The following is a 61,476-nucleotide window of genomic DNA, read 5'->3' as shown; positions in this document are numbered from 1 at the left end:
TCGGGAAGAATCCACTTACTTTGCCACATGGGAAGAATTCATTACATTACCCGTGCACGTGGTGGGCGGCTAGCTCTCACAATGTGCTCTCCCTACATGGGAGGAATCCACTCATAATTCCCATCAGCAGCGGGATACCTGGGTCCCACCCACGAGAAACTCACCCATCCCGCGGCCCTTGCTTCAGTGTGTTGGTTCTGGTTGTAGAGCGGGCATCTGGCCTTCTGGGCAGGGAGAGACACGTGGGCTGCTGCTGCTGCGGCTGCTCCTGCTACTGCGTGTCCTGGTGTTCTGACCCCAAAGGTCAGAGGCGACAGGTATTTATTGCCTGTGCCCCTAGGCCATTCCAGCTTCCGGCCTCAGTCTATCCAATCTCTGCCCTCCCCGCCTCCTCCATACCTAATTTGATTGGCACGGGGGCGAGGGACACCTTCTGTATTCCCAGCTTGGTCTGTCAATCTGGCAGATTTGGTCGTGGGGGCGGTATCCCACCCTCACTTCCGAGTTCCGCCTGCTGGGTCAGGTGGTCACGAGATAGCTTTTGACCTTGAGATGGCCGGTACCCAAGGGTCACCTCGGGACAATCTGCCAGACAATTATGCTCTCCACCTTCAAAGACTTACTGAAGGTATTTCTCCTCCAAGAGGCCTTCCCAGACTAAGCACCACCTTTTCTCATCTCCCACTCCATTCTGCGTTGTTCTGACTTGCTCCCTTTGCTCTTCCCCCCACCCTGCACCACAGCACTTATGTATATATATGAAATTTTATTTATTTATATTGATGTCTGTTTATCTGTATTGATAAACAAGACTATGAGCTCATTTTGGTCAGGAATTGTCACTCTTTATTGTTGTATTGTACTTTCACTAGTGCTTAGTACGGTGCTCTGCACAGAGTAAACACAATAAATACTACTGAATGAATGAATGACTATTAAAATAATTAGGGATGGGGGAAGTAGTAGAGTCGAGTCAACAGAACAAGGCCGTATTCTCAGCTGTACCATTCTCCTCCTACATCACCTTGGGTATGGCACTTACCCTCTCTGGACCTCAGTTTCTTCAACTGAAAGATGGGGATTTAATATCTACTTTTCATACATCTTAGATTGTGAGCTGTGTGGTTCAGGGATTATGTCTGATTAAATTATGATTTCTCTACTGCAATACAAGACACATTCTAAGCAATTAACAACTACCATTTTTAAAAGCACTGAAGAGCCTGATTTTTCCCAAGATTGAAAAATGCATCTTTTTGGACTTGCATGAAACACAAATAGAATACATTAATCAATTTCACATAATTGTAAAGCATTACCTATTCTAATATACTACACTACTGCATGATACAGCTGTGCACATCTGACTTTTGAGGTCTGAATCATGGGATAATCAGATACAGATAAGTTTTTGCTTTATGTCATATTATAAAATTCAGCCAAAACATCTCAATCCAGAAAATCTCCATTCTCCTGATCTGAGTAGAGTATTTTAGATTCGAGCTCCCTCAGCCCTCGTCGAAACCCAAAGTTTCAACTCTAAAGTGGAGGAAGACGATGAGGGTGGTATCACATACACAGTGACTCTGCTTTTTTCTTGTCTGTTCAGTGGATTCATTCAAGATAAAGAGCCCAAGGATCCTGAGATGTTCCACACACTTTCTTGTTCTCCCTCTTGGACTGTGAGCCCCATGTAGGGCAGAGACGGTCCTATCTGCTTACCTACACAAGTGCTTAGTATATAGCTTGGCACACAATAAGCACTTAACAAATACCACCATTATTATTATTATTATTATTATTATTATTATTATTATTATTATTATTATTCCACTTATTTGAGATACTAAGTCAACATCATCTACCCCCACCTCCAAGCCTTATTTCCAAATTTCTAAGCAACTTTGATCCCTTTCTCATGTTCCTTCTCTTTCTCCATCCCTACACTTATTTTCAGAGACTTCAGTGTTCACATGGGTATGCACGATGACCTTCCCGCTGACCAGTTCCTCTCACTCATTAGCTCCATCAACCTCTTGCTTCACCGTACCTTACTCAATCACCAACTTGCAAGCATTCTCAATATTGTCACCTCTCGATACCAGACAACTTCTAGCCTCACCAACTCTAAATTCCTACTGTATGCTCACAACCTTCTCGTCTGTCTTCTCTCCCACACAACACCTCACAGAAAAACTATACTCCTCCCCACACCAAGAATTCCAATACTTCTTCCACCTGCCAGTTTTCCAAAGTCACCTTGCCCCATTTCTTGTTCATTCTCAACTTACCTTCTCTTGATGTACATAGCCACGCACTCCCCTGTACCTCAATCAATACCACCAACGAGCAGCACTGGATCACCTCCACAGGAACCTTCCTCTGCTCTTATGCTAAAGCTGTGGAGCACTGCTGGAGGAACTCCAGAAATCAAGCCAACTTCATCAATAACAAATTCATCTCACCTGCTATAATTTTGCCCTGCCCTCCGCCAAGCAACAGTACTTCTCCACTCTTATTTATGCCTATGTCCACTGCAAGCTTCCCCTATTTTAGACTTTTAACTCCTTTCTTCAAATCCCTTGTTCCCCTTGCCTCCCCATCCCTTGCCCCAATGACCTTGCCAACTACTTCACTGATAAAATTGAAGCCATTGAGGTGATCTCCCTAAAATTTACCTTGCACCTCTCCAGCCCCACCCTCCTCCAGCCCCTTCTACAACTCCTCCATTCTTCCCAGCAGTACTATAAGAGATCTCCTGTTTCTTCTTAAAAATCTACTAACTCCACCTGTGCCTCTGATCCCATCCCATCAAACCCTATTGAAACATTTACCTCCTTTCTTCCCTTTCTGACCACAGTCTTCAACTACTCACTCTCCGATGTGCAATCTGGATTCCACCCCTCCACCACTCCATGGAAACTGTCCTCTCTAAGGTCACAAATGACATGTCACTTGCTGCTTCTGAGGATAATGTAATTTTATTGTACATATCTGTAATTTATTTAGTTGTATTGTACCCTCCTAAGCACTTAGTACAGTACTCTGCACACAGTAAGCACTCAATAAATATGGTTAAATGAATGAATGAATCCAGGAAAAGATGTTAGTTTCAATATTATGATAATTATCTCGGATCTTGGTATCTGCCTACAGTAGCAACTGCAAAATGAGGATTAAAACTGGGACTCCCTTGTGGGACAGGGACTGTATCCAACCTGATTGCCTTGTATCTACCCCAGCTCTTAGAACAGAGGACAGTACATTGATCTCTGGGGGCTTCAGTATTCATATGGATGTCCCTGATGATCCTTCCGCTGTCCACCTCCTCTCACTCTTTTACTACAGTGACCACCTACTCCACCCCATCTCACACACTCACCAACTTGGGCACAGACTTGATTTTATAATCTCAAGTAACTGTACAATCTCTACCCTCACCAATTCTGTGAAATTCTTCTATCTGACCACAGCCACCTCATCTTCTCTCTTTCTAATAATAATAATAATAATAATAATAATAAAACACTTGTGGTATTTGCTAAGTACTTACTATATGCCAGGCACTGTACAAAGCACTGGGGTGAATACAAGCAAATAAGGTTGGATACTGTCCCTGTCCCAGGTGGGGCTCACAGTCTCAATCCCCATGTTACAGATGAGGTAACTGAGGCACAGAGAAGTGAAGTGAAGTTTGGCCCAAGGCCAAACAGCAGACAAGTGGCAGAGCAGGGATTAGAACCCATGACCTTCTGACTCCCAGGCCCTGGCTCTATCCACTACGCCATGCTACTTCTACCCACACCCTCCCCTTCCACAAATCTGTCTTTTTCTCCCACAGAGACATCCATTCTTTTGCCCCTTCCAGGATTCTACAGCCATCCTACCCAGTTTAGTCTCCATACCTAAACCACCTTCTCCTGATGCACAAAGCAACACACTCAACATCACCTTCTCCACAGAACTGAACTCTCATGCTCCCCTGTCCCTCTTCCAGTCTCATACCACTAACCAGCAACCCGAGATCACCTCCACAGTACACATCCTCCACTCCTGTGCCTGAGATGCGGAGTGCTGTTGGAGGAAATCCAGAAATCACTGTGACCTTGTCTACCTTAAATTCATTCTCATCTGCTTCAACTCGGTCCTCTCCCTACCCCCAAGCAATACTTCTCCTTCCTAATTCATTCCCATAGCCCGTGCCTGCTGACAGTTGTTCCAGACATATAACTCCCTCCTCAAAACCTCCTGTCCTTCAGCCCTCACCATCTCTTTCTCATAATGGCCTAGCCATATATTTCATCAACAAAATTGAAACCCTCAGCCATGATCTCCCTAAACTCTCCGCTGCTCAGCTCCAATCCCCCCGTTCTCCACCCTCTTATACTCTCCGTATATTCCCTGCAGTAACTCAGGATGAAATCTCTTGCCTCCTCTCTAAATCTGCCTCTTTCACCTGTGCTTCTGGCCTCAAACCTTCATACCTCTTTAAAACACTCATCTCCTCCCTTCTGCTCTCCTCGATTGCCGTCTTCAACTGTTCACTATTCAACGGCTCTTTCCCCATTGCTTTCAAACCTGCTTATGTCTTCCTTATCCTAAAAAAGCCTTCCTTGACCCCACAGCTTCCTCCAGTTCATCATCATCATCAATTGTATCTATTGAGCGCTTACTGTGTACAGAGCACTGTACTAAGTGCTTGGGAAGTACAAGTTGGCAACATATAGAGACAGTCCCTACCCAACAGTGGGCTCACAGTTTAAAAGGGGGAGACAGAGAACAAAATCAAACATACTAACAAAATAAAATAAATAGAATAGATATGTACAAGGAAAATAAATAAATAAATAAATAGAGTAATAAATATGTACAAACATATATACATATATACAGGTGCTGTGGGGAAGGGAAGGAGGTAAGATGGGGGGATGGAGAGGGGGACGAGGGGGAGAGGAAGGAAGGGGCTCAGTCTGGGAAGGCCTCCTGTAGGAGGTGAGTTCTCAGTAGGGCCTTGAAGGGAGGAAGAGAGCTAGCTTGGAGGATGCGCAGAGGGAGGGCATTCCAGGCCCGGGGGATGACGTGGGCCGGGGGTCGATGGCGGGACAGGCGAGAACGTGGTACGGTGAGGAGATTAGCAGCAGAGGAGCGGAGGGTGCGGGGTGGGCTGTAGAAGGAGAGAAGGGAGGTGAGGTAGGAGGGGGCGAGGTGATGGACAGCCTTGAAGCCCAGTGTGAGGAGTTTCTGCCTGATGTGCAGATTGATTGGTAGCCACTGGAGATTTTTGAGGAGGGGAGTAATATGCCCAGAGCATTTCTGGACAAAGATAACCCGGGCAGCAGCATGAAGTATGGATTGAAGTGGGGAGAGACACGAGGATGTGAGATCAGAGAGAAGGCTGATGCAGTAGTCTAGACGGGATAGGATGAGAGCTTGAATGAGCAGGGTAGCGGTATGGATGGAGAGGTAAGGGCTGATCTTGGCAATGTTGCGGAGCTGAAACCAGCAGGTTTTGGTGACGGCTTGGATGTGAGGGGTGAATGAGAGAGCGGAGTCGAGGATGACATCAAGGTTGCGGGCTTGTGAGACAGGAAGGATGGTAGTGCCGTCAACAGAGATGGGAAAGTCAGGGAGAGGGCAAGGTTTGGGAGGGAAGACAAGGAGTTCAGTATTCGACATGTTGCGTTTTAGGTGGCGGGCAGACATCCAGATGGAGATGCTCCAGTTATCACCTTATCTTCCTCCTTCCATTTCTTTCCTGAGAGAGTTGTTCATACCTGCTGTCTCCACTTTCTTATCCTCCAATTCTCTCCTAGATCCCCTCCATTCTGGCTTCAGCCCCTTTCACTCCACAGAAACAGCCCTTTCTAAGGTAACCAATGACCTTCTTCTCGCCAAATCTGATGACTTCTATTCCATCCTAATCCTCCTAGACCACTCAGCCACCTTTGATACTGTAGACCACCCCTTCCTCCTTGAAACTTTATCCATCCTGGGATTCACCAACACTGTCCTCTTTTGGTTCTCCTTCTCTCTCTCTCTCTGACTGCTCCTTCTCAGTTTCTTTTGCTGGTTCCTCCTCTGCCTCCCACCCTCTGACAGTAGAGATCCCCCAAGGCCCAATTCTAAATCCCCTTCTTTTCTCCCTCTGCACCCACTCCTTTGGAGAACTCATTCACTCCCACGACTTCAATAATCATCTCTATCCAGATGATTTCCAAATCTAGATCTCTCCTTCCCTGCAATCTCTCATTTCCTCCTGTCTTCAAGATATAACTACGTGGATGGGGTGCCAATGCCTCAAATTAAACATATCCAAAACTGAATTCCTTATTTTCCCACCCAAACCCTTTTCTCCCCGTGTCTTTCTAATCACTGTAAGCAAGATCACTATCCTCCCTATCTCACAAGCCCAGAACCTGGGCATGGTCCTCGACCTATCTGTCTCATTCCACCCACATATTCAATCTGACACCAAATCCTGTCTGTTCTGACTTCACAACACTGATAAAATCTGCTCATTCCTCTCCATCCAAACTGCTACCATGATGATCCAAACACTTGTCCTTTCCTGCCTTGACTACTGCATCTGCCTTCTCACTGACCTTCCAACCTCCTCTGTCTCTACCAACTCCAGTGCATACTTCACTCTGCTGTGTGGGTCATTTATTAACAAAAACATTCAGTCCATGTCACCCCACTCCTTAAGAACTTTCATTGGCTGCCAATCCACCTCCCCGTCAAACAGAAGCCCCTTAGCATAGACTTTAAATCACTCAATCAGCTTACTCCACTCTACCTTACCTCACTAATCTCCTACTACAGCCTTTTTGTAAATGTTCATAATCAAGTAACAATCAAACAAAATTCTGGTTCAGACCATCTTTCTCTAGATAATAATTATGGTATTTAAGCACTTATTATGTGACAGGCACTGTACTCTAGGTCTAATAATATCAAGATCTAATTATATCCCATCTAATAATATCCCCCTTCCTCCCTCTCCCCTAGGATCTGCTGTACTTTCTGGTTTTGAGTCCTGGAGCTCACATACTTCTGGTCCTTTCTCCCCATCAAGGGCAGGAGTCATGCTCCATGGTAGTCCTATCTCTGAGCCCCAAATCTTCAGGGTATACAACGACCACCCAAGATCATCTTCGTTCCCTTCCCGTGCCCCGATTTCTTCCAGGGTCACAGCTCGATGTCTTCTCTGTGTCCTTCTGTCCCAGGAACATGGCTCCAACCTCTCACCCCAAAATGGTCAAATATATCATTCACCAACAACCTGACCCTCCTTCTTCCTTCCCAATTCTTCCCTCTGATTGGCTACAAGTTAAGACCGTACAAGGAATTAATTAAACTTCCTTAAGGAGGGGCATTTAGGAAGGAATCTCCTGAGTTCCTTTTCCCCATCCTCAACGTGAGACTAGCTGGAGTGACTGTCATCCCTCCCCACCCTTTTTCTCAAGTGGAGGACAGTTTGTCTCTAGAGACGTGCTGTCTGCAGTGTCCACCTCAAGGAGGGTAAGTGGAGGTGCTATTCCTAGACAAACGAACCTAAAGCAGTTGTCCCCAGTTAGGACCTGTTTCCAAAATTTCCCAAAACAGAACATAATGCAAAAAATGAATACATTCATTTATTCATTTTATTGAACACTTACTGTGAGCAAAGCACTGTACTAAGTGCTTGGAAAGTACAATATAGCAGTAAAGAGAGACAATCCCTGCCCACAATGGGCTCATAGTTCCCATGACACTCGATCACCCCCGAATCTCTGCGGTGCAATGTCCACTACCCCTTAACTTATTTTAGTCACTTTGCTCTCTGTTTCTCAGTGACCTCATCTGTAAATGGGGATTGAGACTGTGAGCCCCCTTGTGGGACTGGGACTGTGTCCAACTCAATTTGCTTGTACCCCACCCTAGCGCTTACTACAGTGCCTGGCACATAGTAAGCACTTAACAAATATCATTATCCACCCGGAGTCACTATCCAAGTGACGTGGTTCCCTCCATGTTATGGATCCATCAAATCTGCCATCCCTGGGTCAGGCTTTTTCCTGTACAATTTGGTCCATCTCTGGCCTGGCACGATGTCTGCTGTGGTCATTGGTGCCCCAACCTCTAGTTCATGAAGAATCCCTGTATTCCTAAACTCTTGAAAATGTTCACATCAGTGATCCACCCTTACATTGCCAAGATCTGCCCTTTCCTCTCCATCCACACTGCTACCCTTCTCGTTCAAGCTCTCATCCTATCCCGTCTGGACTACTGCATCAGCCTTCTCCCTGTTCTCCCATCCTCGTGTCTCTCCCCACTTCAATCCATACTTCATTCTGCTGCCCGGATTGTCTTTGTCCAGAAACGCTCTGGGCATGTTACTCCCCTCCTCAAAAATCTCCAGTGGCTTCCAATCAATCTGCGCATCAGGCAGAAACTCCTCACCCTGGGCTTCAAGGCTGTCCATCACCTCGCCCCCTCCTACCTCACCTCCCTTCTCTCCTTCTACAGCCCACCCCGCACCCTCCGCTCCTCTGCTGCTAGTCTCCTCACCGTACCTCGTTCTCACCTGTCCCGCCATCGACCCCTGGCCCATGTCATCCCCCGAGCCTGGAATGCCCTCCTTCTGCCCATCTGCCAAGCTAGCTCTCTTCCTCCCTTCAAGGCCCTACTGAGAGCTCACCTCCTCCAGGAGGCCTTCCCAGACTTAGCCCCTTCCTTCCTCTCCCCCTCGTCCCCCCTCCATCCCCCCCATCTTACCTCCTTCCCTTCCCCACTGCACCTGTATATATGTATATATGTTTGTACATACGTGTTACTCTATTTATTTATTTATTTATTTTACTTGTACATATCTATTCTATTCATTTTATTTTGTTAGTATGTTTGGCTTTGTTCTCTGTCTCCCCCCTTTTAGACTGTGAGCCCACTGTTGGGTAGGGACTGTCTCTATATGTTGCCAACTTGTACTTCCCAAGCGCTTAGTACAGTGCTCTGCACACAGTAAGCTCTCAATAAATACGATTGATGATGATGATGATCATCATCATGCCTAGAACACTTCTCAACCCAGTAGGATGATTGTGATGAGCGAACCTCTTCTTTAGGCACCCATTCACCCCAAAGTTCATGTGGCCCCATTTTGGAAGCAGCATGGCCTAGTGAAACAAGCTCAGGCCTGGGAGCCAGAAGTCCTAGATTCTAATCCCAGCTCACTCACTTGTCTTTTGTATGACCTCGGAAAAGTCACTTAATTTATTTGTGCCTCAGTTTCCTCAACTGCAAAATAGGGATTCAAAATTTGTTTTCCCTCCTACTTAAACTGTGAGCCCCATGTGGGACAGGGATTGTGTCTTACCTGATTAACTTGTATCTACCCAGTGCCTAGAACTGTGTTTAACAAATGCCATTATTATTATTATTTTTATTATTTCCCTTACACTCATAAGCATACATTCCTTCTCAACAGGCTCTTATCTGACCAAGCGAAGGACAAGGTGTTGATCTGAAGTTGGGAAACCTTCAGGAATGGAACTTCAAGTGAGGGAGTGGTTCCAAAAGTCTCCATTCATCTGCACTCTGTGTATGTCATACTTATTTATGAATGTTTTGGATGCATAAGTGTCAAATAACAGTTTTATCTCTTCTTAATTTTTCTCAGACAATGACTGACACTGCTTCTGATAATCTTCAGATGTTGCCAACTCTGCCTGCCTGGGGTGCACCTTTCTTCAAATATTAAAGAAGTGTAATCAGTAGGATTCAGTTGCCAAACCTACATTTTTGGTTCATAAGCTAGTCTTCAAATATCAGGGAATGTCCATGGTCAAAACTCTTTTTTTGAGTGTGTAGCCATATTCTACGGTCAGCATATACAGATCTGTTGACAGGATACATCAGTGAGTTTCTTTTCAGTCTTTGGTCTCTTTTTAGCCATAGCATAGTCATCTTCTTCCACAGTCACTCATATTCACCTCTAGCTTACTCAATCATCCTCTTTGAAATTTATGACAACTGGACATTAGAGAATGGCTCAAAAATGACATCCTTGGCTCTGATCTGGCCAGCCATGCTATTCTGAAGCAGCCTCAGAATCTTGGTGAACTTTTCAGGCAAGTCAAATTTATTAGGTTTCCGGAGTCCAGATCTTGGTAAGGTCTATGAAAGTTGTCTAGAGGTCCTTCTTCTGTTCACTGCTCTTCTCCTTTATGTAACATGTAGCAAAGATCATGTCCACTGTGGCACTGTGTAATCTGAAGTCACTTGGTGTCTCCAGGAACATCCGGTCGACAATATTATTTGTAGCTGATACAGGAGGCCTCTGGCTAGTATCATGCTTGCAATGGAGGACAGAGACACTTTGATAATTGTTACAATGTGAACTTTCTCCATTCTTCTTGAAAATAGGGATGAAGATAACGGTGTTATTGAGTTCCTGTGGTATTTCTTGAATTGTCCATATGAGGAAAGGTTTAAGCAAGTGCTGTCCCCTTCATGTTCGAAGATCTCAACAGATAAGCCACTGGGTTCAAGTGCTTTCCCATTTTTCATGGCTCTGACTGCTGCGGTGACTTCTCTGAAAATGGGTACGGGTCCCACACCTTCGTATATCGTGAGGCTTTATATGTTTGGCAGAGCCTTGTCTGTTCATCACTTAAGGATTCCCTCCTTCTAGATGATGAGACTGGAATCATCTTCACTCTTCAGGGATAGTATGATGACACGTACAGGTTCATATAACATCTCAAGGAAAGTGTAGAAGTTTTTGATTTTGTAGCAGTCTGCATAGCCCTGGAGCTCTTCTACTTTGGCATCCCACCACCTATGATGTTTGTTTCTTAATTTGTCATCCATTTTGGCTACACATCCATGAGTTTACCCAAATCTCTCTTGAAATAATTGATATTATCCCTCAGTCCCAACTTCCTGTGCCCCGAAAGTTTTGTCTCTGAGAAGAATTGACTCCAGAATAGGACTGTGGTGGGTGATAATGATGTTATGATATCTACCTAGTGTCTTCTAAAACTCAAGTATTTTTGACATATTCATCAGTACTACACATAGAAAAGGAATGGAAGAATTGATTCTGTTTTCCAGTTGACTAAATTAATAAAGAAATCTGTCTTTATTATTCAGATAACAGACTCCTATTTTTAGTCCCTCCATAGTAGACTTTTGCCTCATATTACCAAAGTATTTACTCTATCCATACAGCACAAAGAGTAATCGAAAACTCTGTTTCATGCACCTGGTATTTCAAATCAATTAGAGTCTAACAGTAAAAAAAAAACAGGAAAATTTAGGGAGAAGTGGCAGGAAGCTAAAGAAATCTGCCAATAACAATGAGGCCTAGTAGAAAAAGTATGGTAATGTGAATCAGGAAAATGGCCTCAGTTTCTTTAATTGTAAAATGAGAAGCTCTTCCTACTGTAAGACCAGTTAGGGGGTTAGAAGATGCTTTTGCTCTTAATATTTTGTATTTAACCCAGCATAGGGATTTGGCACAGTAATGGCCTAATGGATAGAACATGGCTTGGGAGTCAGAAGGACCTGGGTTCTAATCCTAGCCCTGTCACTTATCTGTTGTGTGACCTTGGGCAAGTCACTTAAATTATCTGTGCCTCAGTTATCTCATCTGTAAAATGGGGATTAAGGCTGTGAGCCCCATATGGGACAGGGACTGTGTCTAACCCGATTTGCTTGTATCCACCCCAGCATTCAGTATGCTGCCTGGAACATAGTAAACACTTAACAAATACCATAATTATTATGAGGAGTAGGTGAACACAGACTGAACGTTTTTGGAAAAGCAACATGGTGTAGTGAATAGAGCATGGGCACAACCTTGGCTTTTGACCTTGGGCAAAACATTTCACTTCTCTGTGACTCATTTACCTCATCTGTAAAATGGGGATTGAGACTGTGAGCCCAATTTTGGGACAAGGGACTGTGTCCACCCTGATTTGCTTGTATCTACCCCAGCACTTAGAACAATGTAAGTACACAAAATGCACATAGTAAGCATATAACAAACGCCAAAATTGTTATTAAGCAATATTATTATCATTATCATGACTGTGATTATTATGATTATTATTATTGTAAGGCAAATAGTTATATAGTGGATATCCTTCCCAAACTGCCCATGCAGCTCACTTTGAAATCAAGCTAGTTACAAATAGATGGAGAGTTACAGTCTGTAGTTACAGTAAGACACCATGACGATGGCCATGCTGCCCAATAAAGCCAAGAGACAGATAATAAGGCTTGGTAAATACAGTTTGAGACTGGGAATCAGAAGGACCTAGGTTCTAATCTGGCTCCACCACACATCTGCTGTGTGATCTTGGGCAGGTCACGTAACTTCTCTGGGCCTCAGTTACTTCATCTGTAAAATAGGGATTAAGAGTATGAGCCCCATGTAAAACAGAGACTGTGTCCAACCCAATTTGCTTGTATCTACTCCAGTGATTAGAACAGCGCTTGGCATAAAGTAAGTGCTTAACAAGTAACAGAATTATTATGATTAAAACCGTCTCTGGTTCTGGTGGTCCAAAGAAATCAAGTAGGAAAGAGTCACCCTCAGTATTTTGGTTGATTTCTCTTATCCCTACTCTGCTCAGGACATTTAAGGCAGAAAATCCATCCAAAATTGAGTACCCAACTCAATGTTTTTTCAGGCAACTTACAAAACTTCAGAAAGCCTCCACTGTCCAGATCAGCATATTTTAGGTGTGTCACTGAATCTTCAACTCTGTGGGGTGTCCTGAGTGATGGAAGGAGAACTTTTCAAGCCAGGATTATTTGGGGGTAGAGGCAGAGTGTGGATTTTGAGATGAAACTCAGAAAAATCCATTCTCTCAGGATTGACTGGCCGATGATTGGAGATTTCTAAGAGGGCACTTCAATTCTCTTTCTTGGTATTTGATTAACTGGGGATTAAGCAAACTCAGACAATCCTAAACTCTCTCAGTTACATTTTTATCCCATCTTGATTTTTTCCGAGCCTCAGGAAAGATTGCCCCTAAACTGTCACAGTCCCATCAGTCTCTAGCCTATTCTTGAATACCTTCCAAAAAAGAAGATTCTGGAACTTCGGTTAGGGAAGAGCAGAGAATGTAGGGAGCTAGATTGGGTCTGGAGAGCCGATGGTGTACAGGTAACTGAATCACAGTCTCCAAGTCTCCAAAGGGAATGGATCATTCATTCATTCAATCAATCAAATTTATTCAGCACCTACTGTGTCTCTAACACTGTCCTAAGTGTTTGGGAAAATATAATCAACGATAAACAGACACATTCCCTTCCCACAACGAGCTTACAGTCAAGGTAGGGGGAAGGCAGACATTAATATAAATAAATAAAATTACAGATATGTATATAAGTGCTGTAGGTCTGGGAGTGGGAAGACCGAAGAGAGCAAGTCAGAGTAATGTAGAAGGGAGTGCGGGAAGAGGAAAGTAGGGCTTAATCAGGGAAGGTCCCTTGGAGGAGGTGTGCCTTCAATAAGGCTTTAAAGAGGGGAAGAGTACTTGTCTGTCAGATTTGAGGAGGGAGGGGGTTCCAGGCCAGCGGTAGGATATGGGCTAGGGGTCAGCAACAAGAGAGTCAAGATCGAGGTGCAGTGAGAAGGTTAAGATTAGAGGAGCGACGTGTGCAGGCTGGGTTCTAGAAGGAGAGTAGCTAGGTGAGGCATGAGGGGACTAGTTGATTGAGTGCTTTAAAGCCAGTGGTCAGGAGTTTTTGTTTAATGCAGAGGTGGAAGGGCAACTGCTAGAGTTGTCTGAGGAGTGGGGAAACATGTCCTGAATGTTTTTGTAGAAAAATGATCCAGGAAGCAGGGTGAAGTATGGACGGAAGTTGAGAGAAACAGGAGTAGTCCAGGTGGGACAGGATGAGGGTTTGTATTAACATGGTAGTAGTTTGGATGGAGAGGACTGGGCAGACTTTAGCTATGTTGTGAAGGTGGGACTGACATGATTTAGTGGTCATACCTGTACCTGGGCTTTGTTGTGCAGTGGAAAGAGCACAGGTTTGGGAGTCAGAGGTCATGGGTTCTAATCCTGGCTCTACCACTTGCCAGCTGTGTGACTTTGGGAAAGTCACTTAACTTCTCTGTGCCTTAGTTATCTCATCTGTAAAATGGAGATTAAGACTGAGTCCCATATGGAACAACCTGATTACTTTGTATCTACCTCAGCGCTTAGAACAGTGCTTGGCACATAGTAAGAACTTAACAAATAACATTATTATTATTATTGTTAAATCGGAGCTATTCACCCTGTATACCAGAGGTGTCAAATGTATGGGTTGATGGGGGCAATCCCCCCATGCTCCTAAAATATTTAGCCCAACTGCCAGCCTCACCTATCCCAAGTCTCTGACAAGACCAAGACCAAGAATTTCAATCAGGTAGCTCTCTGGCATGTTAACTCTATGAAGCCTGTGCCCCCTCCCTTATATTGAATAAAATACCTTCCCTCTTTTTGCCTGCCTTCACAGTGAAACGTTGGTACTTATGTAGTGAAATCAGTAGACTTATTGACTGAAGGAATCCATTCCATCCATCCCATTCTATCCACCCCGTCTGCCACATCCCCACTGGGTTTTTATCCTCAGAGGAGGATGAGTGGAATGGGGGCTAGAAGCCCTCTATTAATTAAGGTACTTGTGCACCTGTGCATACATGCATGCACACACATTTATCTGTTACATTCTGCCAAGGGTTTAGTGCAGTTCTTGGAACTCAGTAGGTTATCTACTGCCTGGGAGAAAAACAACCCTGACAAAGCCATCCTTTGTTCTTCTCCCACTCCCTTCTGTGTCAGCTTGACCTGCTCCCTTCATTCATTCCCCCCTTCCAGTCCCACAGCACTTATGAAATATCTTAATTTATACTAATGTCTCCTCCTGCCTTCAAGACATCTCCATCTGGATGTCTGCTCGCCATCTAAAACTCAATATGCCCAATACTGAACTCCTTATCTTCCCTCAGAAACCCTTCCTTCTCTCTGACTTTTCCATCACTGTTGATGGCACTACCATCCTTCCTGTCTCACAAGCCCAAAACCTTGGTGTCATCCTCGTCTCCGCTCTCTCGTTCAACCTTCACATCCAATCCGTCACCAAAACCTGTCGGTCTCACCTCCAAGATCTCATCGCCAAGATCCACCTTTTCCTCTCCATCCAAACTGCTACCCTGCTCATTCAATCTCTCATCGTATCCCGACTGCATCAGCCTCCTCTCCGATCTCCGGAGCCTTGGCTTCAAGGCTCTCCATCACCTCTCCCCCTCCTACCTCACCTCCCTTCTCTCCTTCCACAGCCCAGCCCGCACCCTCCACTCCTCTGCCGCTAATCTCCTCACTGTGCCTCGTTCTCGCCTGTCCCGCCGTCGACCCCTGGCCCACGTCATCCCCCTGGACTGGAATGTCCTCCCTCCGCACATCCGCCAAGCTAGCTCTCTTCCTCCCTTCAAAGCCCTACTGAGAGCTCACCTCCTCCAGGAGGCCTTCCCAGACTGAGCCCCCTCCTTCCTCTTCCCCTCCCCATTCCCCCTGCCCTCCCTCCTTCCCCTCCCCACAGCACATGTAAATATGTTTGTACAGATTCATTACTCTATTTTACTTGTACATATTAATGATTTTATTTATTTTCTTTTGTTAATATGTTTTGTTTTGTTGTCTGTCTCCTCCTTCTAGACTGTGAGCCAGCTGATGGGTAGGGACCGTCTCTTTATGTTGCCAACATGTACTTCCCAAGCGCTTAGTACAGTGCTCTGCACACAGTAAGCGCTCAACAAATGCGATTGAATGAATGAATGAATGGAGAGTGAAACAGAGACCTCTAGCCACTGGGCAGAGGCACCAAATCAAAAACAGTACCCTAGGAAAGCTCAGCCCCTCAAGGCCAAGGTTGAGCCTTTAGTTCTAAAGAAAAGTCTCTTCACGCCCCTACACCACCCCAACCCAATCACATGATGCCCTTGCTGTGGTGTCCCTGCCCCCACTCTCTTGTGTGAAGAGCCCAGATCTGAGTTGCTTCAGAATCACCTTGGCTGGGGCGTGAGGGTAAGGAGGCAGGGTTATCTGGCTTTACAATGCAAGACCACAGATGGAAATAGAATGGAGGAGGAAGGAAAGGAAGGGAGAGGGAGTGGCATGCTAGAGGAGACGTATGCAGGGGAAATGGTTGCTAGGGAGAACAGGGTACTTTCATTTGCTGTCTTGGTCTATTCTATCCCCATCTCCAGTGTGATCATGAGAGATGAAGCATTAATCATTATGTTCCTCTGTCCCCCTTTAGCTGTGGAAATGGAATAGTTGCATTGGCAGTGGTGGCTTGTGGAGAGATTTGAGAGGGAAAAGGAACTGACTTTTCCTGGACCGTTATTACAGTAGTTCTACTACCCCTGAAGTCATAGCCATAGGAGGAGGGAATAGAGGACCTTGGGGCATGAGGAGATGTGTGCCATGTGCCATGCAGTTACCTCTCTGCCGTATTATTGTTATTAATCAGGTGCAAGGGGATGGGGTTGGAGCTGCAGGCATAGGGTGTAATTTTGAGAGGAGGCATGGGTAATACTCTTGGTATAGCGCTCTTCACACAGAAAGCCCTTAATAAATACGACTGACTGAATGAATGAACTAACCTGCAGCTCTGGATCACCTCCGCAGTATATTTCCTCCATTCTTGTGCTTGAGCTGCAGAAGACTCCTGGGGAAAATCCAGACACCAGGATGACCTCATTCAGCTCAGGGGAAATGAGAAGCAGCATGGAGTAGTGGATACACCTTGGGCCTGGGAGTCAGAAAGTCATGCATGGGTTCTAATCTTGGTTCCACCACGTGTCTGCAGTATGACCTTGGACAACTCACTTAACTTCTGTGTGCCTCAGTTACCTTATCTGTAAAATGGGGATCAAGACTGTGAGCCCATAGTGGGAGAGGGACTGGGTCCAACCCAACTTCCTTGTATCGACCCCAGAGCTTAGTAAAGTACCTGGCATATAGTAAGTGCTATGCAGATACCATTGCTATGCAGATACCATTATTACTATTAATTTAGGGAGTTCAAGCCCGATGGCTTCAATTTTATTGATGAAATAGATAACACAGTCATTAGGGGCAAGGGTTGGGGGAGGCTGGTAGACAGAGGATTTAAGGAGGGAGTTAAATGTCTGAAACAACTGGTGCAGGCAATGGGCAGCCCAACAGCACTTATGTATATAGCTGTAATTTATTTCTATTAATGTCTGTCTCCCCCTCTAGACTCTAAGCTCCTTGTGGACAGGGAACATGTCTACCAACTCTGTTGCACTGTACTCCCACAAATGCCTAGTACACATAGTAAGCCCTCGATAAATAGGATTAACTGAAGAGCGGAGAGCTAATGATCCTGGGATAAGGAGAATGCAGAATGAAAATAGGTGAGGATGAATCTAAGCTGAAGGAGGTCATCCTGGTGTCTGGATTTGCGTGGCTCAGTGAGAAGCAGCATGGCTCAGCGAGAAGCAGCGTGGCTCAGTGGAAAGAGCTCGAGCTTGGGAGTCACAGGTCATGGGTTCGAAACCCAGCTCTGCCACATGTCTGCTGTGTGAACTTTGGCAAGTCACTTCACTTCTCTAAGCATCAGTTACCTTATCTGTAAAATGGGGATTAAGACTGTGAGCCCCACGTGAGACAACCTGATCACCTTGTATTCCCGCAGTGCTTAGAACAGTGCTTTGCACATAGTAAGCACTTAACAAAATGCCACAATTTATTTTTCAACGCCAACTCTCTCCTCGACCCCTTCCAATCTGGCTTCCGTCCCCTACATTCCACGGAAACGGCCCTCTCAAAGATCACCAATGACTTCCTGCTTGCCAACTCCAATGGCTCCTACTCTATCATAATCCTCCTTGACCTCTCAGATGCTTACAACACTGTGGACCACCCGCTTCTCCTCAACACGCTATCCAACCTTGGCTTCACAGACTCTGTCCTCTCCTAGTTCTCTTATCTCTCTGGCCATTCATTCTCAGTCTCTTTTGCGGGCTCCTTCTCCCCCTCCTATCCCCTTACTGTAGGGGTTCCTCAATGGTCAGTTCTTGGTCTCCTTCTGTTCTCTATCTACAGTCACTCCCTTGGTGAACTCATTCGCTCCCACGACTTCAACTATCATCTCAATGCTGATGACACCCAAATCTACATCTCTGCCCCTGCTCTCTCTCCCTCCCTCCAGGCTTGTATCTCCTCCTGCCTTCAGGACATCTCCTTCTGGATGTCTGCCCGCCGTCTAAAACTCAACATGTCCAAGACTGAACTCCTTATCTTCCCTCCCAAACGCTGCCCTCTCCCTGACTTTCCCATCACTGTTGACGGCACTACCATCCTTCCCGTCTCACAAGCCCGAAACCTTGGTGTCATCCTTGACTCTGCTCTCTCGATCAACTCTCACATCCAATCCATCACCAAAACCTGTCGGTCTCACCTCCGCAACATCACCAAGATCCACCTTTTCCTCTCCATCCAACCTGCTACCCTGCTGGTTCAATCTCTCATCCTATCCCGACTGGTTACTGCATCAGCCTCCTCTCTGATCTCCCATCCTCCTGTCTCTCCCCACTTCAATGTATACTTCACGCTGCTGCCCGGATCGTCTTTGTGCAGAAATGCTCTGGGCATGTTACTCCCCTCCTCGAAAATCTCCAGTGGCTACCAATCAACCTATGCATCAGGCAGAAACTCCTCACCCTCGGCTTCAAGGCTCTCCATCACCTCGCCCCCTCATACCTCACCTCCCTTCTCTCTTTCTACAGCCCAGCCCGCACCCTCCGCTCCTCTGCCGCTAATCTCCTCACTGTGCCTCGTTCTCACCTGTCCCACCGTCGACCCCCGGCTCACGTCATCCCCCTGGCCTGGAATGCCCTCCCTCCGCACATTCGCCAAGCTAGCTCTCTTCCTCCCTTCAAAGCCCTACTGAGAGCTCACCTCCTCCAGGAGGCCGTCCCAGACTGAGCCCCCTCCTTCCTCTCCCCCTCCCCCCGCCTTACCGCCTTCCCCTCCCCACACCACCTGCATATATGTATATATGTTTGTATGTATTTATTGCTCTATTTATGTATTTATTTTATTTGTACATATTTATTCTATTTATTTTATTTTGTTAATATGTTTTGTCTTGTTATCTGTCTCCCCCTTCTAGACTGTGAGCCCGCTGTTGGGTAGGGAACGTCTCTATATGTTGCCAACTTATACTTCCCAAGCGCTTAGTACAGTGCTGTGCACACAGTAAGTGCTCAATAAATACGATTGAATGAATGAAAGTACAAGAATGGAGCAAATGTACTGCGGAGGTGATCCAGGGCTGCAGGTTTGTGACATGAGATCAACAGAGAGACTCAGATGCATTAATTAATTAATTCATTCATTCAGTCATATTTATTAAGGGCTTACTGTGGGCAAAGAACTATACTAAGTGCTTGGGAAAATACAATACAGTAATAAACAGTGACAATTCCTGCCAACAACGAGTTCACTGTCTAGAGGGGATCGGAGATCTACAGCTCTAGGACTCCAACCTCTCACAACCCGTTCAGGGGTGAAGGAAGAGTCTTCAGTTTTGGGTCAACTCCCCCCTCTTTCCCTATGCTCCTCCTCCGGGAGCCATCATGCAACCACCCTGCCCAGCAAGGAAATACAGGGCCCAGGTCAGGATTTCCACTTCCACCACTCTGTCGACCTCCCTGGCAGTGATTGGGCAGGACCAGGATAAAAGCTTCATATGGACCCGAGAACAAGAGGAGTTAACAGGGGTTTTACCATGTGAATCTCAAAGCCACTTCCACTCATGCGCAGGTGAGGACTCTCCCGGAGAGGTGAGAATCCAGAAGGTGGTCTGGGAACTGCCCAGGAGAATTTAAGAGACCCTGAACCTGAGGATTCTTCAGATCGTGAGCTGAGCGCTGAGAGAATAGGCTGGGATAGGAAGAGAACAGCTGGCTCTCTGATCCAATTCTCGGGCAGGAGTAGAAAGAATCCCAGGAAACCTGACTGAACGTGTAGGGTGACCTTGGGGCTGACAATCCCAGAATCTGGACCCTGCCAAAGGGAACAGAAGGGGCTGTTAGGAAGTTAGGATTGGGGTCCATCCCAGCAGTTTGAAGGATTTCCTCTGCCCCCAGGCCTGATCTGGCCCCTGTGCCTTCGCTTAGAATCATGGATATGAGTCAGGGCATTCGGGAAGAGCTGACGTGCTCTGTCTGTCTGGAGTATTTCACCGACCCAGTGACCATCGGCTGCGGACATAGCTTTTGCCAAGCGTGCCTCGAACGCAACTGGGGAGGGGCCAAGAACCCCTTCCCATGTTCTGAGTGCCGCAAATGCTCTGAGCTATGGAATTTCCTCCCCAATCGGCGGCTGGAGAAGCTGGCAGCCATCGCCCGGCGGGCCGGGTCCCACAAGCTGCTGAGACAGGAGGAGGAGGAGCAGCGTCTTTGTGAGCAACACCAACAGATGCTGAAACTTTTCTGCCAAGAGGATGAGACGCCCCTGTGCATAGCCTGTCTCAGAGGCCCGGAACACAGCACACACAGCATTAACCCAGTGCAGGAAGCTGTCGAGGAATATAAGGTGAGGCGAGGAGGATCCTGAGTCGGGGATCCCTGCGAATGCATAGCCCAACAGAATCACAGCCCTGGATCATCTCCGCCCTGGGGCCTCACGGTCCCCGGGAACAAAGTACATTTGACCTTAGATTTTTGTCTTGCAGGTGAAGCTCCAGGCCGCTTTGGAGAAACGATGGGAAGACATGCAAAAAGTTCATAAATTGCTGGCCTTGGAGAAGATCAAAACTGAGCTATGGAAGGTTAGTGATATCCTCCACCCCCAGGGAGTTTGATCTTTTGAGGATGGGATAGGTTCCAAGGAAAGGAATGTGTGAGCCAATGTCATGAACTATCATGGAGGTACAGACCATGAGTGCCATACAACAACACACATTCTACAACACACCTCACCCGTGCATTTAGAAGACTTGCTTGCTGAGATACCTTAGAAAAAATTGCTTGATTTCTCTGTGCCTACTTCCTCATCTGTGAAATGGAGATTAAGTACCTCTTCTCCGTCTTCCTTTGACTGTGAGTCAGAGGCTATCTGAACTGATTAACGTCTATCCACACCGACATTTAGTATAGTGCTTGGCAAATTGTAAGTGTTTAACGAATAACAACATTATTATTATAAAAACACCTCCTGTGCTCTTCAAAAATCAGCATACGAACAGTGGTTTGCCCTTTGTAAAAGCTTTAATATCTATTGATGGGGACCGCTGGGTTCTAGTTCCTCATAGACCGTCGTGTGTTTCCATAGGAGAAAGTGCAGCAGAGGAGACAGACCATCTTGTCCGAATTTGAAAAAATGCGGGAATTCCTGGCAGAGGAACAGGCCCAGCAACTCCATAACCTGGCTTTGGAAGAAGAGAAGGTGCTGCGGAAATTGGAGGAAATGAAGAGCCAAGTTTCTCAGCAGGGCACCGTCCTCAAGGAGTTGATTGGGCACTTGGAGGAGAAGTGTGAGAAACCGGCACTGGAGTTGCTGCAGGTGAAACGGGGGAAAGCAAGCTTGAGGAACCTAGGAGAAGTGGGAGAGGGTGGACAGTTCTAATTATCTTGGAGACTGCAGTCTCTCCTAATATCACAATAACTATTACTATTTATGATTCTGTGTGCAATGAACTGCTCAGGGAGCTAGGGATAGGCCGAATAATAGCCCTTCAGACATGGCCACTAGCCTTCAGGAAGTCCCAGCTGTGTCTGTCTTCTGCCTGCGTGGTGTCTACCATCTGTTACTGCACTATCTCAAGCAATCTGCACACAATAACTGTTCAATAAATACCATTGATTGACTTGACTGAGCTCAATAAGGATGGGCTGTGCTAGCCCATCACTGTCACCAGTAAGCATTTAAAAGCTGTGAAAATGCTCATCCTTATTCCATATTTCATTAAAAATATAGTCTCTGCCCATGTGTTGTTTATTGTCATTGGGTACATAAAATAGACACCTATAGATGCAATCACAGTATATACCCGTTGTCTCCCTGTGATCTGTAGAAGTTTCTCTGAATTTTTGTCAGAAATAGCTACGTATATTTGCAAGGTGAGAACAGGTAGGAGAGAGGAGCATGAGCCAGGTGGCTGAAGTTGGAGGTCCTGATCCTTGATAGAACCACGATAGATTTTCAGAATTTCAAAAAAATCGCATTGGTATTTAGGGGTTGGAGGAAGACACAATATTTACTCTTTTCCTCATTTCTTCCCCTGCAGGATATTGAAACCTTATTGAGTAGGTATGTGTCTGTTTCGGATCTCCAGAAGGGTGGGGCAGAAGGTGTCTTGATCAGCAAGGAGATGTAATGCCTTTATTCTCAGGTCTGAAGCTGCAGAGCTGAAGGTGCCCTGGGACGTGTCTGTGGAACTGAGAAGTGTGTGCCACGTGTTTGGAATGAGGGAGATGCTGTGCAAATTCCAAGGTAAGGGGGAACTAGCGGGGTGGTGCGACTTCAGTACTGGCATTCAGAAGAAATTCTACCTTGATGTGAAGGGGCTCCTCAACTTCCCCAATAATTTCTTGCTCTCCTTTATGTAAACCGTCTCTATATCTTGGTTGGTTGCCGAGTAGGGAGACAGAAAGGAGGGAATGAATTAAACTTGTTTGTTTATGTTCTCTCAAATTCCTCTGAAATTGAAGTTTCCTGTGAACCCAAACTGGGCTAATTCCAACTCTGCCTCCCATCTTTAACTCAGGCTCTATTTCTCTATGCAGTTCCGATGAGGTTGGATGAAGACACGGCAAATCCCAATCTCGTTCTGTCCAATGAGTGGCAGAGTGTTAAGTATACTACCCATCAGCAAAATCTCCCCAGCAATCCTGAACGATTCAATCTAGCTCCCTTTGTGCTGGGCTCCCAGCGGTTCAACTCCAGAAGGCATTACTGGGAAGTAACGGTAGAACACACAGATGAGTGGATCCTTGGAGTTTGCAATGAAGCAACACGCAGGAAAGGCTTGATTCATTTGCGTCCTGAACACGGATTTTGGACAATAGCCTTGAAGAATGGCAATTTCTATGCAGGAAAGACTCGTTTCCCTATGAGGGGTTCCCCGAAAATGGTGGGAGTCTACCTCAACTACGAGGCCAAAACAGTGTCATTTTATAACCTGACCAACAGAATCCACATATATAGTTATCAGGGCTCCCATTTCTCTGGTTCGCTTTGTCCCATATTTGCTCCCTGTGTTCAGATAGCAGAAAATGGAGCAGGTCCTCTTACTCTCTTCCCAGGGATTAGGATTTCCTGAGGGTATCCCTAGTTAACATCCATGTATGTGTATCATATCCATAGGTCAGTCCTGTTATAAATACTTTTATAATATTAGAGACACCATAGTAGAGACTATTTTATAATACTAGAGACACAAAACTGGGGGAGGAGGTGGGAAGGTTGGTATTGTCACAGTTGATGGAGCTCTGGGCCAGCTAATAAAAATAAGCAAGCAGATAGTCCATGTGTGTGTAGATTTTATTTTAGCACTCAAATTTTGGAGTGTAAGCAAGCAACACCAGGTAAAATTGAGATAAACTAATCCCACAAATGAATAAATTAAATATACACCCCCCAAACCAAAAAAGTAAAAAACAAACTGTCTCACTAGCAGAATGCCACCCAAACTCTGTTCTCCCACTCACTTTCCCATTACTGTTGACAGCACTACCATCCTTCTTGTCTCACAAGCATATAACCTTGAGATTAAACTTGATTCTTAGTCCACTCACATATTCAAGCCATCACTAAATCCTATCGGTTCCACCTTCACAACATGGCTAAAATCTGCCCCTTTTGCTCCATCCAAATTGCTACCCCGTTATCATTGCTATCCCTCCTGGATTACTGCATCAGCCTCCTTGTTGACTTCCCAGCCTCTTGTCTCTCCCCACTCGTCACTCTGCTGCCCTGATCATTATTCTATGAAAATGTTCAGGAGATGATTTCCCACTCCTCAAGAAACTCCAGTGATTGTCCATCCACTTCTGCATCGAACAAAAACCTCTTTACCATTAGCTTTAAAGCACTTAATTACAATGACCCCTCACTACCCTCCTATTCCGCACCCAGCCCCGCCTGCACACTTCGTTCCTCTAATGCTAATCTCATTCATTCATTCATATTTATTGAGCACTTACTATGTGCAGAGCACTGTATTAAGCGCTTGGGAAGTACAAATTGGCTACATATAAAGACGGTCACTACCTAATAACGCGCTCACAGTCTAGAGGGGGAGAGACTGACAAAAAAACAAAACAAGTAGATAGGTATAAATACCATCAGAATAAATAGAGTTATAGTTATATACACATCATTAATAAAATATAGTAAATATGTACAAATATATACAAGTGCTGTGGGGAGGGCAAGGAGGTAGGGCGGGGGGGGGGCAGTGGAAATACATTATTGTACCTCGATTTTATCTATCTCACCACCTACCTCTTGCCCACATCCTATCTCTGGCCTGGAATGCCCTTCCTCCTCATATAAAACAGATAATTACTCTCCCCCACTTCAAAGCCTTATTGAAGGCATATCTCCTCCAAGAAGCCTTCCCTGACTATGCCCTCCCACTCCCTTAGGCATCTCCCTGACTTGCTCCCTTTATTCATCCTTCCTGCCATTCCTACAGCACATATGTATATATCTGTTATTCATTTATTTACCTTTTTATGTATATTAATGTCTGTTTCCCACCTCTAGTCTGTGAGCTAGTTATGGACAGGAAATGTGACTGCTGTTGTATTGTACTCTCCCAAGCTGTGAGCACTCAATAAATGCAATTGAATGAATGAACCCATGACCTTCTGACTCCCAGGCTTGTGCTGTATCCACTATGCTATGCTGCTTATCTTCAACCCCACCTACCAGTTCCCAGCTGTAATCCCTCTCCCTCATTATCCTCAGCACCAATCACAGGTGCAGAATTGCCATGCCTTTCCCTCATTTTTGTCGGCCGCACCTGCTGGTCCCTAGATGTAATCGTCAACTCATTATCTTTGGCCCCCAGGTCCCCTGGTCTCCAGGTGCAGCCCCACTCCTTCATTATCCTCGGCTAAACACACCAGTCCCCATGTGTAATCTGTTCCCATCACTATCCTCTGTCCCATCCACCGGTCCCCAGCTGTAGGCCCTCTCCCTCGTTATCATTGGTCCCACCCACCAATCCGCATCTGTGACACATCTCCCTCAGCCTCTTCATCCCCAGGCATCTATCACAGCCATATCTCCTCTCCTCTCCCTCAGCATCCCCAGCCCCAACTGGCAGTCCCCTAGTGTAATGCCTCTACATCATTATCCTTGGGCTCAACCACCGATCATCAGCTGTAGACCCTCTCTCCCCCATTGTCCTTGGTCCCAACTACTGGTCCCCAGGCATAATCCCTCTTCCTCTCCCTACATTGGTGAGGAATATAGGGAATATAACCTCCCTATATCTTCTTTCTTGAGCACCAACAACGGGTCCACAACTGTAACCCCTCTCCCTATATTTCTTTGTTAAACCTACCGATTCCCAGTTGTGACACCTCTCTCTCAGTATCCTCGGCCCCAACCCTCAGTTCCGAGCTATAGCCCCACCCCCTCATTATCCTCGAACACCCACCAGTCCCCATTGTGAGTCCTATCTGTTATTGTTCTCATCCCCAACCACCGGTCCCAAGTTGTAACTCCTCTCTCTTATTTTTCTCAGCCCCACCCACTGGTCCCCAGGCTTAACCCTTCTCACTCAGCATCCTCAAATCCATTCTTCGATCCCCAGCTGAATCTCCACCTCTAAGCATCATCAAAGGGAACTATAGTTCATAGCTATAACAATCCTCCCTCATTATCTTCGGCCCCTTCCACCTGTTCCCAGCTGTAATCCCTTTCCCTCATTGTCTTCTGCCCCATCCACCGGTCCCCAGGGACATACCTTTCCTTCATTACCCTCAGACCTACCCACGGGTCTTCACCAGTACCCTTCTCCCTCATTATCCTAGGCCTTACCCACTGATAATGTCTTCATGGCTACATGGCCTCAACTACACCTCTATGTGAATGATACCTAAATCTACATCTCCAGCCCTGATTTCTCTCCCTCTCTGCCATCTCTCATTTCCTCCTGTCTTCAAGACATCTATAATAATAATTACTGTTATTATCATTATAGAATTGGCAAGTGCTTACTATGTGCTTACAGGTACAATGTTCTAAGCGCTGGGGTAGATACAAGGTAATCAGGTTATCCTACGTGGGGCTCACAATCTTTATCCCATTTTATGGTAATGGGAGGCACAGAGAAGTTAAGTGGATTGCCCAAGGTCATACAGCAGATAAGTGGTGGAGCTGGGATTAGAACCCCCGATCTCTGATTCCCAAACCCATGCTCTTTCCCACTAAACCACGCTGTTTCTGGCCATTACCCACTGCATGCTGTGACGTGCTCTACTTGGATATCCACCCTCACCTCAAACCTAAGTTGTCTAAAACAGAACTTCTTAGCTTCGCACCCAAACCCTATCCTCTCCTGACTTTCTCATCACTGTAGATGGTATCACCATCTTTTCTGTCTCACAAGCCTATAACCGTGGCGTTATCCTTATCTCTTCTCTCTCATTCAACCTACATATTCAATCCGTCACTAGATCTTGTCGGTTTGATCTTCACAACACCGCTAAAATCCACTCTTTCCTCTCCATCCAAACTGGTACCACGTTATTATTAATAATAATAATAAGAAGAATGGTATCTGTTAAGCACTTACTATCTGCTAAGCACTGTTCTAAGCCCTGGGGTAGATACAAGGTAATTACAGTCTTAATCCCCATTTTACAGTTGGGGTAACTGAGGCACAGAGAAGTGAATTGGCTTGCTCGAGGTCACACAGCAGACAAGCGGCAGAGCCGGGACTGGAATCCACATCCTCTAACTCCCAAGCCGTGCTCTTTCCATTAAGCCATGCTGCTTCTCTAATAATTATGGTATTTGCTAAGCACTTACTTTGTGCCAAGCACTGTTCTAAGCACTGGTGTTAATACAAGGTCATTCACTCATTCATTCATTCATTCAATTGTATTTATTAAGCGCTTACTGTGTGCAGACCACTGTACTAAGTGCTTGGGAAGTACCTCAGAGTCTCAATCCCCATTTTAAAGATGAAGCAATAATAATAATTATGGCATTTATTAAGCGCTTACTATGTGCAAAGCACTGTTCTAAGCGCTGAGGAGGTTACAAGGTGATCAGGTTGTCCCACAGGGGGCTCACAGTCTTAATCCCCATTTTACAGATGAGGTAACTGAGGCACAGAGAAGTTAAGTGACTTGCCCAAAGTCACACAGCTGACAATTGGTGGAGTCGGGATTTGAACCCATGAACTCTAACTCCAAAGCCCGGGCTCTTTCCACTGAGCCACACTGCTTCCCCTGAGACACAGAGAAGTGAAGTGACTTGCCCAAGGTCACACAGCAGACAAGTGGAGTAGTAAGGATTAGAACCCACGACCTCTGACTCCCAGAGCCCATGCTCTTGTCAATACACCATCCAATCACTTAACCTATTCCGCCTTGATTGCTTAGCAGCCTCCTTGCAAACTTCCCTGCCTCCTGTCTCACTCCACTCCAGTCCATACTTCATTCTGCCACCTGGATCATTTTTCTACAGACGTGTGCAGTACAAGTTTCCCCACTCCTCAAGAACCTCCAGTGGTTGCCCCTCCACCTACATATCAAACCTCTCCTAGCTACTCTCTTACTACAACCCAGCCCAGGCATTTCTCTCCTCTAATGCTAACCTCACTGTACCTTGATTTCATCTAGCTTGCCGCTGACCTCTCGTCCGCAACTCTGGCTCGAAACTATTCTCCCTGCCTTCAAAGCTTTATTTAAGGCACATCTCCTTCAACAGGCCTTCCCTGACTAAGCCCTCCTTTCCTCTTCTTCCATTCCCTTTCATTCATTCATTCAGTCATATTTATTGAACACATTGTGTGCAGAGCACTGCACTAAACGCTTGGGAGAGTACAATCTCACAATAAACAGACACATTCCCTTTATTCATCCCCCCGACCAGCCCCACAGCACTTATGTACATATCTGTAATTTTATCTATTTATATGAACGTCTGTCTCCCCCTCTAGACTGTAAACTTGTTGTGGGCAGGGAATCGTTTATTGTTATATTGTACTCTCCCAAGCGCTTAATACAGTGCTCTGAACACAGTATGTGCTCAATAAATTGATTGACTGATCCCCAGCTGTAAACCATATTCCTCAGCATCCTCATCCCCAGTTACTGGTCCTCAGTGGTAACCCTGTTCCCTCAGTATCCTTGGTCCCACCAAGGTCCTCAGATTTAACCAATCAGCCTCAGCATACTTGGGGCCCCAACCACCAGTCTGCAGGTGCAACACCTCTCTTTTATCCTCAGTCCCAACAACTGGTCATTAGCTGTAAACATTCTCCCTCATTATTCTCGGCCCCACCCGCTGATCCCTAACCATATCCTCTTTCCCTCAGCATTCTAGGCCCCAACTACCAGTCCACAGCTTTAACTCCTCTCCCTTTATTCCTCAGCCACAACCACTAGTCCCCCATAGAAACTCGCACTTAATATTATGCACTACCCACCGGCCCCCATTGTAACCCCTCTCCCTCAGCATCCTTGGGCCCAAACATGGGCCTCCAGCTGTAAAACCTATCTCTCAGCAACCTCAGCTCTAGCCCCCACCCCTGGTCCTCAGCATTGTTGGCCCCGCCCAACGTTCCCTAGCTGTAGCCTCTCACCCTCATTATTCTCGGTCCCACTCACCTGTCCCCAGCTGTAGCTTCTGTTTCTCCTTCATTATCCTCAGACCCACCCATGGATCCCCAACTGTAACCCATCTCCCTCAGCATTTTAGGCCTCAAGCATTGATCCCAGTGGTAACTATATTCCTTCAGCATCCTCTACCCTGTACCCATGTCTTCAGCTGCATCATTGTCCTTGGGCTCACCCATTGGTCTCTGGATATAATGCCTCCCCTCATCATCCTCATGATTCCCAGTTATAACCCCTCTCTCTCAGCATCCTGAGTCCCAACCACTGGCATATAGCTGTAGCCCCTTTCCCTGTATTCCTTGGCCAAATCCACTAATCCCCAGTTGCAAATCCCACCGCCCATCATTATCTAAAGTCCCAGCCACCGGTCCCTAACTGTAACCCTCTCCCTTAGCATCCTCAGGCCCAACCACTGGTTCATAGTTGTAGCACCTATCTCTCAGCACCTTCTGCCCCAACCACCAGTCCCAAAATATAACCTCACACCCTCATCATCTTTGATGGTGCCCATCCATCCCATTGTAACCCCTCTTCCTCATTATCCCTGGCTGCAACAACCAGTCCCCAGGTATATTCCCTCTCCCTCATCATTCTCTTGTACCAGTCCCCAGCTGTAACCCTTCTCCTTCATTAACCTAGGCCCCACCCACTGGTCCCTAGGTATAAATTCTCACATTCCTTATATTCAGGCCCAACCACAGGTCCCCAGCTGTAAGCCCTCTCTCTCATTATGCCCAGATTCAGCCACAGGTCCCTCGTTATTAACCCTATCCCTCATTACCTTTGATCTCATTCAATGATCCCCAGATATAGCCCCCTCCCTACACATCCTCAGCCCCTACCACAGGTCCCCAGATATAACCTCTCTCCTTCAACATCCTCGGCCCCCAAAACCAGTCCCCAGGTGCAATACTTTGCCTGATCATCCTCTGACCCACCCATTGACCCCCAGATGTAACACTTCTCCCTCATTTTCCTCGGCCCACTAGTCTCCACCTATATCCCCTGTCCCTTGGCATCCTCGATCCCAACTTGTTGTGGACAGGAAATGTGTCTGCCAGTTCCATATCCTACTCAAGGTCTTCCCCATATGTAGAATAAGCCAAAGGATCCCATAGAGGCCCCCATATGATCAAACCACATTCGGCCACTTCCACTGGAGAATTAAAAGTACCCCCATGTTTAAGGAAGTGGGTGAGAGCGGGGAAGAGCTCTCCCAGAAATCTCCCCCTTGGATTGAGGCTGTCAGCACAGATTGATCATGAGTTTTACACTTTTACTCCCAATGACAACTTGTCAGTCTGCAGTTTGGGTACCATTCTTCTACCTAACAAACAAAACAGATGATCAGATTAGTGGATAAAAGAGGACCTAATCTAAAAATGGAACTAAACAGACAATAACCATAAGCAAGTAACGGGCAATTCCCAACACAACAAGAATTGTTCAGTTTTAACAACTCATAGTCCCTTACTAACCTACAGGATATCCCCCCACACTTTCTCAAGAGTCATCAGATCTACTCTACTTTGCATCAGTCAGCAAGGACAAGCAAAGCTATGATCAGGCACCCCAGTGGTCTCCACGAAGTAGCACAGCCTAGTGGATAAAGCACGGACCTGGGAGTCAAAAGAACCTGGGCTCCAATTCCTGCTTTGCCACTTGTCTGCTTTGTGACCTTGGGTATGTCACTTGATTTGTCTGTGCCTCAGTTACCTCATCTATAACAGATGAGAAGCAGTGTGGTTTAGTGGGAAAAGCAGGGGCTTGAGTGTCAGAGGTCTCAGGTGCTAATCCCTGCTCCAATTCTCAGCTGTCACTTAACTTCTCTGTGCCTAAGTTACTTCATCTGTAAAATGAGGATAAAGACTGTGAACCCTACACGGGACAACCTAATAACCTAGTATCTACCCCAGTGCTTGTCACATAGTAAGTGCTTAACAAATAACAATATTATTATTATTATTATTATTATTACTATCTGTAAAATGGTGACTAAAACTCTGAGCTTCACGTGGGACATGGACTGAGACCAAACGGATTGGCTTGTATCTACCCCAACATTTAGAACAGTGTCTGGCACATAGTAAGCTCTTAAATACCATAAAAAATAGATTAGTCAGAATGAGTGGTTCCCTGACCATTTAGAAGCCTTGAGAACCATTCACAATATATGGTTACCCCATAATTGATGTATGCAAGAGCAAAGACATCCTTATTCAGGGAAACTATGATGAGTAAGAAACAGTATGGCCTAATAGAAAGAGTACAGGACTAGAAGCCAGTTTTAGTCCCAGTTTAGCCATTTGCATGGTGTGTGATTTTGAGCTAGTCACTTACTTTGTGCTTCAGTTTTCTCATCTGTAAAATAGGGATTGAATACCTGTTCATTCTCTCTCTTAGACTGCGAACTCCGTATAGTACAGACACTATGTTTGATCTGACTGTATCTATCCTAGACCTTAGTACAATTCCTGGGCCTAACTGTCCTGGGCCTAACTGTTGTAGTGTACTCTCCCAAGTGCGTAGTACAGTGATCTGCACACAGAAAGCACAATAAGCACTCAATAAATCTGATTGAATGGATGAATGAATCTTATAACATGAGGTGAAACTGGTTATAGCTTCAGATGTGGCAGCTGAATTTGGAGCTCTGGGAATAATAGGCATCCCTTATGCTATAATAACAATAATAGTAATTTTTTAAGTGCTTTCTATTTTCCAGGCACTGTACTAAGTGCTGGGGTGGATACAAGCAAATCGTGTTGGACACATCCATTTCTCACAAGGAGTTCACAGCCTTAATCCCTATTTTACAGGTGAGGTAACTGAGGCATGGAAGTGAAGTGACTTGACTAAGGTAACAAGGTACCTCGTTCTCGCCTGTCCCTCCATCGACCCCCACCCCACCTCATCCCCCGGGCCTGGAATGCCCTCCCTCTGCCCATCCACCAAGCTAGCTCTCTTCCTCCCTTCAAGGCCCTACTGAGAGCTCTCCTCCTCCAGGAGGCCTTCCCAGACTGAGCCCCTTCCTTCCTCTCCCCCTCCCCCTCGTCCCCCTCTCCTTCCCCCCATCTTACCTCCTTCCCTTCCCCACAGTACCTGTATATATGTATATATGTTTGTACATATTTATTACTCTATTTATTTATTTATTTATTTTACTTGTACATATCTATTCTATTTATTTTATTTTGTTACTATGTTTGGTTTTGTTCTCTGTCTCCCCCTTTTAGACTGTGAGCCCACTGTTGGGTAGGGACTGTCTCTATATATTGCCAACTTGTACTTCCCAAACGCTTAGTACGGTGCTCTGCACACAGTAAGTGCTCAATAAATACGATTGATTGATTGATTGATTGATTGATAACACAGCAGACAAACGGTGAAGCTGAGATTAGATTCCAGGTTCTTCTGACTCCCAGGCATGTGCTCTATCCACTAGGCCAAGTTACTTCTCTACAGTCCAAGAAGATTAATTTGGCATGTAGGAAGCTGAGGTGCATGGAAAAGGGCGAGTCTCAGACTCTCAGAGAAGCAATGCAGACAACGCCCACATATATGCTGTAAATGAAGAGAGCAGAGAAGTCGCAGAGGGAGGTACATGAAAATAGCTTCCTGCAGATAGAATCTAGGCTAATTAAGGTGGGCTATCTGGTCTCTGCAATGGCAGCGTTGGTATTGCCCCCACCTGCCATTAGGGAAGGGTGCTAATCCCAAGGTCCTGAGAGAATGGACCAAAACTGCACCCATAGGGCCAGGAGAAAGGGCTGACCATTGTGGAGGATCAGGACAAGAGCCTTAAAGAATCAGAGCAGCATTGGGAAAGACCTTAGTACCCAAGGAGATAAGCACAAGGATGGAACGGGCTCCTCTCATTTACTCAACTGTGGTGACAATGGGCTATGAGGTATTGGGAATTTTGGATTCTAGTACAAAGCACTGCAGTTCTAGTAACTCACAGCAGTAGATATAGACCCAGGGGGTTTTGAGCACCAACAGAAAAGAAATCAAAATCATGACCTGCCAGAAATGAGCTAATTCCAAAGAACGGACTGTTCTACAGTCTTACAGGTACAGCAATAGGTATTGAGGCTCAAATAGAGGCTGTGCAGAGATGCCCTCAGGAGAGAGTGAGAGCAGGCCTTAGACCCAGGTGTTTCTTGGGATCCCCACCACAGACTTGTCCCTAGGAGAGAGTCAAGAGTTGGGCCCAACCACAAAGTGAGCTCTGCAGGGGGAGGGCTTTGTGTGAAAGCAGACGATCCTAGGGGAAGAAAAAGGTATAAATCCTGCGAGACAGTGAAAATTCTAATGTAAAAGAAGTCTTTGTGACTTACAAGAGTGGAAAGCAGGCTTTCAGTACGGCCCAGCCCGCACACTCTGCTCCTCTGCCGCTAAACTCCTCACTGTGCCTCGTTCTTGCCTGTCCCACCAATGACCCCAGGCTCAAGTCCTTCCTCCGGCCTGGAATGCCCTCCCTCCACATACCTGCCAAACTAGCTCTCTTCCTCCCTTCAAAGCCCTACTAAGAGCTCACCTCCTCCAGGAGGCCTTCCCAGATTGAACCCCCCTTTTTCCTCTCCTTCTCCTCCTCCCCACCCCATTACTCTGTTCCTTCCCTCTGCCCTACCCTCTTCCCCTCCCCCAGCACTTGTATATATTTGTACATATTTATTACTCTATTTATGTTATTTGTACATATTTACTCTACTTAATTTATTAATGATGTGTATATAGCTATAACTCTATTTATCCTGATGATATTGTTTTGTTTTGTTTTGTTGTCTGTTTCCCCCTTCTAGACTGTGAGCCCGTTGTTAGGTAGGGACTCTGTCTTTATGTTGCCGATTTGTACTACCCAAGCGCTTAGTACAGTGCTCTGCACACAGTAAGCGCTCAATAAATATGAATGAATGAATGAAAAGGCACTGCTGGTTAAGGTAGTAACCTCTGCTGATTTTGGAGGATGGGGAGAGCATGAAAACAGTAGCTGAGGCCTCACACCTTCATATCACCTCTACTAAGTCCTACATACTTTTCTCAGAAGGATATTAGCCATTCTCCCTGCACTGTCTGCCCTGAGCATGCAGGCAGATGAAAGAGGATTCTGGATTGGATTGATGGGGGCAAAAAGCATTAATAAGATGTGGTACACAAATCCATTAGAGCAGTTTCCTGGCAACCATGGTTTGGAGTTTGACAGGCCTAGATCTACCCAGGGTGTGGCAGAGGAGAAAGTTGCAGAATCATGAGGAGAGAAGCAGAAATCTCCTGACAGCTAGAGTGGATTTATTTCAAGTTGGAGAGCTTGCTTGATGGTTTCATTATGATCAATACAGCAGTTAGAGAACATATAAGGGACAAGAGAGGGATAGGTAGGGTCACTGGTGACTTGATGAAGAAATCAAAGATCTGGAATGATTGTTGTGGGCAATGGGTATGGAAGTCAATAAGGGAGGAGAAAGTGAGTAAACAGAACAAAGGGCAGCATTGTAGTGGGGGCGTGGTAAAATTTCAGGAGTCAGCCTGGTGCCTAGAGGTCCAACAATAACACTGTGTAGCTTGAGTGCAAGAGTTAATAAATACATAATAATAATAATAATTGCATTTGTAAGCACTTACTATGTAACAAGCACTGTTCTAAGTGCTGGGGTAGATTCAGGATAATCAGATTGTCCCATGTGGGGTTCACATTTTTTAATCTGCATTTTACAGATGAGGTAACTAAGGCATAGAGAAGTGAAGTGGATTGCCCAAGGTCACATAGCAGACAAGTGACAGAGCCGGGATTGGAACCCATATCCTGTGACTCTCAAGCCCGGGCTCTTTCCACTGAGCCATGCTGCTTCTCAGCAGCATGAAATCTGCTCTGTAGGTGATCCAGGTTTGGGGATTAGATGTCAATAGATTCATTCATTCAGTTAGTCAGAACGTCATATTTATTGAACAAACACATTCCCTGCCCACAACGAGCTAACAGTCTAGAGGGAGGGATAAAGACATTAATATAAATATATAAATTACAGATATGGACATAAGTGCTGTGGGGCTAGGAGGGGGGATTAAAAAGAGAGCAAGTCATGGTGATGAAGAAGGTAGTGGGAGAAGAGGAAAGGAGGGCTTAGTCAGGGAAAGTCTCTTGGAGGAGACATGTCTTCAGTAAGGCTTTGAAGGGGAAGAGAGTAATTGTCTGTAGGATTTGAGGAGTGAGGGCATTCCAGGCTAGAGAGAGGACATGGGTGAGGGGTTGGTAGCGAGATAGATGAGATCGATGCACAGTGAGGAGGTTAGCATTAGAGGGATAGGGGGCTGAGGCAGTTGAATATAGTAGAGCAAGTTCAGTTGGGGAGGTAAAGGTAGACTTTTGAATCAAGAGAGGGAAAGGTCTGTAGGGAATCTAGATGGAGGGACTCATTGCTTAAGCACTTGCACAAACTCTTGTTCAACACAAAGATCACTGGGGAAATGCCATGGGATTTCAAAAATGCCATCATTACCACCATATTCACGAAGAAAGGCAAGTATTCAGATTACTACAATTATTGAAATGCATGGTGCTCTCCATTGCCCCCAAGACTGCAGTCAATGCCTTCTGGATCGGCCACTAAAGAACGTGGTTGAACAGCAAAACACAGGATCCAGGAGAAGTGCAGTGAGCAGCACCAGAACCACAACACAGTTTTCTAAAACATAAGTGAAGCATAGCTACGCAAATAATTTCCAAATGTATCTCTCCAGAGCTGACCGCTCTCCTTCCTCCTTCATTTCTTCCTGCCTTCAGGACATTTATTATTATTATTGTTATTATCATTATTATTAGTAGTAGTAGTAATGGTATTTGTAAAACCCACACTCTGTGCTAAGTGCTGGAGTGAATACAAAGCAAATCGGCTGGCACACAGTCCCTGTCCTGCATGGGGCTCACAGTCTTAATCTCCATTTTACAGATGAGGTAACTGAGGCCCAGAGAAGTGAAGTGCCTTGTCCAAGGCCACACAGCAGACAGGTGGCAGAGCTAGGATTAGAACCCATGACATTCTGACACCCAGGCCCATGTTCTATCCATTATGCCATGCTGTTTCTCACTAAGGATATCCTGCCAACAACTTAAATTAAAATCCAAAACAGAATTCCTCATCTTTCCACCCAAACCCTAGGCTCTCTCTGTCTTTCCTATCCTGTAGACAACAGCACTACCCTCTCTCACTCACGATTCCAAAACCTGGGCATTATCCTCGATTCTCCCCTACTTCAAAGTCCTACTGAAGGCACATCTCCAAGAGGCCTTCCTTGACTATGCCTTCTTTTCCTTTTTGCCCACTCACTGCAGCACCTTGATCTACTCCCTTTATTTATCCCCCCTCCCAACCTCCCAACACTTATGTACACATCTGCAATTCACTTATTTATATTAATGTATGTATCACCCTCTAGACTGTAAACTGGTTCTGGGCAGTAAGCACTCAATAAATATGATTGACTGACTCAATCTGTCAACAAATCCTGCTAGTTCTACCTTCACAAACTGCTAAAATGTTCCCTTTCCTCTCCATCCAAACTACTACTACTATGCTGATCCAAGCACCTTTCATATCCCGCCTTGACTACTGCATAAGTCCCCTTGCTGGTCTCCCTGCCTCCTCCCTCTCCCCAACCCAGTCCATACTCCACTGCAAAGATTGTTTGATTTTTATACGGCACATGGACTTTGTCCAAGATGATTATCTTTTGCTTAGAACAGTGCTTGACACGTAGTAAGCACTTAACTAATACAATAAAAAACAGTGCATGTAATATGCTCTTAACTAAAACAATAAAAAACAGTGTCTGGCACATGGTAAATGCTTAATAAGTACCAAAAAAAAAGGCAAAATACCACATGGATTGGTTAGACTAGAAGGTCCCTGGAAATAACTGTCAAGGGAAGCCTGGATACGAGAGAGTGCTTTCCCAGAAGCATACATCTCTTTAGGGAAAACAAGGCTGAAATAAATTCTGCAGGCTAGGTATAAGATATATCTTATATAGATATACGTTTTAGAACTCAAAGCTGGAATAAAATCCATAGACTGGAATTAAGGAAAAGAACTCAGAATTGAAAATGAAGAACAATTACCATGAAATCTCTATCAAATACCAAGAGGCATTTCAGCCAATTCAAAACAACTTTGAGGGGTAAATGGTCTCAATTTTGGAAGTCAAACACAAACTGGAATCCGGGTAAGACTCTCAGGCTTATTAAGTTATTAATTCCTTTGAAAAGCAAATGATAAAGTAAACTGTTCACCTTTGTAAACAGTGTGGAACAATGAGCAGATTGCAACTCCCATAAACACGGGATACCGGGGACCCTGAACACACAGGAATCTGTAACCTTAGGGTTGAAGTTAATAACATTATCAAATGGTTTTCCTGTGGTAGGAATGGTTTTCATTAATGAGCTCTTCCACTCCAACATGAGAATATCAGATCATATCCCCTTGGATTCTGATGACTCACTGGTAAAGATTTGGCCCCAGGAATTCCATACAGGAATTCAAACACCTGTCCAGTTGAGTAAGTCCAGGGAGAAGCTCCCCTCTCATAGAAATGCTCGAACCACTGAAAGTTAGTTCTTGATTTTAGAGCTGGAAAAGACTTTATCAGCTTGGTGGGAGCATAATCAGAATTTACCTTTGCCAGGGATTTATTGGCTGGGGAGTGATGCAACTCCTATGGTGAAACAGATTGGGATTGGAGAGGTGAGTCCTGGTCATTTCCAGTTCCTTAGTAGCCCATAACTTTGTTCCTACAGAACCAGCGTGGTTCTGGAGAACAGTCAAGTGCTCTGAGGGAGGGTTCGGACGTTTGCCGCTGGGATGCTTGGACAAGCATCCCTACCTGCTGGTTTCCACAGAACGTGGGTCTGTCAGAGGGAACCAGAGATAGAGAGAAAAGTCATTTTCTCTTTCGTGTCTTCACCAGAAACTTTGGATTTCGTCCTGTAAATAAGGACTGTCTGGATTTAAAGAGAATACAGGAGTGTCCCTCAAGCCAAAGAGTAGTGATTAGCTCTGGACTCCTAAATAATAATAAGATTAATAATGATGGATTTTGTTAAGCACTTACTATGTGCCAAACACTGTTCTAAGCGCTGGGGAGATACAAGGTAATCAGGTTGTCCCACATGAGGCTCACAGTCTTAATCCCCATTTTACAGATGAGGTAACTGAGGCCCAAAGAAGTTAAGGGACTTGCCGAATGTCACACAGCTGACAAGTGGCAGAGCCGGGGTTAGAAACCACGATCTCTGACTCCTAAGCCCGGGCTTTTTCCACTGAGCCACTCTGCTAAAGGAGGATTGTGATTTGTCACTGGGAGCCTGAGATAAGCGAGACTAAAACTTAAGGGCCAAAAAGAGTCATTAAATAATCACAACATTGATGGGTTGCGGTTTGCACCAAAGAAAAATGCAAGTGTTAGGATATTTTTATTTTAATAGTATGTGTTAAGCACTTACTATGTTCCAGGCACCGTACTAAGTGCTGGGGTAGATACGAGCTAATGAGGTCGAACACAGTCCATGTCCCCAGTTGGGTTCACAGTCTTAACATCCATTTCACAGATGAGGTAACTGAGTCACAGAGAAATTAAGTTGACTTGCCTAAGATCACATAGGAGACAAGTAGCAGAGCTAAGATTAGAACCCTAGTCCTCTGACTCCTGGTCCACGCTCTTTCCACTAGGTGACACTGCTTGACGTTCTGGGTACTGTTGCTGCTGCTGAGCTTGGAAACATCTTTTCCGGCCTCTCAACGGCAACAATTTCCTTGTGACTCAAAGTTCACCTAGCTTTCCTTCTGCAGTCATGTCTCCTGGGGTCACAGGGCTACAATCAATCAATAGTACGTACTGAGTGCTTTACTGTGCAGAACACTGCACTATACATTAGAGTTGGTAGAGTTGGCCACAAGGAGTTTACAGACTATAGGACAATGACGATTCAATGACGGTGGCCCCAGAGAAGATATTTCCTGTTCCCTTTCAGCCACCCACAAGGCATCCATTGACACAGCAACAATCCCACATCCCATAGAAGCAGGGCTTGTTTGGTGGACAGGCACAGTAAAGTCACTGAGATCCCCGCCTCAGTTTTGGTGTCATTTTGGTGGTGGAAGCAACAGGAAGCAGAACACCAAAAGCAAGAGCTCTGATCTTCCTGTCTGTTTCCATCTCCCCTCCAGCCTCTATTCCCTCTTCACTCAGTTCTCCAGTCCACTTTTCCCTCTTCTACTCTCCATTCCTTCTGAAACTCCCCCTTCACTGAGGGTCTTGAATCTCAGAATCAGCAGATTCTGCCCTTTATCCTCAATCCTACTCTGGGCAACTCGGTCCAGGGCAGAAGCATCCTCACAAATGTGGGGCTGCAGGGGGATGGAAGGTCTTTTCTTTGTAACTAAAGCCCCAACCGTGGCCTGGAGCAGGGTTGGCCTGAGTGAACTAACTTGCTCAGTGCGCTTTCTGCCATCATCATCATCAACATCAACAATGGTATTTACTTAGCTCTTACTATGCAAGTAAGAACCCTTACTCTTTAAACTGAAGGCACTGCCCAGTGACTAGTGGTCTTTGTTTCAATCTCCATGTGCACCAAGATACAGAGCATGTAGAGACCCAACCCGTGGCTGGAGGTATAGCCATCAGTTTTGCTTTGGGGCATGGCCTGTGGAAATATAGTTCAATCGCAGTTAATAAGAACTGAAGGTTCCCGCAGGTAAAAAGAACTGGGACCTTAACTCATCCCGTTTATTCCATAATGGACTGTTGGAAGCAACGTATAATGGTTGCTCTCTTCTGTGGAGAGAGATCAATCAATCAATCAATCATATTTATTGAGAATTTACTGTGTGCAGAGCACTGTACTAAGCGCTTGGGAAGTACAAGTTGGCAACATATAGAGACAGTCCCTACCCAATGGTGGGCTCACAGTCTAAAAGGGGGAGACAGAGAACAAAACCAAGCATACTAACAAAATAAAATAGAATAGATATGTACAAGTAAAATAAATAAATAATTAAATAGAGTAATAAATATGTACAAACATATATACAGGTGCTGTGGGGAAGAGAAGGAGGTAAGATGGGGGGATGGAGAGGGGGACCAGGGGGAGAGGAAGGAAGGGGCTCAGTATGGAAAGGCCTCCTGGAGGAGGTGAGCTCTCAGTAGGGCCTTGAAGGGAGGAAGAGAGCTAGCTTGGCGGATTTGCAGAGGGAGGGCATTCCAGGCCAGGGGCATGACGTGGGCCGGGGGTCGATGGCGGGACAGGCGAGAACGAGGTACGGTGAGGAGATTAGCGGCAGAGGAGCAGAGGGTGAGAGGTGGGCTGTAGAAGGCGAGAAGGGAGGTTAGGTAGGAGGGGGCGAGGTGATGGAGAGTCTTGAAGCCGAGGGTGAGGAGTTTCTGCCTGATGCGCAGATTGATTGGTAGATGATTCATTCAAGCTTGCTGTATCTCACCTGTTTGGGGAGGATCACTGGCTGGGTTTCGAACAATCCACTTGCTTTTTGGGGTGCTTATGTGAAATCCAAGGTGTAGTAGTAGTGGTGGCCTACTGGGTGAGGACTGAGGTTCTTTTGGTGGAGGTCCCAACTTTTGCCTATTCCTGGAAGCGAAAAATCTTGGGACTCTAGGACCTTGCAGATACAATTGAGTGTCTGAGCTTTCCTTCAGTGGCTCTGCTGTCTTCCTCGGCCAGGAGGAGGGCTGAGGAAGCCGTTGCCTATCACATTCACTCAGGCTACCTTTCCTGTATCTGTCCCACTGTCTATGAGGACCATGATCCCAGTCTGAACACTAATGCTTAAGGTCTGGTTTCAGTCTCCATGAAGTGGTCCATCAGACTCTGGGTCCTGATCTCATAGATCTCATAGACTGTAAACTCACTGTGGCCAGGGATTGTGTCGAACAATTTTGTTCTATTGGATTCTTTGAATTCAGTATATTGGATTGAAGAAGCAGTGTGTGGCTTAGCACGATCTTGGGAGTCAGAGGTCTTGGTTTCTAATCCCGCCTCCGCCACTTGTCAGCCGTGTCACTTTGGGCAAGTGACTTAACTTCTCTGTAAAATGGGAATTAAGACTGTTATCCCCATGTAGGTCAACCTGATTCATTCAATCGTATTTATTGAGTGCTTACTGTGTGCAGAGCACTGTACCTTATATCTACCCCATCACTTAGCACATAGAAAGCACTTAACAAATACCATCATTATTATTCTCTCAAGCTCTGAGTACAGTGCTCTGCACACCGTAAGTGTTCAATAAATTCCACTGATAGACAATGACTTGTAAAGAATCAATTTCCTGACTGAAGCATCGTTAGTGGGATCATCATTGGTTTGGGCCAATGGTCAGAAAGGAAGGTAGTGAGTGTTTAATGAAATATGTTAGTCAGAACCCCAGTAAGCTCCTTTGCTAGCACCCTGTTTGCCCATGATGTCCTTTCATTCATTCAATCGTATTTGTTGAGTGCTTACTGTGTGCAGAGCACTGTACTAAGCGGTTGGGAAGTACAGGTTGGCAACATATAGAGACGGTCCCTACCCAACAGCGGGCTCAGTCTAGAAGGGGGAGACAGACAACAAAGCAAAACATGTGGACGGGTGTCAAGTCATCAAAATAAATAGAACTAAAGCTAGATGCACATCATTAACAAAATAAATAGAATAGTAAATATGTACAAGTAAAATAAATAGAGTAATAAATTTGTACAAACATATATACAGGTGCTTTGGGGAGGGGAAGGAGGTAGGGCGGGGGGGGACGGGGAGGAGGAGAGGAAAAAGGGTGCTCAGTCTGGGAAGGCCTCCTGGAGGAGGTGACTCAGCTTTACGGGCTAAGGGTTCCTGGTCATTTGACCCGGCCTTAAACGGACATTCGGTCCTTCAGGCGCAGCAAGAAAGCCACCTGTGGAATGGCCTCGTGTTGGGGGCAGGAGGGACCAAATTTCTTGGGCTCTGTGTGGTTGTTAGTGTGGTGATGTTGGGAGCTTGAGGCATCTGGTGATGAAGAGGCGGTTGCCCAGCGTGTGGTGGTAAACAGGGGTGGAGGTTGGCCCCAAGTTGCCATCTTGAAGCTGGCCTCCTCGTCATCACTATGGACCAAGCACCTGCTGATGCCTGTTTTATAGGTGAGGAAACTGGGGCAGAGAGAAGTTAAGTCACCCATCCCAGGTCACACAGCCAACAATGGGCCAAGCTGGGGTGAGAAGCCGGGTCCCCCCGGACCGAATGTCTGTGCTAGGCCACGCCTCTTCTCTGGAACCTGACTTGCTTGTATCCATCCCAGCGCTTAGTCCATTGCCTGGCACCTAGTAAGCAGAGGCTGCCAGTCGTCGTCATCGATGGCGCCCTTGGTTTTGGGCCTGAGCATGAAGCTAGTCAGTTCAATTAATGAATACAACGAATCCTCCACTGATTCCACATCAGGAAGGGAAATGAATAGTATGAACAGAGCAGAGTTTATTGCCTGGGTCCCTCTCCACGGGTCTTTCCACAGATTGACCCCTATGCAGACCATTCTCTGCAAAAACAAAGACAAAAACAAAAACAAAAACTAACCTTGTTACACAGCCGGGCTCCCATGGTTTGCCTGAACACTGCCCAAAGGGTGGAGAAATGTCAGTCCCCTTCCCACCCACAGAGTTTATTCTGTAGGCTTAGTATGTGCCCATATGTTACAGACACAGTCATGATCACACAAATGAGTCTCTTGCTTCTGCTCATGTTCAATCATGAGAGTGAGACCAAGAGTAAACTTGAGGTAGTCCATTTCGCCTAAATCCTGGGTAAGTTTCCAACTGGCTTTAGAGGGGTGCTCCCTCCTGCAATTGGCTTTACACACAGCACACTATACCGCCATGACCTTGGGGGAGCTAGTTACCAGTCCACACTGGGGACACCTCAAATCTGAACCCTTTTGTTCTCCAACAGAAAATCTGTATGTCTCAGAGACTGTGCAAACAGGGCCGTTCAAAATGCTCCATATAAGACTCCTTCCAGGCTAATTCCTATGGAAACAGGTTAGAAATGGTCTTAAATCTGGCCTGAAGTCTGCAGAAAGCAAGTATTTTTGGGGGGTGCTTTTTTCCAGATTTTATGTTGGAAGAAAACATCCTTTTGCTTCTGATTTACTCAGGAAATCATAACACCGATTCTAGTGTTGCCTGATGGTACATCTGAAATAAATAGTATGTGCACCATGAGACTCTCCCCTCCCTTGCCCTACCATCATCAACCTACACTCACTCCAGTAGCCCCGAGAGGCATAATATTGGTCAGTCAGCAACAGCTGCCAGTCATGTTAAAACCGTCGTGGATGAAGATGCATGATGCTGAAGGTTTCATTACTGAAGTCCAACCTAAGGTTTTCAATTAAATGATGATGCTTATTCAAGACTGTCAAGAAATTGATGGAATATGCAAATCTGTAATCCCCTGGAAAAACTGAGTTGTGCAGGAATGTGTATTATGAGAAGCAGTGTCACCTAAAGGAAACAGCATAGGAAACTGGGAATCAGGAAACTTGGGTCCTAATCTCAGCTCCACCATTTGACTCTGGATGTCCTTGGGCAAGTCACTTCTCTGCGTCTTGGGAATTCTCATTTTGAAAATGGGGATAAAATACCTGTTCTCTCCCCACTTTGGAGTAAGAGCCCCAGGTGGAAAGAAGACTATCTCTGGCTATTTGGATTGCACCTAAATACAATGCTGTGCACATAGAAAACACTTAGCAAATATCACAATTATTATTATTATATTCTAATGAATGCACTCTTTTCTCCCTCTCTGTTTCTCTCTGTCTCTCCCTCTGTCTCTCTCTCTCTCCCTCTCTCTCTCTCTCTCTCTCTCTGTGTGTGTGTGTGTGTGTGTGTGTGTGTGTGTGTGTGTCCCTTTCTCCCTCCCAGGTTGCTCTGCAGGAGGCCTCCTCTGATTCTAACTGAAAATTTCTAACAATGAATGCCACCTAGCTCTTTTTTGGGATAGTGATTCTCTTACAGTTTAGCATTGGCGTCTCAGTGAATTTATTTTGTCTCATTTAATATCCACATAGTCTCTGCCACCTACAAACTCAGCTCCTCAGACTTGATCCTTGCCCTCCTAGCCTTGGCCAACACCATAACTCTTCTCTCCCGGGGAATCCCAGAGACCATGTCAGCTTGGGGACTGAGAAATTTCCTTAATGATAGATGTAAAATCCTTATTTACTTTTATTGAGTGGCCCAGGGACTTTCCACCTGTACTGTCTGCCTCCTGAGTGTCTTCCAGGCCATCATCATCAGTCCCAGCACCTTCAGGTGGGCAGGAGTCAAAGCCAAATTACCAACGTGCATCCTCGCCTCCTGTGTCCTCTCCTTGATCCTCGATATGCCGATCGATTTTGATATATTGATATACACGTCAGGCCCCCAAAACAGCAGCAGTGCTCAAATCAGACTGGATCTCAAATACTGTTCAAGAGTCAGTGTGAGTGCAGAAATGACCTTGATGATTGCTGCTGTGCGTTCCCTCCCAGACCTGTTCTTTGTGGGACTCATGAGTGTGGCCAGTAGTTACGTGGTGTTTGTCCTGAAGAGGCATCACAGGCAGGTCCAGCACCTTCATTGGCCCAGTCGCTATCCCAGGACAATGCCTGAGGTCAGAACAGCCAAGAGGATCATTGCCCTGGTGACTCTCTATGGGTGGCATTCCCTCATGTTGTGTGTTTTACTAAGCATAAAACAAAAGTCTCGTCTCCTGGTGAAAAGCCATTTGGTTTTTATACTCATTTTCTCTGTCATTAGCCCATTCCTGATTATTCACAGTGACAGGAGAATGCGGACATTCTGGAAAAGAGAATCTTCTGTTCCCAATGTGGATCCCTTCTAACTTCTCAGGGAAGCTGCCTAATCTTCCACCTAGTGCCACTGAGCTAAGCTGACTACATATCCCTATTTGGGCACACTGAGGTTGGGGTTTCTGTCCCATGTCCCATAGGATAAATTTAGGGTGCCTATTATTGCTGCCATAGATCTCTATGGCAGTCTTCCCCAATCACAGTTCTCTTTGTCCCTCCGATGAGGCTTGTAGAATTTGCAATCCATCATGAGGAAACTCCCTTCATCCTCAACATGTCCTTGACCCAGGCACTGTTCTTCCTTACCATCACAGAATCCTGGCTCGCTCACATGACATTATCTTCCCCCATTGCGCTCTCCTGAGTGAGCCTCATCTTCTCCCACTCTCCAAGACTCACTGGAAAAGGGGGAGGAGTTGACATGCATCTTTTTTAAAAAAAATTATGGTATTTGTTAAGTGCTTGCCATGCATCAAGCACTGTTGTAAGCGCTGGGGTAGATACAATAAATCAGGTTGAACATAGTCCCTATCCTGCATGAGGCTCACATTCTAATTAGGAGGGAGATCAGGTTTTGAATCTCAATTTTGCAAATGAGGATGCTGAGGCACAGAGAAGTGAAGTGACTTGCCTGAGATCACTCCGCAGGCAAGTGGCAGAGCCAGGATTAGAACCCGGGCCTCTGACTCCCAGGCCTGTGCTCTTTCTACTTGGACATGCTGTTTCTCATGCCCCCCCAACCCCCCCGGCACACCCCACTGCTGTTTTGGCACCATCTCACACCTTCCACCTCTCTTTTTCTCTTCCTTCACAGTATACACCATCCGTTTACAACTCACACCTAATTACTGGTCACCATCACCTACCCCAACCCCAAACCCCTCGTCCAACTTTCCAAACCATTTTTAATCCCTTTCTCACAAGTCTTCTCTATCTCTATACTGATCCCCAGATTGTTCCTGATAAACCCCTAGCTGCCCACTGACAAACTCCTAGCTGCCCACTTACTCTAATTGCTCAACTCCAATACCTCCTGTTCCACCCCACCTAACCCACTCAGCAGCTGAGGTACATGCCTTATCTTATTGTCTCCAACTACTGTACAATCTCTTACTTCATCAACACTGAAATCCTGCTCTCTGATCACTGCCTCCTCTCCTGCCTTTTCTCCCACACATCCCCTCCCAACAAAACTGTTCTATCCCTCCAAATAAACTTCCACTCTCTTCACCACTTCAAATTATCCCAAGCCATCACACCCCATTTAGTTTCCCTACCCTCCCTATCCTCGTTTGATTCACAAATTTATGACCTCTACTCTGCCCTCTGCACTGAACTAAATTTCTTTGTACCTTTGTCCCTCTGTCGATCTCGTACCACCAACCTGCAGCCCTGGGTCACCTCTACACTACATTTCCTCCATTCTTGTGCTTTTGTTGCAAAGCACTGCTCGTGGAAATCCAGACACCAGGATGACATCCCGTTCAAACTCATCCTCACCTAATTTAATCCTGTGTTCTCCTTTGCCCAGGAATATTACATTTCCACTCTTCAATCAATCAATCAATCAATCAATCAATCAATCAATCAACTAATTGTATTTATTGAGGACTTACTATGTGCAGAGCACTGTGCTAGGCTCTCGGGGATGTACAATACAACAGAGGTTGGTAGATATGTTCCCTGTCCACAAGGAGCTTAGTGTCTAGAAGGGGAGACCGGCATTAAAAAGAGTAAATTACAGATATGTAAATAAGTGCTGTGAGGCTGCCCATTGCCTGCACCAGTTCCAGACATTTAACTCCCTCCTTAAAGCCTATGTCTCTCAGCCTCCCCCAAATCTTTCCCCTAATGGCCGTGCTATCTATTTCAACAGTAGAATTAAAACCAACAGACATGAACTCATTAAAATCTCCCCTGCACCTCTCCAGTTCCGTCCTCCTCCTGTCCCCTCAATGAGTCTCCCATGCTTCCCAAGAGGAATACCTCTGCCTCTTCTCAAAATTACACCCTCCACCTCACCTCCAATCCCATTCCTTTGCAACTGATTAAAACATTTGGTGACTCCCTCCTTCTCACCCGGACTGCAATCTTCAACCACTCACTTTCCAATGGCTCTTTACCCACTGCTTTCAAATATACCCATATGTATCCTGACTTCAGAAAACCTTCCATTTGCTCTATTGCGCTCTCCAATATGACTCATCTCCCTTTTACCATTCCTTTCCAAATTCCTTGAGTAAGTTGTTTACACCAGCTGCCTCCATGTCCTCTCCTCCAAGTCTCTCTTCAATCCCCTGCATTCTGACTTTCGCCCCCAACACTCTACAGAAACTGCCTTCTCCAAAATCACCACTCAACTCCTTCTTGATAAATGACCTCTACTACTTCCTAATCCTCCTACACCTCTCAGCTGTCTTTGACACTATGGGCCATTCCCTTCTCCAGGATACACTAATATTGGCTTCCCTGACAATAGCCTTTCATAGTTCTCCTCATATCTCCTCATATCTCTATGACTGCTCCTTCTCAATTTCTTTCACCAGCTACTCCTTTGCCTCCCACCCCCTAACTGTGGAAGTTCCTTTAGGCTCAGCTCTGAGTGTACTTCTACTCTCCCTCTATACATATTCACTTCCATGCCTTCACCTACATCTCTGCGTGGAGGTTTCCCAAAAATACTTCTCCAGTCCCAACTTCTCCCCTCTGAATGCTAGCATTTCTTCCTGCCTTCAGGACACCTTTACATGCGTTTCTGGATGGCAGTTCACAATTACCATTTCAGAAACCAAAGTCTTCATCTTCTCATCTTTGGTATACAATCTCCAACCTCACCAACTCTGAAATTTTACTCCCTGACCACAACCCCCTGATCTGCATTCCTTCCCATATGCCTCCTCCCTGCAAAGTCGTACTGTCCACAGTTGAGGTCTCTGATCTTCTGACCCCCTTCAAATGTCCTAAAGACATCTGGTGTCCTTATGGTCTGGTCTGCTCTACCTTCTCTTGACACACAAATCCACATCCTTCACACAGCCATTTGACCTGCACTCAATTCTTTCAATTCCCTCTTAATAATAATGACAATGGTATTTGTAAATCAATCAATCAATCATATTTCTTGAGCACTTACTGTGTGCGGAGCACTATACTAAGCGCTTGGGAAGTCCAAGTTGGCAACATATAGAGACAGTCCCTACGCTGCTCACAGTTGAAGGGGGAGACAGAGAACAAAACAAAACATATTAACAAAATAAAATAAATAAAATAGATATGTACAAGTAAAATAAATAAATAAATAGAGTAATAAATACGTAGAAACATATATACATATATACAGGTGCTGTGGGGAAGGGAAGGAGGGGGCTCAGTCTGGTAAGGCCTCCTGGAGGAGGTGAGCTCTCAGTAGGGCCTTGAAGGGAGGAAGAGAGCTAGCTTGGTGGATGTGGGGAGGGAAGGCATTCCAGGCCAGGGGGATGATGTGGGCTGGGGGTCAACGGCGGGACAGGCGAGAACGAGGCACGGTGAGGAGATTAGCGGCAGATGAGCGGAGGGTGCGGGCTGGGCTGTAGAAGGAGATAAGGGAGGTGAGGTAGGAGGGGGAGAGGTGATGGAGAGCCTTGAAGCCGAGGGTGAGGAGTTTCTGCCTGATGCGTAGGTTGATTGGTAGCCACTGGAGATTTTTGAGGAGGGGAGTAACATGCCCAGAGCATTTCTGGACAAAGACAATCTGGGCAGTGGCGTGAAGTATGGATTGAAGTGGGGAGAGACAGGAGGATGGGAGATCAGAGAGGAGGCTGATACAGGAGTCCAGATGGGATAGGATGAGAGCTTGAACGACCAGGGTAGCGGTTTGGATGGAGCGGAAAGGATGGATCTTGGCAATGTTGCAGAGCTGAGACCGGCAGGTTTTGGTGACAACTTGGATGTGAGGGGTGAAGGAGAGAGCGGAGTCGAGGATGACACCAAGGTTGCGGGCTTGTGAGACGGGAAGGATGGTAGTGCTGTCAACAGTGATGGGAAAGTCATGGAGAGGGCAGGGTTTTGAAGGGAAGACAAGGAGTTCTGTCTTGGACATGTTGAATTTTAGGTAGCGGGCAGACATCCAGATGGAGATGTCCTGAAGGCAGGAGGAGATGCGAGCCTAGAGGGAGGGGGAGAGAGCAGGGGCTGAGATGTAGATTTGGATGTCATCAGTGTAGAGATGATAGTTGAAGCCGTGGGAGAAAATGAGGTCACCAAGGGAGTGCGTGTAGATCGAGAACAGAAGGGGACCAAGAACTGAACCTTGAGGAACCCCCACAGTAAGGGGATGGGAGGGGGAGGAGGAGCCTGCAAAAGAGACTGAGAATGAACGACCGGAGAGATAAGAGGAGAACCAGGAGAGGGCGGAATCTGTGAAGCCAAGGTTGGATAGCGTGTTGAGGAGAAGGGGGTGGTCCACAGTGTCAAAGGCAGCTGAGAGGTCGAGGAGGATTAGGACAGAGTATGAGCCGTTGGATTTGGCAAGCAGGAGGTCATTGGTGACCTTTGAGGGGGCGGTTTCCGTGGAATGTAGGGGACGGAAGTCAGACTGGAGGGGGTCGAGGAGAGAGTTGGTGTTGAGGAATTCGAGGCAGCGCATGTAGACGACTCGTTCAAGGATTTTGGAAAGGAATGGTAGGAGGGAGATGGGGCAATAACTAGAAGGTGAGGTGGGGTCAAGAGAGGGTTTTTTTAGGATGGGATAGACATGGGCATGTTTGAAGGCAGAGGAGAAGGCACCAGTGGAGAGTGAGCGGTTGAAGATGGAAGTTAAGGAAGGGAGAAGGGATGGAGCGAGAGATTTCATGAGATGAGAGGGAATGGGGTCAGAAGCACAGGTGGCCTGAGTAGCACTTGAGAGGAGGGAGGAGAGCTCCTCTGAGGATACTGCTGGAAAGGATGGGAGAGTAGCAGAGAGTAGTTGAGAGCCGGGGGGTTGGAGAAGTGGGGGAGTGACTTTGGGGAGGTCCGACCTGATGGATTTAATTTTATTAATGAAGTAGGAGGCCAGATCGTTGGGGGTGAGGGAAGGAGGAGGGGGAGGAACAGGGGGCCTGAGAAGGGAGTTGAATGTACAGAAGAGCTGACGGGGATGATGGACACGGGTGTCAATGAGTGAGGAGAAATAGTTTTGTCTGGCAGAGGAGAGGGCTGAGTTAAGGCAGGAAAGGATAAACTTGAAGTGAACGAGGTTGACATGGTGTTTAGACTTTCGTCAGCAGCGTTCGGCAGCTCGAGCGTAAGAGTGAAGGAGGCGGACAGTGGCAGTGATCCAGAGCTGTGGGTTAGTGGTACGAGAGCGGCGAAGGGAAAGGGGAACGAGTGAGTTAAGTACTTCCTATGTGCCAGGCACTTTACCAGGTGCTGTGGTGGATACAAGCAAATTGGGTTGGACACAGTCCCTGTCTCAAGTGAGATTCACAGTCTCTTACTCCACTGATCATGTACAACCAACCTGCAACCCTGGATCACCTCTACGGTACACTTCTTCTGGTCTTGGGTACAAGCTGCAGAATGCTGCTGGCAGAAATCTAGACACCAGGCTAACCATGTCCATCTAAAATTCATTCTCAGCTGTTTTATTTCTGCCTTCTCATCCACTAGTCAGCAATACTTCTCCATCTTTATTGATTCCCATGCTCATTGCCTGTGACAGTTTTTTTTATGAATTTAACTCCCTCCTCAATTCAATTCCCCCAGCTTTCCATACCTTGCCCCAAGTGCTAGGTCATGGACTTTGTCGATAAAATTAAAAACATTAGGCAAGGTCTTGCTAAAATCTCCTCTGCACTTCTCTCGTCCCTTCCTCATCCAGCCCTCTCTTCTATTCTACTATCCTTCCCAGCAGTATCTCGAGGAGATATTCTGCATCATCTTAAAGTCTAACCCCTCCACTGTGCTTCTGACTCCATCCCTTTTCACCTTGTCAAAGCAATTTTCTCTTCCCTGACTTCCATCTTCAACCATTCACTGCCTAATGGCTCTTTCCCCTTCATTTCAAGCATGCGTATGTATCCCCTATCCAAATTAAAAGCAAAAAAACCCTCTCTTGACCCTTCGGCTCGATCCAATTGTCACCAATTGCTATCCTACCATTCCTCTTCTAATTTCTTAAGCGAGTTGTCTACAGTTGATGTCTCATCTTCCTCTCCTCCAACTCTTTCCTCTACCCTTTGCTATTTGATTTTCATCTCCTTCAAACCATGAAAACTTCCCTCTCTAAGGTCACCAGTGACCTCTTATTGCCAAATCCATTGGCTTCTACTCTGCCCTAATAGCCCTGGATCTCTCAGCAGCCTTTGACACTGTGGATCACCCCCTCCTCCTGAAAACATTATCCAATCTTGACTTCACTGACATTGTCCTCTCTGGTTCTCCTCCTATCTCTCTGGCAACTCCTTCTCAATCTCTTTAACAGGTTCCGAGTCTGCTTCCCACCCTAATCGTGGGAGTCCCACAAGGCTCAGTTCTGGGTCCCCTTCTAATCTCCATCTACACCCTCTCTCTTGGAGAACTCATTCACTTCCACATGTTCAATTACCACCTCTATGTGGAGGATTCCCAATTCTACCACTCCAGCCCTGATATCTTTCCTTGTTGGCAGTCTCACATTTCTTCCTGCCACCAGGGTATCTCTACTTGGATGTCTGTTAGCCTGACATGACTGACTCCATTTTAGAGAGGCCACCATTTCAGGACCCCATAAGGGACAGGTAGGCATGGCCCCAGAGGTTTCATTAACTCTCTGTCTGTGAGGTTAAAAGTCCTGTTCCTGTGGTGTCTGAGTCCCTCAAAAATGGGGAGCCCTCCTTGGTAGCCAACCAATTAGAAGCTACCAGAACTCTTGGATCTCAATGATCCACTCCCCTCCACCTAGGGTTATCAGGTTCTTGTAGACTTGTACTGAGGATGATCATGGGACACCCCACAGCTGAGTGAATGGTCGGCCTGGACTCAACACTCTGGGGTGCCTGGGAGACTCCATGACATAATGCAGGCACTGCAGGGACTCCAGATCGTTGTTTTCTTTTCTGCTTTGTGAATATTCCCCTTCCCCTTCTGGCCTCCAGCAACCACTACTGCTGAGGCCTTGTAGGAAATATTGCTTTGTCCAGGAAGTGTTTAGGACTCATGCTTCCACCTTCCAGAACACAGCCTGACAACCCCTGTGATGGGAATTAGGGACCTTAGTCTCCCCCCTCCACTGCTTCACACACACACACACACACACACACACATACACACACACATTCTGCTGATATTTTTATGCAATAGTTATGCAATAGTCTGCTTTCCAGGAGGTCCAACCTGGAGCAGTCCCCTATTATGAGAAAGTCCTAGAGAATCGATTTCAGTGGCAGCGGCAGCAGCAGCAGCAGCAGCAGCCACCATGATATAAAATCACTACAATAGAGGGGTAGGCCAGGCAGTAGAGTACTCCCACTTCACCGTTCTGCCAGCCTGCTCCAAGCTAAGTGGAGCATAGAAGCTCTAAGAGGCTGAAGAAGGGATAGAGAAGCAGCATGTCTTAATTGAAAGAGCACAGGCCTGGGAGTCAGAGATTGTGGGTTCTAATCCTGACTCTAATCACTTAACTTCTTTGTGCCTCAGTTACCTCATCTGTAAAATTGGGGTTAAAACACTGTGAGCCCCACGTGGGACAACCTAATTACCCTGTATATACCCCAGTGCTTAGAACAGTGCTTGGCACATAGTAAGTGGTTAACAAATGCCATCATCATCATAAAGGAAGATTGAAAAGCAGCCTGGCCTAGTGGATAGATTATGAGCCTTGAAGTCAAAGGACCTGGATTCTAATCTTGGCTTTCCAACTGTCTGCTGTGTGACCTTGGTCAAGTCGATTAACTATTTTGTGCCTCAGTTACTTCATCTATAAAATGGGGATTAAGACTGTGAGTCCCATGCGGGTTATGGACTGTGTACAGCTTGACTATCTTGTTTCTACTCCAGTGCTTAGAATACTGCCTGGAATTTAGTAAGCATTTAACAAATACCATAAAAAAGAAGGAAATGAATGGCTGTTTCTATGCCACATTATTTTTGTTTCAGATCTTCATTTGTTCTTTCCTTCCACTTTGCTAAACATAGGGGACTGATCCTCGATTGAAGCAATTGGAAAATGTGGAATTCATGCTGCTATTTGATGATGATGATGATGATGATGATGATGATGATGATGACGTTTTAAGTGCTTACTATGTGCCAAGTACTGCATTAAGCAAAGGGGTACATACAAAATTATCTGGTTAGATACAGTCCCTATCACAAATGGAATTTACAGTCTAAGGGAGAGGGAGAATAGGAATTGCATCTCACTTTACACTTAAGGAAACAGAGGCACTGAGAAGTTAAGTGACTTCCTCAAGGTCACATAGTAGGCAAGTGTCAGAGCTGGGATTAGAACCCAGATCCTCTGACAATTAGGCACTTTTTCTTTCTGCTAGGCCATGCTGCATAATATAGTAATAATACTAATAATAATTGTGATATTCATTAAGCGCTATGTGCCAAACACTGTACTAAGCACTGGGGCATCAGGTCCCACATGGGGCTCACAGTCTACATAGTGGGGAGAATAGGAATTGAATCCCTATTTTGGAGATGAGGGAACTGAGTACAGAGGAGTTAAGTGACTTCCCCAAGGCCGCACAGCAGACAAATTCATTCATTAATTCTATTTATTGAGCGCTTACTGTGTGCAGAGCACCGTACTAAGCGCTTGGGAAGTACAAGTCGGCAGCATATAGAGATGGTCCCTACCCAATAACAGGCTCAAAGTCTAGAAGGGAGAGACAGACAACAAAACAAAACATGTAGACAGGTGTCAAAATCGTCAGAAAAAAATGGCAAAACTGGAATTAGATCCCAGATTCCCTGACCTCTAGGCCTGCTCTTTCTACTAGACCACAAAATTTCTTACATGTTTTATCATCTGAGCCAAACCCCAACCCTGTTATATCCATTACAGCATTTGTATACAGAAATCATTCCCAGCTCACTCTAGCTGCCTTGACATATGGGAAATAGTGTGGCTTAGTGGACAGAGCATGGGCTGGAGAGTCAGAAGGACCTGGGTTCTAATCCCAGTTCTGCCATATGCCTGCTGTGTGACCTTGGGCAAGTCACTTCACTTCTCTGTACCTCAGTGGTTCCATCTGTAAAATAGGGATAAGAATGTGAATCCCATGTGGGACAGAGGTTGTGTCCAACCTGATTAACTCATCTATCCCAGCGTTTAAAACAGTCCTGTGTATATAATAAGTGCTTAACAAGTACCATTATTATTATTTATCATGTCCCTTGCTTCTGCCTAATCACAAATGGAAGGATAAGAGTCATGAGGTTCTCCCCCATAGGATACTAGCTATGGCAGGGGCATGGTGGGATTTTCTCCCAAGCCTCAGGCTCAGTATATCTGCAAAGGCAAGGAACATGGCCTAGTGGAAAGAGCATAGGCCTGGAAGTCAGAGGACCTGAGTTCTAATCCCGGGTCCACCACTTCCCTGCTGTGTGACCTTGGATAAGTCATTTAACTTCTCTGTGCCTCACTTTCCTCATCTGTAATCAATTGTATTTATCGAACACTTACTGTATGCAGAGCATTGTACTAATTGCTTGGGAGAGTACAATATAAAGGAGTTGGTAGACACATTCCCCACTCACAATGAGCATATAGTATAGAGGCGAAGACAGACATTAATATAAATAAATAAATTCTGGATATGTACATAAGTGTTGTGGGGTTGAGGAAGGGGTGAATAAAGGGAGCAAATCCAAGTGCAGAGGCGACACATAAGGGAGCGGGAGAAGAGGAAATGAAGCTTAGTCAGGGAAGGCCTGTGTAAAATGGAATTAAATTCTTCCATGAGCTCTATGTGGAACAGGGACAGTGTCCAACCTTATTATCTTGTATCTATCCCAGAGCATAGAACAGTGCTTGATACTTAGTGAGCAATTATCGAACAGTGAAAGAAAAGACCAGGATTGCACAGGTGGAAAGGCAGAACCAAGGAAGTCGTTCTAGACACTGAATTGTAACTGACTCCTGCATCCAGGATAGGCAGTCTGAGAGGTAGACCTGCAAAGAAGACAAAACAATAGAGCAGTTGAGATATACAGGTTGGAAGTTCCCAGTGAAGGAGGAAGACAAGAAGGAATGGACCATCTCTATATGTTGCCGACTTGTACTTTCCAAGCATTTGGAACAGTGCTCTGCACACAGAAAGCGCTCAGTAAATATGATTGAATGAATGATAATTTTGCTGGGTGAATGGATTGTACTACAGAATTTAGACTGTAAGCCTCATGTGAAACTTATCCTCTCTACACTCTTCTACTTCTATTTCTCTGGCTGCTCTTTCTAGGCTTTTTTCATAGATTCCTCCTCAGCCTCCCATCCCCTACCTGTGGTAGTCCCTCAAGACTTAGTACTGGGTCCCCATCTACCCCCACACTCTTGGAGAACTCATTTACTCCCACAGTTTTAGCTACCACCTCCACGTGGATGACTCTCCAAACTACCTCTCCAATCCCAACCTTTCCCAGCAGTATCTCTAGAGGAGATCTCCTACCACCTCTCAATATCCATCCCTTCCACCTGCATATCCAACCCCATTCCTTTGCACCTTATCAAAACACTTGCTACCTCTCTTCTTCCCTTCCTAACAGCTGTCTTCAACTGCTTGCTCTCCTATGGCTTCTTCCCCACTGCTTTCAAACATGCCCATGTCTCCCCTTTTCCAAAATTACCCTGCCTTGACCCCACGGCTCCCTCCAGTTAACATCCCATCTACCTCTTACAATTCCTCTCCAAGCTGCTTAAGCAAGTTACCTAAACCCACCTTCTCAATTCCGTTCCAGTTCTCTTCTTGATCCTCTCCAATCTGGCTTCCATCCCCTTCACTCCACAGAAGCCACCTTCTGAAAGTTCACCAATGATCTCCTTATCAAATCCATTGGCCTCTTCTCCATTCGAATCCTCCTCGACCTTTCAGCTGCCTTTGACACTGTCGACCACCCCTTTTCCTGGAAACATTATCCAACCTCAGTTTCACTGACACTGTTCTCTCCTGGTTCTCCTCTTATCTCTCTGGCCTCTCATTCGCATTTTCTTTCACAGGCTCCTCCTTTGGCTCCCACCCCGACTGCGGGGGTCCCTCAAGGTTCAGTTCAGAGGGTCCCCTTCTAGTCTACATCTACACCCACTTCCTTGGAGAACTCACTTGTTACCATGATTTCTACTACCACCTCTATGCAGATGATACCCAAATATGCATCTCCAGCCCTGATCTCTCTGCAGTCTCACATTTCCTCCTGCCTTCAAGACATCTCTACCTGGATGTCCAAAACTGAACTCCTTATCTTCTCACCCAAACCCCGTCCTCACTCTCACTTTCCCATCACTGTAGATGACACCATTCTTCCTGTCTCACAAGCCCATGACCTTGGAGTTATCCTTCACTCCTTTCTCCAGTTCAACCCACATATTCAATCCATCACTAAATCCTGTTGGTTCCACCTTCGCAGCATCAATAAAAGCCTCCCTTTCCTCTCCATCCAAACTGCAACCACGTTAATATACAATCACTTATCCTATCCTGCCTCGATTACTGTATGTCTCCTTGCTGACCTCCCAGCCTTCTGTCTCTCCCTACTCCAGTCCATACTTCATTCTGCTGCCGGATCATTTTTCTAAAAAAACTTTCAGAACATGTTTCCCCACTCCTCAAGAAACTCCAGTGATTGCCCATCCACCTCTGCATCACACATAAACTCCTCAACATTGGTTTTAAAGCACTCAATCACCTTGCCCCCTCCTACCTCACCTTAACTCAGCCCTCTCTTCTGCCAGACAAAACTATTTCTCCTCCCTTATTGACACCCATGCCCATCACCCCCGCCAGCTCTTCCGTACATTCAACTCCCTTCTCAGGCCCCCGGTTCCTCCCCCTCCTCCTTCCCTCACCCCCAACGATCTGGCCTCCTACTTCATTAACAAAATTAAATCCATCAGGTCCGACCTCCCCAAAGTCTCTTCCCCCCTTTCTCCAACCCCCCGGCTCTCAACACTCTCTGCTACTCTCCCATCCTTCCCAGCGGTATCCTCAGAGGAACTCTCCTCCCTCCTCTCAAGTGCTACTCCGGCCACCTGTGCTTCTGACCCCATTCCCTCTCATCTTATGAAATCTCTCGCTCCATCCCTTCTCCCCTCCTTAACTTCCATCTTCAACCGCTCACTCTCCACTGGTTCCTTCCCCTCTGCCTTCAAACATGCCCATGTCTCTCCCATCCTAAAAAAAACCTCTCTTGACCCCACCTCACCTTCTAGTTATCGTCCCATATCCCTCCTACCATTCCTTTCCAAACTCCTTGAACGAGTTGTCTACACGCACTGCCTAGAATTCCTCAACACCAACTCTCTCCTCGACCCCCTCCAGTCTGGCTTCCGTCCCCTTCATTCCACGGAAACTGCGCTCTCAAAGGTCACCAATGACCTCCTGCTTGCCAAATCCAACGGCTCATACTCTGTCCTAATCCTCCTCGACCTCTCAGCTGCCTTTGACACTGTGGACCACCCCCTTCTCCTCAACACGTTATCTGACCTTGGCTTCACAGACTCCGTCCTCTCCTGGTTCTCCTCTTATCTCTCCGGTCGTTCTTTCTCAGTCTCTTTTGCAGGCTCCTCCTCCCCCTCCCATCCTCTTACTGTGGGGGTTCCCCAAGGTTCAGTGCTTGGTCCCCTTCTGTTCTCAATATACACTCACTCCCTTGGTGACCTCATTCGCTCCCACGGCTTCAACTATCATCTCTACGCTGATGACACCCAGATCTACATCTCTGCCCCTGCTCTCTCCCCCTCCCTCCAGGCTCGCATCTCCTCCTGCCTTCAGGACATCTCCATCTGGATGTCCGCCCGCCACCTAAAGCTTAACATGTCGAAGGCTGAGCTCCTTGTCTTCCCTCCCAAACCTTGTCCTCTCCCTGACTTTCCCATCTCTGTTGACGGCACTACCATCCTTCCCGTCTCACAAGCCCGCAACCTTGGTGTCATCCTCGACTCTGCTCTCTCATTCACCCCTCACATCCAAGCCGTCACCAAAACCTGCCGGTCTCAGCTCCGCAACATTGCCAAGATCCGCCCTTTCCTCTCCATCCAAACAGCTACCCTACTAATTCAAGCTCTCATCCTATCCCGTCTGGACTACTGCACTAGCCTTCTCTCTGATCTCCCATCCTCGTGTCTCTCTCCACTTCAATCCATACTTCATGCTGCTGCCCGGATTATCTTTGTCCAGAAACGCTCTGGACATATTACTCCCCTCCTCAAAAACCTCCAATGGCTACCGATCAATCTGCGCATCAGGCAGAAACTCCTCACCCTGGGCTTCAAGGCTCTCCATCACCTCGCCCCCTCCTACCTCACCTCCCATCTCTCCTTCTACTGCCCAGCCCGCACCCTCCGCTCCTCCACCGCTGATCTCCTCACCGTACCTCGCTCTCGCCTGTCCCGCCATCGACCCCCGGCCCACGTCATCCCCCGGGCCTGGAATGCCCTCCCTCTGCCCATCCGCCAAGCTAGCTCTCTTCCTCCCTTCAAGGCCCTGCTGAGAGCTCACCTCCTCCAGGAGGCCTTCCCAGACTGAGCCCCTTCTTTCCTCTCCCCATCGTCCCCCTCTCCATCCCCCCGTCTTACCTCCTTCCCTTCCCCACAGCACCTGTATATATGTATATATGGTTGTACATATTTATTACTCTATTTATTTATTTATTTTACTTGTACATTTCTATCCTACTTATTTTATTTTGTTGGTATGTTTGGTTCTGTTCTCTGTCTCCCCCTTTTAGACTGTGAGCCCACTGTTGGGTAGGGACTGTCTCTATGTGATGCCAATTTGTACTTCCCAAGCGCTTAGTACAGTGCTCTGCACATAGTAAGCGCTCAATAAATACGATTGATTGATTGATTGATTGATTGCTACTCTCCTACTACAACCCAACCCACACAATTTACTCTTCTAATCCTAACCTTCTAACTGTGCCTTGATCTCACCTATGTTACTGCTGTGTCCTGTCTCTGACCTAGATCAACCTCCCTTTTCAAATCCGACAGACAATTACTCTCCCCAACTGCAAAGCTTTATTAAAGGCACATATTCTCCAAGATACCTTCCCTGATGAAGCCTTCCTTTCCTCTTCTCCTACTCCCTCTGTGTCGCCCTGACTTGCTCCCTTTTTCATCCTCCCTCCCAGTCCCACAGCATGTATTTATATATCTGTGAAGTATAGACTGAAGCGGGAATAGAGACAGGAAGATGGGAGATCAGAGAGGAGGCTGATTCAGTAATCCAGTCAGGATAGAATGAGAGATTGAACCAGCAGAGTAGCGGTTTGGATGGAGAGGAAAGGGAGGATCTTGGTGATGCTGTGGAGGTGAGACTGGCAGGTTTTGGTGACGGATTGGATGTGTGGTGACCAAGCGAATTCGAGGACGAACTGTTCCCCTAATTTCCTTAATCTTCTGAAATAGTGATCTTGTCCACCCACATTTGTTACTGACTTCCATTTCTTTACATATGCTATTATAATGTTATAATATATGTTATACTAATATAATGTTATAATTTAAAATAATATAAATATCATTGATTGGTTGACCTATAGGGGTCTAAGGAACCAAGTCAGACTATGGCTAGCACAAGGAAGGAACATTCAGCTGGTTTCAGGTCTCTTAATACTTTGCTCTTCCATCTCCCATCCATGAAGAGGACATGGCCAGAAAGAGCACAAGAAGGAGATAAAACCGGAGATTTATGTGGAAATTGCTTGTAAAGGACCTCAGGTCACCAATATACTGATTATCCCACTCCACTGCAGCTCCTGGGCTCCAGATCCTTCTCTGTGAAAAGCTTTCTAACATTACCTCAAGGCTCGTATCTCTTCATGCCTTCAGGACATCTCCATTTGAAAGTCTGCCCGCCATCTAAAATTCTATATGTCCGAGACTGAACTCCTTATCTTCCCTCTCAAACCCTGCCCTTTCCCTGACTTTCCCGTCACTGTAGATGGCACTACCATCCTTCCTGTCTCACAAGCCTGCAACCTTGGTGTCATCCTCAACTCCGCTCTCTCGTTCACCCCTCACATCCAATCCGTCACCAAAACCTGCTGGTCTCACCTCTGCAACATCGCCAAGATCCAACCCTTCCTCTCCATCCAAATCGCTACCTTGCTGGTTCAATCTCTCATCTTATCCCGACTGAATTACTGCATCAGCCCCCTCTCCGATCTCCCATCCTCCTGTCTCTCCCCATTTCAATCCATACTTCACGCCGCTGCCCGGATCATCTTTGCGCAGAAACGCTTTGGGCATGTTACTCCCCTCCTAAAAAATCTCCAGTGGCTGCCTGTTAACCTACGCATCAAGCAAAAACTCCTCACTCTCGGCTTCAAGGCTCTCCATCACCTCACCCCTTCCTACCTCACCTCCCTACTCTCCTTCTACAGCCCAGCCCGCACCCTCCGCTCATCTGCTGCTAACCTCCTCACTGTTTCTCGTTCTCGCCTGTCCTGCCATCGACCCCTGGCCCACGTCCTCCACCTGGCCTGGAATGTCCTCCCTCCACACATCCACCAAGCTAGCTCTCTTCCTCCCTTCAAAGGCCTACTTAGAGCTCACTTCCTCCAAGAGGCCTTCCCAGACTGAACCCCCTTTTTCCTCTCCTCCTCCTCATTCCCCCCACCTTACCTCTTTCCCCTCCCCACAGCACCTGTATATATGTTTGCACAGATTTATTACTCTATTTTACTTGTACATATTTACTATTTATTTTGTTAATGATGTGCATTTATTTAACTTTAATTCTATTTGTTCTAACGACTTGACACCTGTCCACATGTTTTGTTTTTTTGTCTGTCTCCCCCTTCTAGACTGTGAGCCCATTGTTAGGTAGGTACAGTGTCTATATGTTGCCAACTTGTACTTCCCAAGCGCTTAGTACAGTGCTCTGTACACAGTAAGTGCTCAATAAATACGATTGAATGAATGAATGAATGAATGCAGTAGTTGATACAAGACAGTCAGGTAAGACACAGTCCCTGCCTCACATAGGGCTCATAGTCTTAATCCCCATTATACAAATTAGGTAGCAGGCCCAGAGAAGTGTAGTCACTTACCCAAGGTCATACAACAGGCAAGTAGTGAAGTTGAGATTAGAACCTGGGTCCTCTGACTCCTAGGCCTGCACTTTTTCCACTGCAGAAAGACCTGGATTCTAATCCCAGCTTTGCCATTTGCCTGCTGTGTGACCTTGGGCAGCCACTTCACTTCTCTGTACCTCAGTTACCTTGTCTCTAAAATGGGGATTAAGAGTTTGAGCCCCATGTGGGATGTGGACTGTGTCTAACTTGATTAACTTGTATTTACCCCAGTGCTTATTACAGTGCCTGGTACATAGTAAGTGTTTAACAAATGCCATAAAAAATGTGGGCTATTTTTATATAATTCCTCACCTTTATCACATATTGCCCCTTCTTTATCTATGAGTCAAGCCATATCTTCCTGCCTTCCATCTTTCCTCCCTCTTTGCTAGTCTTGGTGAGGTTCTTGCCAGATCTTGGGGTTTCTGTACCTGGTTCTACTCCCCCTTGTCTTTCTTCTTTGGAGGGAAGCCATGC

General features: G+C 46.1%; 1 protein-coding gene and 1 pseudogene across 1 annotated transcript; both read left to right on the top strand.

Moving 5' to 3' along the window:
• Positions 1 to 20,198: 20,198 nt before the first annotated feature.
• On the top strand, positions 20,199 to 34,137 carry LOC119940651 (E3 ubiquitin-protein ligase TRIM11-like). The gene is made up of 9 exons (XM_038760869.1): positions 20,199 to 20,612; positions 20,752 to 20,847; positions 21,351 to 21,581; positions 22,306 to 22,328; positions 22,411 to 22,511; positions 22,805 to 23,302; positions 25,096 to 25,162; positions 29,277 to 29,450; positions 33,930 to 34,137. The coding sequence occupies exons 1-9, from the start codon at positions 20,199 to 20,201 to the stop codon at positions 34,135 to 34,137; spliced, it is 1,812 nt and encodes a 603-aa protein (XP_038616797.1).
• An 8,985-nt stretch (positions 34,138 to 43,122) lies between these two features.
• Positions 43,123 to 44,789, top strand: LOC119940650 (annotated as a pseudogene).
• Positions 44,790 to 61,476: the final 16,687 nt, after the last annotated feature.

This window comes from Tachyglossus aculeatus, chromosome 19 (assembly GCF_015852505.1).
Source record: "Tachyglossus aculeatus isolate mTacAcu1 chromosome 19, mTacAcu1.pri, whole genome shotgun sequence".
NCBI lineage: Eukaryota > Metazoa > Chordata > Mammalia > Monotremata > Tachyglossidae > Tachyglossus > Tachyglossus aculeatus.
This window is presented reverse-complemented; position numbering and strand designations above follow the sequence as displayed.

Bases quoted from the DNA above. Each gene is read 5' to 3' on its own strand.
- LOC119940651 (XM_038760869.1), top strand. From the start codon at position 20,199: ATGGATATGAGTCAGGGCATTCGGGAAGAGCTGACGTGCTCTGTCTGT. The intron at 20,613-20,751 runs GTGAGGCGAGGA...TTTGTCTTGCAG, and splicing joins AAGCTGTCGAGGAATATAAG to GTGAAGCTCCAGGCCGCTTT. The intron at 22,512-22,804 runs GTAAGGGGGAAC...TTCTCTATGCAG, and splicing joins GATGCTGTGCAAATTCCAAG to TTCCGATGAGGTTGGATGAA.